This window comes from Somniosus microcephalus, unplaced genomic scaffold (genome assembly GCF_052327205.1).
Source record: "Somniosus microcephalus isolate GS21.2 unplaced genomic scaffold, FLI_Smic_1.0 unresolved_chr1, whole genome shotgun sequence".
Classification (NCBI taxonomy): Eukaryota; Metazoa; Chordata; class Chondrichthyes; order Squaliformes; family Somniosidae; genus Somniosus; species Somniosus microcephalus.
Window position 1 is genome coordinate 10,777,046 of NW_028225179.1, and position 69,842 is coordinate 10,846,887.

A 69,842-nucleotide genomic window follows, 5' to 3' on the forward strand; every position below is an offset into this window, starting at 1 on the left:
GAAACAACCTCTCAGCATCTACCCTGTCAATCCCCTTCAGAATCTTGTATGTTTCAATGAGATCACCTCTCATTCTTCTAAACTCCAGAGAGTATCGGCCCATTCTACACAATCTCTCATCATCGGACAGCCCTCTCATCCCAGGAATCAATCTAGTGAACCTTTGTTGCACCGCCTCCAAGGCAAGTATATCCTTCCTTAGACAAGGAGACCAGAACTGTGCACAGTGCTCCAGGTGTGGTCTCACCAAGGCCCTGTACAATTGGAGCAAGACTTCCTCACTCTTATACTCCAACCCCCTGGCAATAAAGGCCAACATGCCATTTGCCTTCCTTATTGCTTGCTGTACCTGTATGCTAGCTTTCTGTGTTTCTTGCACGAGGACACCCAAATCTCTCTGAAAACCAACATTTGAAAGTTTCTCACCAAAGTGAATAACCTCACATTTCCCTACATTATACTCCATCTGCCACCTTACTGCCCACTCACTCAGTCTATCTATCTCCCTTTACAGACTCTCTGTGTTCTCCTCACAGCTCACTGTCCCACCTAGCTTTGTATCATCAGCAAACTTGGATACATGACACTCGGTCCCTTCATCTGGGTCATTAATATAGATTGTAAATAGCTGAGGCCCCAACACTGATCCTTGCGGCACCCCACTAGTTACAGCCTGCCAACCTGAAAAAGATCCGTTTATCCCTACTCTCTGTTTTCTGCCCATTAACCAATCCTCTATCCATGTTACTATATTACCCCCAACCCCGTGAGCCCTAATCTTGTGTAATAATGTTTTATGTGGCACCTTATCGAATGCCTTTTGGAAATCCAAATATACTACATCCACTGGTTCCCCTTTATCTACCCTGCTAGTTACATCCTCAGATAACTCTAATAAATTTGTCAAACACCATTTCCCTTCCATAAAACCATGGTGACTCAGCCTACCCATGTTATGATTTTCTAAGTGCCCTGATACAACTTCCGTAACAATGGATTCCAGCATTTTCCCAACGACTGATGTCAGGCTAACTGGCCTGTCGTTCCCTGTTTTTTCTCTCCCTCCTTTCTTGAATAGCGGTGTTATATTTGCGACCTTCCAATCCGCTGGGACCGTTCTAGAATCTCGGGAATTTTGGAAGATCAAAACCAATGTATCCACTGTCTCTTCAGCCACCTCTTTTAGAACCCTAGGATGTAGGCCGTCAGGTCCAGGGGATTTGTCGGCTTTTAGTCCCATTAGTTTCTCTAGTACTTTACATTAAGTTCCTCACCCTCATTAAACCCTCGGTTCCCCACCATCTTTGGTATGCTTTTGTGTCTTCTACTGTGAAGACAGATACAAAATATTTGTTTTAACGTTTCTGCCATTTCCTTATTCCCCATAATAATTTCTCCTGTCTCAGCCTCTAAGGGACCAACGTTGTCAGCTGTGGCTCAGTGGGCAGCTCACTCGCCTCTGGGTCAAAGGGTTGTGGGTTCAAGTCCCACTCCAGAGACTCGAGCACATAAAGCTAGGCTGACACTCCAGTGCAGTGCTGAGGGAGTGCTGCACTGTCGGAGGGGCCGTCTTTCTGATGAGACGTTAAACCGAGGCCCCGTCTGCTCTCTCAGGTGGATGTAAAAGATCCCAAGGCACTTTTTCGAAGAAGAGTAGGGGAGTTCTCCCCGGTGTCCTGGCCAATATTTATCCCACAACCAACATAACAAAATCAGATTATCTGGTCATTATCACATTGCTGTTTGTGGCAGCTTGCTGTGCGCTGCCGCATTTCCCACATTACAACAGTGACTCCACTTCAAAAAGTACTTCATTGATTGTAAAGCGCTTTGAGATGTCCGGTGGTCGTGAATGGCGCTATATAAATGCAAGTCTTTCTTTAATTATGCTACTCTCTTCCTTTTTGATGCTTCTGATTTAATTATTAAACATTTAATAAATTATTGCAGTGACAAAGGCTGTCTCTGAAACTGCAGGGAATTTGTCTTTAAATAAGCTTTTTTAAAATTTATTATATATATTTTTTTTTCGTGAAGCTGCTGTCGCTCTGGCCCTTTGCCAGGCCCGCTGCCTGCGGCCCCTCTCCCAGATTCCAGCCCCAGCCCTGTGCTGCCTGCGGCCGCTCTCCCAGATTCCAGCCCCAGCTCTGTGCTGACTGCGGCCCCTCTCCCAGATTCCAGCCCCAGCTCTGTGCTGACTGCGGACCCTCTCCCAGATTCCAGCCCCAGCTCTGTGCTGCCTGCGGCCCCTCTCCCAGATTCCAGCCCCAGCTCTGTGCTGCCTGCGGCCCCTCTCCCAGATTCCAGCCCCAGCTCTGTGCTGACTGCGGCCCCTCTCCCAGATTCCAGCCCCAGCTCTGTGCTGACTGAGCTGCTCTCACCTGGGGGGGGACAGCGCGTCACAATCGCCCCCAGCGCAACTGAGCTGGAGAGGAGGCCCCTCCCCCTTGCCGCGCCGCCATTGGTTGGCTGACACGGCCCGCCCTCGACCTATTGGTCAGAGCTCCCGTCAGTCACAGCCCGGGCCGGCCTCCATCGCTGATTGGCCTCTTCCTGTGATGACGTCACAACCGGGCCCCAGCCTCAGCACCGGAGGAAGGTCCCGCCCCCCTAGCCGCGCCGCCATTGGTTGGAGGACCAGGCCGCCCAGTTCAGTCCTCCCAGCTCAGCCCTCTTCCTATTGGTTAGCGCTCCCGTCAGTCAGAATCACATTGCTCCGGCTCAATCCGCCCCGTTTGGCGTCCGCGGAAGGCCCGCCCGCCCTGACTCTCAGGTTTGGTTTTTCTCGTCTTTTACTTTATAATCTCGCTCTCCGCTCCCCCCTCACCTCGATTTAAATCGATTCCCCAACACTTGACTTTACCCCGGCCGCTGATTCCGCTTCTTCTCCGGGCCCGGCCTTCCGTCAGCTCTCCGGAGGCCCTGCGCAGGCGCACTGGCAACCTCGTTTTGTGGTGCGGCCGAATGAGCATGCGCGGCCCGCGTCTCCACATTTAAAGAGACACCCACCCCCTGCACATTTAAAGGGACACCCACGCCCTCCACATTTAAAGGGACACCCACCGCCTCCACATTTAAAGGGACACACACCGCCTCCACATTTAAAGGGACACCCAGCCCCTCCACATTTAAAGGGACTCCCTCCCCCCCTCTCGTGTCCTCTACTGTGGAGGAGGAATTCCTGGAGTGTTTACGGGATGGTTTCCTGGACCAATATGTAGAGGAACCAACCAGAGATCAGGCCATCTTGGACTGGGTATTATGTAACGAGAAAGGGTTAATTAGCAATCTTGTACGAGGCCCCTTGGGTCGGAGTGATCATAATATGATCGAATTCTTCATTAAGATGGAGAATGAAGCTGTTGACTCAGAGACCACGGTCCTAAATTTAAATAAAGGAAACTACGATGGTCTGAGGAGCGAGTTGGGTAGGATTGATTGGGGAATGTCACTCAAAGGGTTGACGGTGGATAGGCAATGGCAAACATTCAAAGACCGCATAAGAACATAAGAACATAAGAAATAGGAGCAGGAGTAGGCCAATCAGCCCCTCGAGCCTGCTCCGCCATTCAAAAAGATCATGGCTGATCTGATCCTAACCGCCAATCCACTATCACAGAACCATCTCCTGAATCTAACAGAATTAGACACACGAAATAGGAGCAGGATCAGGCTACATGGCTCCTGGGCCCGCTCCACTACCCACAGGGCCATGACCGATCCGAACCTAGACTCATGTCCAAATTCCTGCCCGCTCCCCGTAACCCTTAATTCCCTTCACTTCTAGGAATCTGTCTATTTCTGTTTTAAATTTATGTAATGATGTAGCTTCTACCGCTTTTTGGGGCAGCATATTCCATGGACCTACCACCCTCTGAGTGAAGTAGTTCCTCCTCATTTCAGTTTTGAAAGAGCAGCCCCTTATTCTAAGACTATGCCCCCTAGTTCTAGTTTCACCCATCATCGGGAACATCTTCCCTGCATCCACCCGATCCGACCCCTTCACAATCTTATATGTTTCAATAAGATGGCCTCTCATTCTTCTGAACTCCAATGAGTAGAGTCCCAATCTACTCAACCTCTCCTCATATGTCCATCCCCTCATCCCCGGGATTAACCGAGTGAACCTTCTTTGTACTGACTCGAGAGCAAGTATGTCCTTTCTTAAGTATGGACACTAAAACTGTACGCAGTATTCCAGGTGCGGCCTCACCAATACCTTGTACAACTGAAGCAATACCTCCCTATTTTTATATTCTATCCCCCTAGCAATGAAAGCCAACATTCCATTGGCCTTCTTAATCACTTGCTGCACCTGCATACTAACTTTTTGAGTTTCGTGCACCAGGACCCCCAGATCCCTTTGTACTTCAGTACTTTCCAGTTTCTTGCCATTAAGATAATAACTTGCTCTACGATTTTTCCTGCCAAAGTGCATAACCTCACACTTTCCAGCATTGTATTCCATCTGCCAAATCTCTGCCCACTTACTTAGCCTGTCGATGTCCCCTTGCAGGTTTTTTATGTCCTCCTCACTCACTACTTTCCCTCCCATCTTAGTATCATCTGCAAACTTTGATATGTTACACTCGGTCCCCTCCTCCAAATCGTTAATATAGATTGTAAAGAGTTGGGGACCCAGCACTGACCCCTGCGGAACACCACTAGTTACTGATTGCCAGTCTGAGAATGAACCATTTATCCCAACTCTCTGCCTTCTGTTAGATAGCCAATCCTCTATCCATGCCAGAATATTACCCCCAATCCCGTGATTTTTATCTTAAGCAATAATCTTTTGTGTGGCACCTTGTCAAATGCCTTTTGGAAGTCTAAATACACTACGTCCACTGGTTCCCCTTTATCCACCCTATACGTTACTTCCTCAAAGAACTCCAGCAAATTTGTCAAACGTGACTTCCCCTTCATAAAACCATGCTGACTTTGTCCTATTAAATTATGATTATCCAAATGTCCTGTTACTGTCTCCTTAATAATGGACTCCAAAATTTTACCTACCACAGATGTTAGGCTAACTGGTCTATAGTTTCCAGCCTTCTGTCTACTGCCCTTTTTAAATAAGGGTGTTACATTAGCAGTTTTCCAGTCTGCCGGGACCTTTGCTGAGTCCAGGGAGTTTTGGAAAATTATTACCAATGCATCCACAATCCCTACCGCCACTTCCCTCAAGACCCTAGGATGTAAGTCATCAGGTCCAGGTGATTTATCCGCCTTGAGTCCCATTATTTTACCGAGTACCACTTCCTTAGTGATTTTGATCGTGTTTAGCTCCTCCCCCCCCTTTAGCCCCCTGTTTGTCCAGTGTTGGGATATTCTTAGTGTCTTCTACTGTAAAGACTGATATAAAATATTCATTCAGTGTTTTTGCCATCTCCATATTTCCCACCATTAATTTCCCGGTCTCATCCTCTAAGGGACCAACATTTACTTTAGCCACCCTTTTTCTTTTTATATAACTATAAAAACTCTTACTATCTGTTTTTATATTTTTTGCTAATTTACTTTCATAATCTATCTTCCCTTTCTTAATCAATCTTTTTGTTATTTTTTGCTGTCTTTTAAAGTTTTCCCAATCCTCTATCCTCCCACTAGATTTGGCTACCTTATATGCCCTTGTTTTTAGTCGAATACTATCCTTAATTTCTTTACTTAGCCACGGATGGCTGTCTTTTCTTTTACACCCTTTTCTTCTCTGTGGAATACATGTTTTTTGGAAGTTGTAAAATAACTCCTTGAATGTACACCACTGATCATGTATCGTCTTACCCTTTAATCTATTTTCCCAATCCACTCTACTCAATTCCGCTCTCATACCTCCATAGTCTCCTTTATTCAAGCTTAGCACGCTTGTTTGAGATCCAACCTTCTCACCCTCTAATTGAATATGGAATTCAACCATGTTATGGTCACTCATTCCAAGGGGATCCTTTACTAGGACATTTTTAATTAATCCTGTCTCGTTACACAGGACCAGATCTAAGGTTGCTTGCCCCCTGGTCGGTTCAGTTACATACTGCTCAAGAAACCCATCCCTAATACACTCAATGAACTCATCCTCAAGGCTGCTCTGCCCAATTTGATTTGTCCAATTAATATGATAGTTGAAATCCCCCATAATTATAGATGTTCCCTTATTACAAGCCTCAACTATTTCCTGATTGATACTCCGTCCAACAGAGTTGCCACTGTTCGGAGGCCTATAGACTACGCCCACTAGTGTTTTTTTCCCCTTATTATTCCTTACCTCCACCCAAACTGTTTCATTATCCTGATCTTTTGACCCAATATCATTTCTCTGTATTACAGTGATTCCTTCCTTTATTAACATAGCCACCCCACCTCCCCTTCCTTCCTGCCTGTCCTTCCTGATCGTTAAATAACCTGGTATGTTTAATTCCCAGGCATTGTCACCCTGCAGCCATGTTTCTGTAATGGCCACAAGATCATACCCATATGTAGTTATTTGTGCCATTAACTCATCTATTTTGTTACGAATGCTACATGCATTCAGATAGAGAACTTTCAAAGATGTTTTGTGACACTTCGTTCCTGCTTTTGCCCTTTTTATTACTTTACCTTTTACTCCATACCTTCTGCCCCTTCCTGACACGCTCTGGTTTTTAATTTCCCCACTGCTACCTAAGTCTATTACCTTCTCTGTTGTCATTTTTATTATTTGCTCTCTAGGAACCTCCCCCCAACTAGTTAGTTTAAAGCCCTCTCTACAGCCCTAGCTATATTAACCCGCCAGGACTCTAGTCCCAGCACTGGCCAAGTGAAGCCCGTCCCAACGGAACAGCTCCCTCCTGCCCCAGTACTGGTGCCAGTGTCCCAGGAAGCAAAACCCATTTCTCCCACACCAGTCTTTGAGCCACGCATTTAACTCTCTAATTTTATTTGTCCTAGCCAAATTCGCTCGTGACTCAGGTAATAATCCAGAGATTATTACCCTTGTGGTTCTGCTTTTTAATTTGGCCCCTAGCTGCTCAAACTCCCTCAGCAGAACCTCCTTCCTTGTCCTATCTATGTCGTTGGTACCAACATGGACCATGACAACTGGATCCTCCCCCTCCCACTCCAAGTTTCTCTCCAGTCCAGAGGAGATGTCCTTAACCCTGGCACCGGGCAGGCAACACAGCCTTCGGGACTCTCGCTCTCGGCTGCAAAGAACTCTTATCTATCCCCCTAACGATACTATCCCCTACCACTACAACATTTCTTTTAACTCCCCCCACTTGAATGGCCCCCTGCTCCACAGTGCTGTGGCCAGGTTGCTCATCCTCCCTGCAGTCCCTGCTCCTGTCCCCACAGGGAGTAAGAGCCTCGAACCTGTTGGACAAGTGCAAGGGCTGCGGCTCCTCCAACACTACCTCCTGGATCCCTGTACCTGCCTCACTTCTAGTCACACCATCCTGACCCTGGCCACGGACTACATCTGAATTAATTAATCTAATTGGTGTGACTACCTCCTGATACACAGAGTCCAGGTAACTCTCCCCCTCCCTGATGTGTCTCAGTGTTTGAAGCTCGGTCTCCAGCTCTTCAACACGGAGCCGGAGTTCCTCGAGCAGCCAACACTTACTGCAAATGTGATCACCGTGAGCATCAATGGTGTTCACCAGCTCCCACATATTGCAGCAGCAACACATCGCCTGATCTCCCATTCTATGTAATTAATTAAATTTATTAATATTATTCTTAAATATCCTCTGCCCTGATTCTAGATGGTGTATATCACACCATGGATGAACGACAGAATTTGTTCACCCCAGTTTGGCATAAAAATAAAACAAAAAAGGTGTCTCAACCGTGGCTAACAAGGGAAATTAGGGACAGCATAAGATCCAAGGAGAGGACATTTAAATTGGCCAGAAAAAGCAGTAAACCTGAGGATTGGGAGCAGTTTAGGATTCAACAAAGGAGGACAAAGGATTAATTAAGAAGGGGAAAATAGAATATGAGAGTAAGCTTCCAGAGAACATAAAAACTGACTGTAAAAGCTTTTATAGATATGTGAAGAGAAAAAGAACATAAGAACATAAGAAGTAACAGCAGGAGTAGGCCATACGGCCCCTCGGACCTGCTCCGCCATTCAATAGGATCATGGCTGATCCGAACCTAGACTCACGTCCACTTCCCTGCCCGCTCCCCGTAACCCCTAATTCCCTTATCAGTTAGGAAACTGTCTATCTCCGTTTTTAATTTATTTAATGTTGCAGCTGCCACAGCTATCTGAGGTAGCAAATTCCATAGATTTACCACCCTCTGAGTGAAGAAGTTTCTCCTCATCTCAGTTTTGAAAGGGCAGCCCCTTATTCTAAGATTATGCCCCCTAGTTCTAGTCTCACCCATCAGTGGAAACATTCTCCCTGCATCCACCCAATCAAGCCCCCTGATAATCTTATATGTTTCGATAAGATCGCCTCTCATTCTTCTGAATTCCAATGAGTAGAGGCCCAACCTACTCAACCTTTCCTCATAAGTCAACCCCCTCATCTCCGGAATCAACCGAGTGAACCTTCTCTGAACTGCCTCGAGAGCAAGTATATCTTTTCTTAAATATGGAAACCAAAACTGTACGCAATATTCCAGGTGTGGCCTCACCAGTACCCTGTATAACTGAAGCAAGACTTCCCTGCTTTTATACTCCATCCCCCTTGCAATAAAAGCCAAGATTCCATTGGCCTTCCTGATCACCTGCTGTACCTGCATACTAACCTTCTGTGTTTCATGCACCAGGACCCCCAGATCCCTTTGTACTGTAACACTTTGCAGTTTCTCTCCATTTAGATAATAACTTGCTCTTTGATTTTTTCTGCCAAAGTGCATAACCTCACACTTTCCAACATTATATTCCATCTGCCAAATTTCTGCCCACTCACTTAGCCTGTCTATGTCCTTTTGCAGGTTTTTTATGTCCTCCTCACTCACTGCTTTCCCTCCCATCTTTGTATTGTCGGCAAACTTGGATATGTTGCACTCGGTCCCCTCCTCCAAATCGTTAATATAGATTGTAAATTGTTGGGGTCCCAGCACTGACCCCTGCGGAACACCACTAGTTACTGATTGCCAACCCGAGAATGAACTATTTATCCCAACTCTCTGTTTTCTGTTAGATAGCCAATCTTCCACCCATGCCAGTATATTACCCCCAATCCTGTGATTTTTTATCTTGTGCAGTAATCTTTTGTGTGGCACCTTGTCACATGCCTTTTGGAAGTCCAAATACACCACATCCACTGGTTCCCCTTTATCCACCCTGTTTGTTACATCCTCAAAGAATTCGAGCAAATTTGTCAAACATGACTTCCCCTTAATAAAACCATGCTGACTCTGTCCGATTAAATTATGCTTATCCAAATGTCCTGTTACTGCTTCCTTAATAATGGACTCCAACATTTTACCAACCACAGATGTTAGGCTAACTGGTCAATAGTTTCCAGCCTTTTGTCTACCTCCCTTTTTAAATAAGGGCGTAACATTAGCAGTTTTCCAATCTGCTGGGACCTTGCCTGAATCCAGGGAGTTTTGGAAAATTACCACCAATGCATCCACAATCCCCACCGCTACCTCTCTCAAGACCCTAGGATGTAAGCCATCAGGTCTAGGGGATTTATCCGCCTTAAGTCCCATTATCTTACTGAGTACCATCTCATTAGTGATTTTAATTGTGTTTAGCTCCTCCCCGCTTATAGCCCCGTTTGTCCAGTGTTGGGATATTTTTAGTGTCCTCTACTGTAAAGACTGATACAAAATATTTGTTCAGCGTTTTTGCCATCTCCATGTTCCCCACTACTAATTTCCCGGTCTCGTCCTCTAAGGGACCAACATTCACTTTAGCCACCCTTTTTCTTTTTATATAACTGTAGAAACTCTTGCTATCTGTTTTCATATTTTTTGCTAGTTTACTTTCATAATCTATCTTCCCTTTCTTAATTAATCTTTTAGTTATTCTTTGCTGGCTTTTAAATGCTTCCCAATCTTCTATCCTCCCACTAGATTTGGCTACTTTATATGCCCTTGTTTTCAGTCAGATACTATCCTTTATTACTTTACTTAGCCACGGATGGCTGTCTTTTCTTTTAATCCCCTTTTTCCTCAGTGGAATATATTTTTCTTGAAAGTTGTGAAATATCTCCTTGAATGTACACCACTGCTCATGTACCATCTTACACCTTAATCTATTTTCCCAGTCCACTTTAGTCAACTCTGCTCTCATACCTTCATAGTCTCCTTTATTTAAGCTTAGTACGCTGGTTTGAGATCCAACTCTCTCACCCTCCAACTGAATTTGGAATTCAACCATGTTATGGTCACTCATTCCAAGGGGATCCTTTACTAGGACATTTTTTATTAATCCTGTCTCATTACACAGGACCAGATCTAAGATTGCCTGCCCCCTGGTTGGTTCAGTTACATACTGCTCAAGGAACCCGTCCCTAAGGCATTCTATGAACTCTTCCTCAAGGCTGCCCTGCCCAATTTGATTTGTCCAGTCAATATGAAAGTTAAAATCTCCCATGATTATAGCTGTTCCCTTATTACAAGCCCCAACTATTTCCTGATTTATACTCCGACCAATAGAGTTGCAACTGTTAGGAGGCCGATAGACTACGCCCACTAGTGACTTTTTCCCCTTATTATTCCTTATTTCCACCCAAACCGTTTCACTATCCTGATCCTTTGACCCAATATCATTTCTCACTATTGCAGTGATTCCATCCTTTATTAACACAGCCACCCCACCTCCTTTTCCTTCCTGTCTGCCCTTCCTAATAGTCAAATACCCCTGGATGTTTAGTTCCCAGTCATGGTCACCCTGCAGCCATGTTTCTGTAATGGCCACCAGATCATACCCATGTATAGTTATTTGTACCGTCAACTCGTCTATTTTGTTACGAATGCTGCGTGCATTCAGATAAAGAACTTTTAAATATGTTTTGTGACAATTTATTCCTGCTTTTATCCCCTTTACTACTTTACCTTTACCTTTATATTTTCTGTCCCTTCCTGACAGTCCCCCACTGCTACCTTGCTCTATTGCCTTCTCCGCTGACATTTTTATTTTTCGCTCTCTTGAAACCTCCCCACCACTAATTAGTTTAAAGCCCTCTCTACAGCGCTAGTTATTCAATTCGCCAGGATTCTAGTCCCAGCACAGGCCAAGTGAAGTCCATCCCAAAACTGGTGCCAGTGTCCCAAGAAGCAAAACTCATTTCTCCCACACCAGTCTTTGAGCCACGCATTTAACTCTCTGATTTTATTTACCCTAGCCAAATTTGCTCATGAGGGCAGGCACAGCACGGGTTAGATACAGAGTAAAGCTCCCTCTACACTGTCCCATCAAACACTCCCAGGGCAGGTACAGCACAGGTTAGATACAGAGTAAAGCTCCCTCTACACTGTCCCATCAAACACTCCCAGCGCAGGTACAGCACGGGTTAGATACAGAGTGTCAGCCGTGTCTCAGGTGGCAGCACTCTCTCCTCTGAGTCAGAAGGTTGTGGGTTGAAGTCCCACTCCAGAGACTGGAGTCTAAAACTCTGCGCTGCCCCTCCAGTGCAGTGCTGAGGGAGTAAAGCCCAGTGCAGAGTAAAGTTCCCTCTGCACTGCTCCACTAACAGGCCTGAGCCCCAAACTCAGAAGAGCGCCTTCTGCTGCATTCCACTTGTCTCAGCAGCGGGAGAAGCAGGCGGCGGAAGTCCCGTCCCTCAGACACCCTGATTTGTTGGAGGACCCACCGCCACCTCAGTCCTCCAAGCTCCGCCCGCTCTCTCCCTATTGGTCGGAGCTAACATCAGTCACCGCCGTGGAGTTGATGACGTGCCCCAGTCCGGCTCCCTGCAGAAGACAAGGGGCTGCGGCCGCTCAATCTGCTCCGCTCGGTGCCGGGAGGGCGCTGGGACGGTGCGGTTTGTATTTGCTTTTTATTTATCTCCCCGCCCGCGCTTCTCTCCGCTATATATTAAAAAACCCTGATAAAACTCACTTTCCGCCGGTGATCCGGACTCTCGCGGTTGCCCGGGCCGACCCAGAATGCGAGGCCCTGCGCAGGCGCGCTGGCGGCTCATCCTCGGGAGCGGGGCCCGGCGGCGCATGCGGAGTAGGGGGAGGGGCCTGTTCAGAGCCCACGCTCACCTTGGAGCGGCACATGCGGTGTAGGGGGCGGGGCCTGTTCAGAGTCCGCGCTCACCTTGGTGCGGCGCATGCGGAGTAGGGGGAGGGGGCGGGGCCTGTTCAGAGCCCGTGCTCACCTCGGAGCGGCGCATGCGGAGTAGGGGGAGGGGGCGGGGCCTGTTCAGAGCCCGCGCTCACCTTGGGGCGACGCATGCGGAGTACGGGGAGGGGGCGGGGCCTATTCAGAGCCCACGCTCACCTCGGAGCGGTGCATGCGGAGTAGAGGGAGGTGCGGGGCCTGTTCAGAGCCCGCGCTCACCTTGGAGCGGCGCATGCGTAGCAGGCTCGAGCGGCCGAATGGCCGACTCCTGCTCCTATTTTCTATGAAAGAGAGGTGGAGAGGTTCAGGGAGGGAATTCCAGAAATTGGGGCCGAAGCATCAGAAGACACGGCCACTGATGGTGCAGCGATTATAATCAGGGATGCTCAAGAGGGCAGAATTGGAGGAATGCAGATGTCTCGGGGGGTTGGAGGTTGTTTTCTTTGGAACCGAGGATGCTGAGGGGAGACCTGATTGAGGTGTATAAAATTCTGAGGGGCCTAGATAGGAAGGACCTATTGATTTAAAGAAATTGGTCAGAGGTTTAGAGGGGAGTTGAGGAGAAATGTTTTCACCCAGTGGGTGGTGGGGGTCTGGAACTCACTGCCTGACAGGGTGGTCGAGGCAGAAACTCTCATCACATTTTAAAAAGTACTTGGATATGCACTTGAAGTGCCGTAACCTACAAGGCTACGGACCAAGTGCTGGAAAGTGGGATTAGTGTGGATAGCACTTAATCGGCCGGCACGGACAAGATGGGCCGAATGGCCTCCTTCTGTGCCATAATTTTTCTGTGATTCTATTGCGGGCGGCGGGTGGTTGTGAGGCTGAAGGGAATAACTAAGATAGGGAGGGGCGAGGCCATGGAGGGATTTGAAAACAAGGATGAGAATTTTGAAATCAAAGCATTGCTTAACCAGGAGCCAATGTAGGTCAGCGAGCACAGGGCTGATGGGTGAACGGGACTTGGCATTGAGTTACGACATGGGTAGTTTTGGATCACCTCAAGTTTACATAGGGTAGAATGTGGGCGGCCAGCCAGGAGTGCGTTGGAATAGTCGAGTCTAGAGGTAACAAAGGCCCGGGTGAGGGTTTCAGCAGCGGATGAGCTGAGGCAAGGGCGGAGCCGGGCCATGTTACCCAGGTGGAAGGAGGCACTCTTAGTGATGCTGCGGATATGCGGTCGGAAGCTCATTTCAGGGTCAAATATGACACCAAGGTTGCAAATAGTGTGGTTCAGCCTCAGAGAGATGTTAGGGAGAGGGATGGAGTCAGTGGCTAGGGAACAGAGTTTGTGGCAGGGACCGAAAACAATTACTTTAGTCTTCCCAATATTTAATTGGAGAAAATTTCTGCTCACCCAGAACTGGATTAGAGATCGTGGAGGGGTCGAGAGAAGTGGTGGTGAGGTAGAGCTGGGTGTCGTCAGCGTACATATGGAAACTGACGCTGTGTTTTCAGATGATGTCACCAAGGGGCAGCATTTAGATGAGAAATAGGAGGGGCCCAAGGATAGATCCTTGGGGGACACCAGAGGTAACGATGCGGGAGCGGGAAGAGAAGCCATTGCAGGTGATTCTGTGGCTACGATTAGATAGATAAGAATGGAACCAGGCGAGTGCAGTCCCACCCAGCTGGACGACGGTGGAGAGGCGTTGGGAGAAGGATGAAGTGGTCAACCGTGTCAAAGGTTGCAGACAAGTCAAGAAGGACAAGGACAGATAGCTTACCTTTGTCACAGTCACAAAGGATGTCATTTTTGACTTTGAAACTTGATTTAACTTCAGGGCCAAGTCAGTGAGGTGCATTGGGCTGTTTCTGGCCTGCTAGTTATTGTGGGCACGGCTGGACACCAGAGGGACCGGCTCTACCCTGTTCTTTGAGGTAAAATAAGCCAAAGAAAATCCTGCTTCCCCCCCTTACCCTTTCTAAACTCCTTTTACAGGGTTTTAGAAGTGGAGCATTTACAGACAGGAAGCTCAAACCAAACATCACCTCAAATTCTGACAGAGTTACACGATTCCTCAGGACCTGATTCAGTCACTCCTCCAATCTGCTGGCACACCCGTGAGTTCACACTGATGACAGACCTTTTAAATGTTCTGAAAGAGCTTCAAAATCTACAAGTACCTGAAGCGGCACCAGTGGCCACACACTGGGGGAAACCCGGGCCCCGTGTCTGGGAAGGGATTCACTCAGCCATCCGCTCCGATGATACACCAGCAAGTTCACACTAGGGAGAGACCTTTACCCCACTCCGAGTGTGGGCAGGGATTCATTGCATCCTCCATGCTGCTGAGACACCAGCTTGTCCACTCGATGAGAGACCATTGACCTGCTCCGTGTTTTTGAAGCGATTCTCATTCTGCCACCCTCCTGAGACACCAGCTTGTTCATAGTGATGAGAGACCAATTAAATGTTCTGACTGTGGGAAGAGATTTAAACGGCCCCAGGATCTGAAGAGACACCAGCTGGAGAGAGCAGGAGAGATTCTGTTCACCTGCTCCGTGTGTGGGAAGAGATTCACTCGGTCCTCGAATCTACTGGCACACCAGCGAGTTCACACTGGGGAGAAGCCGGTGAAACATTCCGACTGTGGGAAAAGCTTTCAGATGTCCCAGGAGCTGATGGGATGCCAGCTGAAGAGAGCAGGAAAGAGGCCGTTCACCTGCTCTGTGTGTGGGAAGGTATTCACTCGGCCATCCCACCTGGTGAGACACCAGCGAGTTCACACTGGGGAGAGACCATTCACCTGCTCCGTGTGTGGGATGGGATTCACTCTGTCATCCCACCTGGTGAGACACCAGCGAGTTCACACTGATGAGAGACCATTTAAATGTTCTGACTGTGGGAAGAGCTTTAAAACCTCTGGGGATCTGAAGGTACACCAGCGATATCACACTGATGAGAGACCATTTAAATGTTCTGACTGTGGGAAGAGCTTTAAAACCTCTGGGGATCTGAAGGTACACCAGCGAGTTCACTCCGATCAGAGACCATTTACATGTTCTGTCTGTGGGAAGAGCTTTAAAAGCTCCGGGGAGCTGAAGAGACACCAGCGATTTCACACTGGGGAGAAGCGGTTCACCTGTTCCATGTGTAGGAAGGGATTCACACAGTCCTCGACTCTGCTCGAACACCAGCGAGTTCACACTGATGAGAGACCATTTACATGTTCTGTCTGTGGTAAGAGCTTTAAAAGCTCCGCAAACCTGAAGAGACACCAGCAAATTCACACTGGGGAGAGCCCGTTCACCAGCCCCGTGTGTGGGAAGGGAATCACTCAGCCATCCGCTCTGATGACACACCAGCAAGTTCACACTAGGGAGAGACCTTTAACCCACTCTGTGTGTGGGCAGGGATTAATTGCACCCTCCATGCTGCTGAGACACCAGCTTGTCCACACCGATGAGAGGCCGTTGACCTGCTCCGTGTTTTTGAAGCGATTCTCTCATTCTGCCACCCTCCTGAGACACCAGCTTGTTCATAGTGATGAGAGACCGATTAAATGTTCTGACTGTGGGAAGAGATTTAAAAGGTCCCAGGACCTGAAGAGACACCAGCTGGAGAGAGCAGGAGAGATTCTGTTCACTTGCTCCGTGTGTGGGAAGAGATTCACTCGGTCCTCGAATCTGCTGGCACACCAGCGAGTTCACACTGGGGAGAGGCCGGTGAAACATTCCGACTGTGGGAAAAGCTTTCAGATGTCCCAGGAGCTGATGGGATGCCAGCTGGAGAGAGCAGGAAAGAGGCCGTACACCTGCTCTGTGTGTGGGAAGGGATTCACTCGGCCATCCCACCTGGTGAGACACCAGCGAGTTCACACTGATGAGAGACCATTCACCTGCTCCGTGTGTGGGATGGGATTCACTCTGTCATCCCACCTGGTGAGACACCAGCGAGTTCACACTGATGAGAAACCATTTAAATGTTCTGACTGTGGGAAGAGCTTTAAAACCTCTGGGGATCTGAAGGTACACCAGCGATATCACACTGATGAGAGACCATTTAAATGTTTTGACTGTGGGAAGAGCTTTAAAACCTCTGGGGATCTGAAGGTACACCAACGAGTTCACACTGATGAGAGACCATTTACATGTTCTGTCTGTGGGATGAGCTTTAAAAGCTCCGGGGAGCTGAAGAGACACCAGCGATTTCACACTGGGGAGAAGCGGTTCACCTGTTCCGTGTGTGGGAAGGGATTCACACAGTCCTCGACTCTGCTCGAACACCAGCGAGTTCACACTGATGAGAGACCATTTACATGTTCTGACTGTGGGAAGAGCTTTAAAAGCTCCGCGAACCTGAAGAGACACCAGCAAATTCACACTGGGGAGAGGCCGTTCACCTGCTCCGTGTGTGGGAAGGGATTCACTCTGTGCTCGACTCTGCTCGATCATCAGCGAGTTCACACTGATGAGAGACCTTTTCACTGTTCTGACTGTGGTAAGAGCTTTAAAAGCTCCGGGAACCTGAAGAGACACCAGCGAGCTCACATTGTTCTGTAGAGCAGAGCCCTGCAGACAGCTGGGGCATCATGAACGTGGAATGGATGAATGTTTTGAAATTCTTGTACTGCTGTTTAATCTTTAAGACTGTTGTGCTGATGATTCCCTTCGATTGACTGTTCATGATGTTCCATAGAATGTACAGCACAGAAACAGGCCATTCGGCCCAACTGGTCCATGCCGGTGTTTATGCCCCACACTCACCCTACTTCAATTAACCCGATCAACATCTCCTCCCATTCCTTTCTCCCTTGTGTGGCTTCCCCATAAATCCATCTATGCTGTTCACCTCAACTACTCCTTGTGGTAACGAGTTCCCCATTCTAGCACTCGCTGGGTAAAGAAGTTTCTCCTGAATTCACGGCTGGATTTATTAGTTAATTTTATAATAATGGCCCCATAAATATGATGAGATTCTGTTAATCTGACCAGTATGTTGTTGTACTTTCATAGAAATTTACAGCACAGAAGGAGGCCATTCAGCCCATCTTGTCCGTGCCGGCCGACAAAGAGCTATCCACCCTAATCCCACTTTCCAGCACTTGGTCCGTAGCCTTGTAGGTTACAGCACTTCAAGCGCATATATACCACAAAAAGCAAAGGACCCAGTACTGAGCCCTGTGGAACCCCACTGGAAACAGCCTTCCAGTCACAAACACACCCTTCGACCATTACCCTTTGTTTCCTGCCTCTGAGCCAATTTGGGATCCAACTTGTCACTTTGCCCTGGATCCCATGGGCTTTTACTTTCGTGACCAGTCTGCCATGTGGGACCTTATCAAAAGCCTTGCTAAAATCCATATAGACTACATCAAACACACTACCCTCATCGACCCTCCTTCTTACCTCCTCAAAAAATTCAATCACGTTAGTCAGACATGACCTTCCCTTAACAAATCCACGCTGACTCTCCCTGATTAATCCGTGTCTTTCTAAATGAAGGTTTATCCTGGCCCTCAGAATTTTTCCCAATAGTTTTCCCACCACCGAGGTTAGGCTGACTGGCCTGTAATTACTCAGTCTATCCCTTTCTCCCTTTTTAAACAACGGTACCACGTTAGCAGTCCTCCAGTCCTCCAGCACCACACCTGTAGCCAGAGAGGATTGGAAAATGATGGTCAGAGCCTCTGCTATTTCTTCTCTCACTTCTCTTAACAGTCTGGGATACATTTCATCCGGGCCTGGGGATTTATCCACTTTCAAAGATGCCAAACCCCTTAATACTTCCTCTCTCACTGTTTATTTCATCTAATATTTCACACTCCTCCTCCCTGATTGTGATGTCAGCATCGTCCCTCTCTTTTGTGAAAACAGAGGTAAAGTATTCATTAATATATATATGATGTGAGGTTAGTGTCCACTTACCCGTTTATTATTCAATCAGTGATTGTCCCTTTGCCAGGCCCGCTGCCTACAGCCCCTCTCCCAGATTCCAGCCCCAGCTCTGTGCTGCCTGTGGCCCCTCTCCCAGATTCCAGCCCCAGCTCTGTGCTGCCTACAGCCCCTCTCCCAGATTCCAGCCCCAGCTCTGTGCTGCCTGCGGCCCCTCTCCCAGATTCCAGCCCCAGCTCTGTGCTGCCTACAGCCCCTCTCCCAGATTCCAGCCCCAGCTCTGTGCTGACTGAGCTGCTCTCACCTGGGGACAGCGCGTCACAATCGGCACCAGCGCACCTGAGCTGGAGAGGAGGCCCCGCCCCCTTGCCGTGCCGCCATTGGTTGGAGGAACCGCCGCCAGTCGGCTCCACCCGCGCTCTTCCTATTGGTCAGAGCTCCCATCGGTGACAGGCCCCGCGATCATGTGCTGCGGTTCACTCCGCCCCCTCGCAAAACTCACTTTCCCTCACTGATTGTGGCTCTTCACCAACACCGACTTTACAAAGAAAGCCCCACGTGGCAGCCTGGAGCTCAGGGGCCCAGCGTGCAGGCGTGGGGGAGGATGATTGACAGGGGCCCAGGGGGTGTCAGTATAAAAAGACCAGTGTTAGTGCTAGCAGCAGAGAGTGCCTTTGGAGAGTTTGGTCTCAGGATTAGCAGACATCGCGGAGGCGGAGCAGCAAGGCGAGGCCCAGTCGAGGCAGCCAGGAGCAGCAGCTGGTGCCGAGCCGAGTCGGAGCAGCGAGGCGAGGTGGCCCAAACAGGCTCCACAGGCAACACTCCAAGGGGAGGCCAGAACCCAAAAGTGACATCACAGCCAAGCCGGTAGGCGACTGGCTGGCCGGTGAGCACCCCTCCCTCCCTTCCAAACCTCCACAAGTTGGTAAGTTCAATTAAACAGAGGTGTGACATTCATCATCCAGAATCGGGGCAGAGGGCATTCAAAAACAACAATAATAAATTTAATTAATTACATACAATGGGAGAGCAGGCGATGTGCCACTGCTGCAACATGTGGGAGCCGGTACACCACCGATGCCCACAGTGACCACACCCGCAGCAAGTGTCGGCCGCTCGAGGAACTCCGGCTCCGCGCCGATGAGCCGGAGTCCGAGTATCAAACACTGCGACACATCAGGGAGGGGGCGAGTTACCTGGACTTTGTATTTTTCTGATGAATGAAATATTACTGAGCCCCTGTACCCATGTTATGGGATGAAGTGCCAGACAAGTGAAGGCACAACGTCTGGGTGTGAATCTGATAATAACCTCACGGACCGTACAGGTGTGATAACCAGACGGGCTTGTGGTTATAGTCTGGTCACAGATGGACTAAATTCCCTGAATTAGCAGGAGTTCAGGAGGCGGTCAACAGACGGGTCCAAACAATCCCATTTCCTGAGCAGTAACCAAGCTTGTGTAAAAGAACAGGCCACTTAAGCCATTGTCAGTTGGAACAGACTCGAGAAGGTCACGCGCGAATCCACTGTACTTCTATTCTCCAGATTGAGGGAATTATCACCCGATCTGTGTTATGCGGCGCTCTTAATAAAGTCTGGAGAGACAATTTGTGTTCTTGTGAGCTTGATTATCGGGTATCCGAAACCCTAGGACTCCCGATCATTAGAGTCAACGTCAGTGTGTGGAAAGGGATTCCCTGGTGTATCCCACCCGCTGACACACCAGAGTGTCCACAGTGTGACTGCGGTGGGTCGATTCCACTGTTTCCGATGCCTTTAATCACATCCAGGACTGAACTGTGTTAATTCAGGCAACTGGGGCTTATTAATGTTAAGAGCCCCCAATAACTGGGCTGGATTTAAAGATTATTCCCTGTTCTCTCAGTACTAGTGAGCAGAGAGAAGCTGATGTTATAGAATCATAGAGCACAGTGGGATGCCTTTCGGCCCATCGTGCTGGTGCCAGCTCTCTGAAAGAGCGATGCAATTAGTCCCACTGCCCTGCTCTTTCCCCACAGCCCTGCAAATTTCTGCTTTTAGTATATATCCAATTCCCTTTTGAAAGTTACTATTGAATCTGCTTCCACCTCCCATTCAGGCAGTGCATTCCAGATCATCACAATTCGCTGTGTAAAAAATGTCTCCTCATTTCCTCTCTAGATTCTTTTGCCAATGATCTGAAATCTGTGTCCTCTCGTTACCGACCCTCCTGCCAGTGACAACAGCTTCTCCTTGTTTGCTCGATCAAAACCCCTCCTAATTTTGAGCACCTCAATCACAGCTCCACTTAACTGTCTCTGCTCCAAGTTATATTGCCATTGTTTTGTGAATTGTTGCTGTGATCGAGGTGCTGGATGTCCGTGCCTGGGGAATGGGACATTCTATCCTCGTGAGCACCGAGTGTCAGCATCCAGCAATCTCTGGTCAGGGACTGTCTTTTTAAACTGCCGTACCTGAGCTTTTTGACTCCCTGATTTCACTATTAAACATTTCAGCGTTTTTGCAGAGTGACCAAGGCTGAACAGATAAATGTGAGGCATTACATTTTGGTAGGAAGAATGGGGAGGTCACTTATCACTTGGAGGGTGCGAGTCTAGGTGGGGTAGAGGAACAAAGGGATCTCAGAGTACAAATACACAAATTACTAAAAGTTGCGACACAGGTTAGCAAAGCCATAAAAAAAGCAAACCAAGCACTAGGGTTTATTTCTAGAGGTATAGAATTGAAAAGTAGTGAAGTTATGTTAAACCTGTATCGAACCTTGGTTAGACCACACTTAGAGTACTGCGTACAGTTCTGGTCGCCATATTATAAAAAGGATATAGAGGCACTGGAGAGGGTGCAGAGAAGATTTACAAGGATATACCAGAAATGCGAGGGTATACATATCAGGAAAGGATGAACAGGCTGGGTCTCTTTTCTCTTGAAAAAAGAAGGCTGAGGGGTGACCTAGTAGAGGGCTTTAGAATTATGAAAAATGTTGATAGAGTGGATACAGAGAGAATTCGCTGCTCACGATGTGGTCTCCTCTACATTGGGGAGTCCAAACGCAGATTGGGTGACCGCTTTACGGAACACCTCCGTTCAGTCCGGTCGCCTGTCATTTTAATTCACTGCCCCATTCCCACTCGGACCTCACCGTCCTCGGGCTCTTGCATTGTTCCACGGAAACCCAGCGTAAGCTCGAGGAACAGCACCTCATCTTCCGATCAGGCACTTTACAGCCTTCCGGACTCAACATCGAGTTCAACAATTTCAGATCATAACCTCGGCCCCCATTACATGTTTATATATTTTTTATCCACCCCTTTGTTTTGGCCCTTCCCCCTTTTTCTCTCTCCCACATGGCAGCTGTCTCTCATTCTGCCAGAACATTTCACACTTCACACTGCATCCATTGAATAAACATCTCGAGCCGTCTTTTGTCTCTTTACTGGTCCGATCTTCACTTCTCTTTTGTTCTTTCATCCCCATTTCCCAGCCCCCAAACTGGCCTTTTAATCTGTTTCATTTCCTGTGTTTCCTCTCAGTCCTGACGAAGGGTTTCGACCTGAAACGTTGACTTGATTTCTCTCTCCACAGATGTTGCCTGGCCTGCTGAGTTTTTCCAGCATTTTCTGTTGCTCAGCACACACCCTGGGCCCCTGTCAATCATCCTCCCCTGTGCCTGCGCGCTGGGCCCCTGAGCTCCAGGCTGCTGCGCGGGGCTTTCTTTGTAAAGTCGGTGTTGGTGAAGAGCCGCAATCAGTGAGTTTTCCCCCAGATCCGATTGAGATCAGAGGAAGGGAGAGAATAAAAGGGAATCCAAACCCGAGAGTCCGCGGATCTGGGCCCCGAGCGGAGCTTCTTCAATTTGGCAGAGCGCACCCGTAAGACAAAGGTCCTCCACCAACCTGCCCCTGCCACACAGCCCTGCCCCCCGATTATCAAAATCCACAACAAGGCCTTGGACAACGTGGAACACTTTCCATACCTTGGGAGCCTACTGTCAACAAGGGCAGACATCGATGACAAAGTCCAACACCGCCTTCAGTGTGCCAGTGAAGCCTTCGGTCGCCTGAAGAAGAGAGTGTTTGAAGACCAGGACCTCAAACCCGGCTCTAAGCTCATGGTCTACAGAGCAGCAGTGATACCCACCCTGCTGTATGCCTCAGAGACATGGACCATGTACAGCAGGCACCTCAAAGCACTGGAGAGGTACTACCAACGCTGCCTCCGCAAGGTCCTGCAAATCCATTGGTAGGATAGACGCACCAACGTCCGTGTTCTCGCTCAGGCCAACATCCCCAGCATCGAAGCTGTGACCCCGCTCGATCAGCTCCGATGGACGGGTCACATTGTCCGCAGGCCTGATACGAGACTCCCAAAACAAGTGCTCTACTCGGGGCTCCAGCACGGCAAGAGAGCCCCAGGTGGGCAGAGGAAACGCTTCAAGGACACCCTCTAAGCCTCCTTGAAAAAGTGTAACATCCCCACTGACACCTGGGAATCCGTGGCCCAAGACCGCACAAAGTGGAGGAGAAGCATCCGGGAAGGCGCAGAACATCTCAGTCTCTTCACCGGGAGCAAGCGGAAGCCAAGCGCAGGCAGCACAAGGAGTGCATGTCAACCCAAGCACCCCACCCACCCGCCCCTTCAACCACCGTCTGCCCCACCTGTGACAGAGACTGTAGGTCCCGCATTGGACTCAACAGTCACCTGAGAACTCATTTTTAATGTGGAAGCAAGTCTTCCTCGGTGCCGAGGGACTGCCTAAGAAGAAGACAAAAGCAAAATACTGCGAATGCTGGAAATCTGAAAAGAAACAGAAAATGCTGGAAATACTCAGCAGGCCCGGCAGCATCGGTGGAGAGAGAAACAGAGTTAACGTTTCAGGTCTGTGACCTTTCATCAGAACTGGCTCAGCACAGAATGTCAGTCAACCTTGACCCCAGCCTCCCTCACTCAGAACAACCAAGCTGCATTGACGTCATGACGTCGCCGCCTTTTATGACGTCAAACGTCCCCGTGCGCATCACCCACCCACTGCTCCCTTGATCTCTCTCCCTATTGGTCGGCGGACATGTCAATCCCGCCCACTGCCCGTGGTCACGTGCACCTGAGGCGCTCTCCGGCTCCACCCGAGTGAAGTCGCTCCATTCGGTGCCTGCGGAGCCCTCGGACTCTCAGGTTTGGATTCCCCTTTATTCTCTCCCCTGTGCCATCTTTCCAATGAGACGTTAAACCGAGGCCCTGTCTGCTCTCTCAGGTGGACATAAATGATCCCACGGCACTATTTCGAAGGAAAGCAGGGGCGTTATCCCCAATGTCTTGGCCAATATTTATCCTTCAATCAATGTTGGTACATGGAACTTGGTTAATTCAGCTTCTGAAAGGTGTTTGTGTTTAGTTCATTCGATATAGGGAAAAATGTGGTTAGTATTGGAGAGAGAGGGAGATATACAGATATCACTTAGCAACCAACCATCCTTGGATATTTTCAGAATAGAATCTTTAGATTAGAAATGTTATGTTATGATAAGAATGTCTGAAGACTAGAAGGGTTCTGCTTACCACAGCAAGGCCACGGTACTTTTACGTGCATCTAACGTTGTTGATGTATGTTGAAGAAAATGTCGACTTGTGTCTCTGGATGATGCAGTAACCAGAGACTACCATATTAGGCAATGCCAGTTCCAGTTTGATAAGAAAGCACTGTATAAATATACTCCTGACTTGTAGGTGGCGGAGAGGCTTTTGGGAGTCAGGAGGTGAGCCACTGGCCGCAGAATACCCAGCCTCTGATCTGTCCCCCTTGTCAGGATTGAGCTGAATTCCTTCCCGTTGAAAAATGCTTTGTGTGACATTAGGTGTTAACCCCTTAGTAGCAGTATAAAAAATGTGAAATATTCAACTGTGGCGAAAATAATGAATGGCTGATGGGTCCTTTTTAAATGTGGAGGCTCAGATAATCAAAGTCCCAGTAACTCTTTTCCTAGGGTACAAAGATGGGAGGTCCTGTTTAAATAAAAGAGCCAGCATAGTGGATATGGAAGCTGGTGGGGGCGGGGGCGGGGGGTCAATAGAAATTTTCAAGACTGAGATGGATACATGTTTGTTGTAAGTGTATCGAGGGTCCCCAACTCTTTACAATCTATATTAACGATTTGGAGGAGGGGACTGAGTGTAACATATCAAAGTTTGCAGATGATACTAAGATGGGAGGGAAAGTAGTGAGTGAGGAGGACATAAAAAACCTGCAAGGGGACATAGACAGGCTAAGTAAGTGGGCAGAGATTTGGCAGATGGAATACAATACTGGAAAATGTGAGGTTATGCACTTTGGCAGGAAAAATCGGAGAGCAAGTTATTATCTTAATGGCAAGAAACTGGAAAGTACTGAAGTACAAAGGGATCTGGGGGTCCTGGTGCACGAAACTCAAAAGGTTAGTATGCAGGTGCAGCAAGTGATTAAGAAGGCCAATGGAATGTTGGCTTTCATTGCTAGGGGGATAGAATATAAAAATAGGGAGGTATTGCTTCAGTTGTACAAGGTATTGGTGAGACCGCACCTGGAATACTGCATACAGTTTTGGTGTCCATACTTAAGAAGACATACTTGCTCTCGAGTCAGTACAAAGAAGGTTCACTCGGTTAATCCCGGGCATGAGGGGATGGACATATGAGGAGAGGTTGAGTAGATTGGGACTCTACTCATTGGAGTTCAGAAGAATGAGAGGCGATCTTATTGAAACATATAAGATTGTGAAGGGGTTGGATTGGGTGGATGCGGGGAGGATGTTCCCGATGATGGGTGAAACTAGAACTAGGGGGCATAGTCTTAGAATAAGGGGCTGCTCTTTCAAAACTAAGATGAGGAGGAACTACTTCACTCAGAGGGTGGTAGGTCCATGGAATATGCTGCCCCAAAAAGCTATAGAAGCTACATCATTACATAAATTTAAAACAGAAATAGACAGTTTCCTAGAAGTAAAGGGAATTAAGGGTTACGGGGAGCGGGCAGGAATTTGGACATGAGTCTAGGTTCGGATCGGTCATGGCCCTGTGGGTAGCGGAGCGGGCCCAGGGGCCGTGTAGCCTGATCCTGCTCCTATTTCGTGTGTCTAATTCTGTTAGATTCAGGAGATGGTTCTGTGATAGTAGATTGGCGGTTAGGATCAGATCAGCCATGATCTTATTGAATGGCGGAGCAGGCTCGAGGGGCCGATTGGCCTACTCCTGCTCCTATTTCTTATGTTCTTATGATATGGAGCAAAGGCGGGAAACTGGAGTCGAGGTACGGATCAGCCATGTTCTGATTGAATTGCAGAACAGGCATCAATGGGGCTGAAAAGCCTCCACCAGTATTCTGGGCTGGAGAACCGTAATGATGGTGGGCTAAAAAAAAACCTTTTCAATTTAATTTAAAATAAGACAATACTTTAGAAAATATGATTAAAAATAAAATATTCACAACCTCCGCCTTTTTGCTTCAGATATGCCCCCTCCCCTCGCATTCATCCACCTTGAAGCGCCTGTTATTTGTAATATACAGCGGGGAATCAATATAAACACTTGCAATTTAGACAGGATGCTGCAATGGCCGCCCTTACTGCCCAACGTGCCCCGCGCTGCGGAATACGCCCTATCCCCAGCAGTATGAGCCCGGCCGGCGGTGCCGAGCATGCGCGGTGCCGGGGCGGCCGGTTGAGGCGAAAGGAGCGGGTAGGAAGGCGATGGCGGCCATTAATATCATTGACCCCAGCCCAGCCTGGGAGGAGCGGCGGGCTTTCTCCACACCCAGCGTGGACCCCCCCCAGGCCTCTGATGATGAAATGCGGTAGGCGCCGACACCAGCGGGCGGATTTGCGGCCTGGCTTCAGGCGGTGTTGCGGCCGGACTGGCGGCGGAGCGGCCCCGGGAGAGACGGTGGCGGCCCGGGCGCTTTCTGACGTGCGGGGCAGTGTGGGTAACGCAGCCGCCATTGCTGCGCCATTAGAAGGACAGCACAGAGGGAGGCCATTCCGCCCATCCAGTCTGTGCTGGCCCTTTCCAAGTGTAATCCACTCAGTCCCACTCCCCCGCTCTTTCCCCACATCCCTGCAATTTATTTTCTCCTTCAAATTTTTATTTATTTATCCAATTCCCTTTTGAACACTCCTATTGAATCTGTAACCACCGGGCAGCGCATCCCAAATCCCAACCTCTCGTTGCGTAAAAGTTTTTTCCGCATCTCGGCCCTCTGGTTCTTTTGCCAACCAGCTTAAATCTGTGCCCTCTGGTTCTCGACCCTTCAGCCATTGGAAACAGTTTCTCTTTATTTAGTCTCTCTGAACCCTTAATGAATTTAAACCCCTCTATCAAATCTCCTCTTGGCCTTCTCTGCTCTAAGGAGAACAACCCCAGTTTCTCCAGTCTATCCACGTGACTGTAATCCCTCATCCCTGGAACCATTCCAGTAAATCTCTTCTGTACCCTCTCCAAAGCCTTCACATCCTTCCTAACGTGAGGTGCCCAGTATTGGACACAATAGTCCAGCTGGAGCTGAACAAGTCCTGCACTGTCAGAGATGCCGCCTTTCAGATGAGATGTTAAACTGAGACCCCGCCTGCTCTCAGGTGGACGTAAAAGATCCCATGACACTATTTCGAAGAAGAGCAGGGGAGTTCTCCCCGGTGTCCTGGGGCCAACATTTATCCCTCAATCAACAGAACAAAAACAGATGATCTGGTCATTATCACATTGCTGTTTGTGGGAGCTTGCTGTGCGCAAATAGTCTGCCACGTTTCCTACATTACAACAGTGACTACACTTGAAAAGTACTTCATTGGCTGTAAAGCGCTTTGGGATGTCCTGAGGTGATGAAAGGCGCTGAACAAATGCAAGTTATTTTTCTTTCTTTTATCTGTTTGTAGGCGGATGCCGAACCAGTGATTTATAAGGCGATATTAGGACTGGTGACCAAAAGCTTGGTGAAAGAGGTAGGTTTTACTGAGCGTCTGAAAGGGTGGGCGTGTGTGCTGTGAGGAGGATGCCGAGAAACTCCAGGATGATTTGGACAGGTTGGGTGATTGGGCAGAAGCATGGCAGATGCAATATAACGTGGATAAATGTGAGGTTATCCACCTCGGTGGCAAAAACAGGAAGGCAGATTATTATCTGAATGGCAATAGATTGGGAGAAGGGGAAGTGCAACGATACCTGGGTGTTCTTGTGCACCAGTCGCTGAAGGTAAGCATGCAGGTGTAGCAGGCGGTTAAGGCGGCAAATGGTATGTTGGGCTTCATAGCGCGAGGGTTTGAGGACAGGAACAAGGATGTCTTGCTGCAGTTGTACAGGGCCTTGGTGAGACCACACCTTGAGTATTGTGTGCAGTTTTGGTCGCCTTATCTGAGGAAGGATGTTCTTGTCATGGAGGGAGTGCAGCGAAGATTCACCAGACTGATACCTGGAATGGCAGGAATGACGTATGAGGAGAGATTGGGGCGATTGGGCTTATACTCGCTGGAGTTTAGAAGAATGAGAGGGGATCTCATTGAAACTTATAAAATTCTAACAGGACTAGACAGACTAGATGCAGGAAGGATGTTCCCGATGGCCGGGGAGTCCAGAACCAGGGGTCACAGTCTAAGGATAAGGGGTGAGCCATTTAGGACTGAGATGAGGAGGAATTTCTTCGCCCAGAGAGTGGTGAACCTGTGGAATTCTCTACCACACAGGGCAGTTGAGGCCAATTCATTAAATATATTCAAGAAGGAGTTGGATATATTTCTTGAGGCTAAAGGGATCAAGGGATATGGGGAGAAAGCAGGGACAAGGTACTGAATTTGGATGGGGAATTATGGACCGGTAAGCCTGACATCGGTAGTGGGGAAAATGCTAGAGTCCATTATAAAAGATGTAATAGCAGAGCACTTGGAAAACAGTGACAGGATCGGACAAAGTCAACATAGATTTACAAAAGGTAAATCGTGCTTGACTAATCTACTGGAAATTTTTGAGGCTGTAACTGTAGAATAGATAAGGGAGAACCAGTGGATGTGGTGTATTTGGACTTTCAGAAGGCTTTCGATAAGGTCCTGCATAAGAGATTAGCGTGTAAAGTTAAAGCAGATGGGATTGGGGGCAAGGTACTGACTTGTATAGAGAACTGGTTGGCAGACAGGAAGCAAAGAGTTGGAATAAACGGGTCTTTTTCTGAGTGGCAGGCAGTGACTAGTGGGGTACCGCAGGGATTGGTCCTAGGACCCCAGCTATTCACAATATATATAAATGATCTAGATGAGGGAACTAGATGTAATATCTCCAAGTTTGCAGATGACACAAAGCTGGGTTGGCGTGTGTGCTGTGAGGAGGATGCCGAGAAACTCCAGTATGATTTGGACAGGTTGGGTGATTGGGCAGAAGCATGGCAGATGCAGTATAATGTAGATAAATGCGAGGTTATCCACTTTGGTGGCAAAAACAGGAAGGCAGATTATTATCTGAACAGCAATAGATTGGGAGAAGGGGAAGTGCAACGAGACCTGGGTGTCCTTGTGCACCAGTCGCCGAAGGTAAGCATGCAGATGCAGCAGGCGGTTAAGAAGGCAAATGGTATGTTGGCCTTCGTAGCGAGAGGGTTTGAGTACAGGAACAAGGATGTCTTGCTGCAGTTGTACAGGGCCTTGGTGAGACCACACCTTCAGTATTGTGTGCAGCTTTGGTCGCATTCTCTGAGGAAGGATGTTCTTACCATGGAGGCAGTGCAGCGAAGATTCATCAGACCTGGGATGGCAGGAATGACGTATGAGGAGAGATTGGTTCGATTGAGCTTATAGTCGCTGGAGTTTAGAAGAATGAGAGGGGATCTCATTGAAAGGAAGAATAGACAGAAAGGAAAAGGAGGTGGGGTAGCTCTGTTAATAAAGGATGAGATCAGTACAGTAGTGAGAAATGATCTTGGCTCGGAAGATCAAGATGTAGAATCAGTTTGGGTGGAGATAAGAAATAATAAGGGAAAGAAGTCACTGGTGGGAATGGTCTGTAGGCCCCCTAACAGTAGCTACACTGTGGGACAGAGTATAAATCAATAAATAATAGGGGCTTGTAAGAAAGGTACTGCAATAATCGTGGGCGATTTTAATCTTCATATAGATTGGACAAATCAAATTGGCAAAGGTAGCCTTGAGGACGAGTTCATAGAGTGTATTCAGGACAGATTCTTGGAACAATATGTTGTGGAACCCACCAGGGAACAGGCTATTTTAGATCTGGTAATGGGTAATGAGACAGGAATAATTAATGATCTCATAGTAAAGGATCCTCTAGGGAACCTGCTCATAACATGATAGAATTTCACATTCAGTTTGATTGTGAGAAACCTGGGTCTGAAACTAGTGTCTTAAACTTAAATAAAGGCAATTACAAGGGTATGAAGACAGAGTTGGGTAAAGTGGACTGGGAAAATAGATTAAAAGTTAAGACGGTAGATAAGCAGTGGCAGACTTTTAAGGAGATATTTTGTAACTCTCAGCAAAGATATATTCCAGTGAGAAGGACTGAGAAGGATGAACTGAGGAAGTTAAGGAGGGGATCAAATTGAAAGAAAAGGCATACAATGTTGTGAAGATTAGTGGTAGGCCAGAAGATTGGGAAATTTTTAGAAACTTGCAAAGGATGACTGAAAAAATAATGGAGGGAGAATAATAGAGGGAGAAAATTGATTGAGAGTAAACTAGCAAGAAATATAAAAAGAGACAGTAAGAGCTTCTACAAGTATATAAAAAGGAAGAGAGTAGCTAAAGTAAACGTTGGTCCCTTAGAGGATGAGACTGGGGAATTAATAATGGGAAACAAGGAAATGGCAGAGACATTGAACAAATATTTTGTATCTGCCTTCATGGGAGGAGACACTAAACGCATCCCAATAATAGTGGGAAATCAAGGAGCAAAAGGGAGGGAGGAACTTAAAACAGTCACTCTCACTAGAGAAAAAGTACTAGGAAACTAATGGAACTACAGGCTGACAAGTCCCCTGGACCTGATGGCCTGCATCCTGGGGTCTTAAAAGAAGTGGCTGCAGAGATAGTGGATACATTGGTTGCAATCTACCAAAATGCCCTAGACCCTAGAAAGGTTCCAGCAGATTGGAAAACTGCAAATGTAATGCCCATATTCAAAAAAGGAGGGAGACAGATAGCAGGAAAGTATAGGCCAGTTAGCCTAACTTTTGTCATTGGGAAGATGCTGCAATCCATGATTAAGAAGTAGTAGCAGGACATTTAGAAAATCATGGCTTAGTGGCAGGAGGCAGAGGGTGATGGTCGAAAGTTGCTTTTGTGACTGGAAGCCTGTGTCCAGTGGGTTACCGCAGGAATCGGTGCTGGGTCCCTTGCTGTTTATAGTGTACATTAATGATTTAGATATGAATGTAGGAGGTATGATCAGTAAGTTTGCAGATGACCGAAAATTGGTGGAGTGGTAAATAGCGAGGAAGGAAGCCTCAGGCTACAGGACGATATAGACGGGTTGGTCAGATGGGCAGCACAGTGGCAAATGGAATTTAACCCTGAAAAGTGTGAGGTGATGCATTTTGGGAGGACTAACAAGGCAAGGGAATACACAATGAATGGTTGGACCCTAGGAAGCACAGAGGATTAGAGGGACATTGGTGTGCATGTACATAGATCCCTGAGGGCAGCAGGACAGGTAGATAAGGTGGTTAAAAAGGCAAATGGGATACTTGCCTTCATTAGCCGAGGCATAGAATATAAGAGCAGGGAGGTTATGATGGAGCTGTACAAAATGCTGGTAAGGCCACAGCTGGAATACTGTGTGCAGTTCTGGTCGCCACACTATAGGAAGGATGTGATTGCATTGGAGAGGGTGCAGAGGAGATTCACCAGGATGTTACCTGGGCTGGAGCGCTTCAGCTATGAAGAAAGACTGGACAGGCTGGGGTTGTTTTCCTTGGAGCAGAGAAGGCTGAGCGGGGACCTGATTGAGGTGTACAAAATTATGAGGGGCATAGATAGGGTAGATAGAAAGGAACTTTTCCCCTTAGTAGAGGGGTCAATAACCAGGGGGCTTAGTTTCAAGGTAAGGGGCAGGAGGTTTAGAGGGGATTTGAGGAAAAACTTTTTCACCCAGAGGGTGGTTGGAATCTGGAACTCACTGCCTGAAAGAGTGGTAGAGGCAGGAACTCTCAACATTCAAGAAGCATTTAGATGAGCACTTGAAACGCCATAGCATACAAGGCTACGGACCAAGTGCTGGAAAATGGGATAGATTAGACAGGGCACGATGGGCCGAAGGGCCTCTTTCTGTGCTGTATAACTCTATAATACAATCAAGCAGAGTCAACATGGTTTTATGAAAGGGAAATCACGTTTGACAAATTTATTAGAGTTCTTTGAGGATGTAACGAGCAGGGTGGATAAAGGGGAACCAGTAGATGTAGTGTAGTCCGTTCTATTTCCCTCACTTCTGCTCTCACCTCTTCCCCTCCCTCCCAGAACCTCGACAGGGTTCCCCTTGTGCTCACCTTTCACCCCACCAGCCTCCACGTTCAACGGATCATCCTCTGCCATTTCCGCCACTTCCAGCGTGATCCCACCCCCAAACACATCTTCCCCTCACCTCCCCTTTCAGTATTCCGAAGGGACCGCTCCCTCCGCGACACCCTGGTCCACTCCTCTATCACCCCCAACACCCCTTCCCCTTCGCCAGACACCTTCACGTGCAAGTGCAGGAGATGCAACACCTGCCCTTTTACCTCCTCCCTTCCCACTGTCCAGGGCCCCAAACAGCCCTTCCAGGTGAAACAGCGATTTACTTGTACTTCTTGCAATTTAGTAAACTGTATTCGCTGCTCACGATGCGGTCTCATAGAGTCATAATGGTACAGAAGGAGGCCATTCGGCCCATCGAGTCCATGCCAGCTCTCTGTAGAGCAATCCAGTCAGTCCCATTCCCCCGCTCTATCCCCGTAGCTCTGCAAGTTTATTTCCCTCAGGTGCCTATCCAGTCTCCCCTTGAAAACATTGAGTGTCTCCGCTTCCACCACTTCCGTCAGCAGCGAGTTCCAGGTCCTCACCACTCATTGCGTAAAAAAGTTTTTCCTCCCCCCCCCGCCCCGTATCTCTTGCCCAAAACCTTAAATCTGTGTCCCCTCGTCCTTGTACCATCAACTAGTGGGAACAGCCTTTCCCCGTCTAGCCTATCCAAACCCGTCATAATCTTGTACACCTCTGTCAAATCACCCCTCAACCTCTTTTGCTCTAATGAAAACAAATCCAGCTTCTCCAACCTGTCCTTGTAGCTAAGATCTCACATCCCTGGAACCAGGGTGGATAAAGGGGAACCAGTAGATAGAAACATAGAAACATAGAAGATAGGAGCAGGAGTAGGCCATTCGGCCCCTCGAGCCTGCTCTGCCATTCAATGCGATCATGGCTGATCATCCAAGTTCAGTACCCGGTCCCTGCTTTCTCCCCATATCCCTTGATCCCTTTAGCCTTAAGAAATATATCCAACTCCTTCTTGAATATATTTAATGTATTGGCCTCTACTGCCTTCTGTGGTAGAGAATTCCACAGGTTCACCACTCTGGGCGAAGAAATTCCTCCTAATTTCTGTCCTGAAAGGCTTACCCCTCATCCTTAGACTGTGACCCCTGGTCCTGGACTCCCCGACCATCGGGACCATCCTTCCCGCATCTAGTCTGTCCAGTCCTGTCAGAATTTTATAAGTTTCAATGAGATCCCCTCTCATTCTTCTAAACTCCAGTGAGTACAAGCCCAATCGTCCCAATCTCTCCTCATACGTCACTCCTGCCATCCCAGGTATCAGCCTGGTGAATCTTCGCTGAACTTCCATGGCAAGAACAACCTTCCTCAGATAAGGCGACAAAACTGCACACAATACTCAAGGTGCAGTCTCACCAAGGCCCTGTACAACTGCAGCAAGACATCCTTGTTCCTGTACTCGAACCCTCTCGCTACGAAGGCCAACATACCATTTGCATTCTTAACCGCCTGCTGCACCTGCATGCTTACCTTCAGCGACTGGTGCACAAGGACTCACGGGTCTCATTGCACTTCCCCTTCTCCCAATCTATTGCCATTCAGATAATAATCTGCCTTCCTGTTTTTGCCACCAAAGTGGATAACCTCACATTTATCCACGTTATATTGCATCTGCCATGCTTTTGCCCAATCACCCAACCTGTCCAAATCATCCTGGAGTTTCTCGGCATCCTCCTCACAGCACACACGCCCACCCAGCTTTGTGTCGTCTGCAAATTTGGAGATATTACATCTAGTTCCCTTGTCTAGATCATTAATATGTATTGTGAATAGCTGGGGTCCAAGGACCGATCCCTGCGGTACCCCACTAGTCACTGCCTGCCACTCGGAAAAAGACCCGTTTATTCCAACTCTTTGCTTTCTATCTGCCAACCAGTTCTCTATCCAAGTCAATACCTTACCCCCAATCACATGTGCCTTAACTTTACACGTTAATCTCTTATGCGGGACCTTATCGAAAGCCTTCTGAAAGTCCAAATACACCACATCCACTGGTTCTCCCTTATCTATTTTACTAGTTACATCCTCAAAAAATTCCAGTAGATTAGTCAAGCACGATTTACCTTTTGTAAATCCGTGTTGACTTTGTCCGATTCTGTCACTGTTTTCCAAGTGCTCTGCTATTACAATTTTTACAATGGACTCTAGCATTTTCCTCACTACCGATGTCAGGCTTACTGGTCTGTAATTCCCTGTTTTTTCTCTACCACCTTTTTTGAATAGTGGGGTAACATTAGCTACCCTCCAATCCATGGGTACTGTTCCAGATTCCATCGAATGTGGGAAGATGATCAGTAATGCATCTACTATTTCTAGGGCCACTTCCTTAAGTACCCCAGGATGTAGATTATCAGGCCCTGGGGATTTATCGGCCTTCAATCCCATCAATTTCCCTAACGCCATTTCCCTACAAATCCTGATTTCTTTCAGTTCCTCCCTTTCATCAGACCCTATGTTCCCCGACATCTCTGGGAGGTTATTTGTGTCCTCCTTTGTGAAGACAGAACCAAAATATGTATTTAATTGATCTGCCATTTCTTTGTTCCCCATTATAAATTCCCCTGATTCTGACTGCAAGGGACCTACGCTTGACTTCACCAATCTTTTTCTCTTCACATATCTACAAAAGCTTTTGCAGTCAGTTTTTATGTTCCCTGAAAGCTTACTCTCATATTCTATTTTCCCTTTCTTAATTAATCCCTTTGTCCTCCTTTGTTGAATCCTAAACTGCTCCCAATCTTCTGGTTTACTGTTTTTTGTGGCCAATTTATATGTCCTCTCCTTGGATCTTATGCTATCCCTAATTTCCCTTGTTTGCCACGGTTGAGTCACCTTTTTTGTTTTATTTTTATGCCAAACTGGGATGAACAAATTCTGTAGTTCATCCATGCAGTCTTTGAATGTTTGCCAATGCCTATCCACCGTTAACCCTTTGAATGACATTCCCCAATCAATCTTACTCAACTCATGCCTCAGACCATCGTAGTTTCCTTTATTTAAATTCAGGACCCTAGTCTCTGAGTCAACTGCAATTTATTCTCCATCTTAATGAAGAATTCGATCATATTATGATCGCTCCGACCCAAGGGGCCTCGTACAACAAGATTGCTAATTAATCCTTTCTCGTTACATAATACCCAGTCTAAGGTGGCCTGATCTCTGGTTGGTTCCTCGACATATTGGTCCAGGTAACCATCCCGTAAACACTCCAGGAATTCCTCCTCCACAGTATTGTTACTAATTTGGTTAGCCCAATCTATATGTAGATTAAAGTCACCCATGATGACTGCTGTGCCCTTATTGCACGCTTCTCTAATTTGCCTTTTAATGCCATCCCCAACCTCCGCATTACTGTTTGGAGGTCTATATACCACTCCCACTAACGTTTTCTGCCCCTTGGTATTTCTCAGCTCTACCCATACAGATGTAAAGTAGTCCGTTCTATTTCCCTCACTTCTGCTCTCACCCCTTCTCCTCCCTCCCAGAACCAAAGTAGGGTTCCCCTTGTGCTCACCTTTCACCCCACCAGCTTCCACATTCCGGTACCGGTCCCGGTACCAACGACATAGGTAAAAAGAGGGATGAGGTCCTGCAGCAAGAATTTAGGGAGCTAGGTGAAGGATTAAGGAGCAGGACCTCAAGGGTTGTAATCTCTGGATTACTCCCGGTGCCACGTGCTAGTAAGTATAGGAATAGGAAGATAGAACAGATGAATGCGTGGCTAAAGGGATGGTGCAGGGGGGAGGGCTTTAGTTTCCTGGATCACTGGGTCTGCTTCTGGGAAAGGTGGGACTTGTACAAGTCGGACGGTTTACACCTGAACCAGGGGGGAACCAATATCCTTGCGGGGAGGTTTGCTAGCACTGCTGGGGAGGGTTTAAACTAACTTGGCAGGGGGTTGGGGTACAGAGTGGAGCTATAGTAGGGGGTGATTTACGGCCAAATGCAGAGGGAAAAACAAGTCAGCTGGGAAGGCAGAGCAAATATGTGAAGGCAAAAGAGAATATGGCAGGGCTGGAAGGCATTTATTTTAATGCAAGGAGTCTTGCAAATAAGGTGGATGAACTGAAGGTGTTGTTGAACACATGGGAGTACGATATTGTTGCTATCACGGAGACATGGTTGAGGGAGGGTCAGGACTGGCAGCTCAATATTCCGGGGTATAGAATCTTCAGGCGAGACAGAGGGGGGTGTAAAAGGGGAGGGGGTGTTGCAATATTAATTAAGGAGTCAATTACTGCTGTAAGGAGGGATGATATATTAGCGGGTTCCTCTAATGAGGCCATATGGGTAGAACTTAAAAACAAAAAGGGGGCAAGCACTTTGCTGGGAGTGTACTATAGGCCCCCAAACAGTCAGGGGGAGATAGAGGAACAGATATGTAGGCAAATCTCAGAGAAGTGCGAAAATAATAGGGTAATAATAGTGGGGGATTTCAACTTCCCCAATATAAATTGGGACAGTCAGAGTGTGAAAGGCTTAGAGGGTGCAGAATTCTTAAAGTGCATCCAGGAGAGCTTTTTGAGCCAACATGTAGAAAGTCCTACAAGAGAGGGGGCGGTACTGGACCTAATTCTGGGGAATGTAGCCGGGCAAGTGGTGGAAGTGTCAGTAGGAGAGCATTTTGGCGACAGTGACCATAATTCGGTGAGATTTAAGGTGGTCATGGAAAAAGACAAAGACGGCCCGGAAATAAGGGTTCTAAATTGGGGGAAGGCTGATTTTAATATGATAAGACAGGATCTGGCCAAAGTGGACTGGGAGCAGCTGCTTATAGGAAAATCCACATCAAAACAGTGGGAGACTTTCAGAAGGGAAATAGAGAGAGTACAACGCCAACATGTTCCTGTAAAGGTCAAGGGTGGGACCAACAAGCAAAGGGAACCTTGGATGACAAGGGATATACAAAAATGCATTAGAAATAAAAGGGGGGCTTTTGGCAGTTACAAAAGACTAAAGACAGAAGAAGCCCTAGAGGAGTATAAAAAGTGCAGGGGCATACTTAAAAAAGAAATTAGGAGGGCGAGGAGGGGCCATGAAATAACACTGGCGAGCAAAATAAAGGAAAATCCTAAGATGTTTTATAAGTATATTAAGGGCAAGAGGATAACCAGGGAAAGGGTAGGGCCCATTAGGGACCAAAGTGGCAATCTGTGTGTAGAGCCAGAGGATGTAGGCGGGGTTTTAAATGAATTTTTTGCATCTGTGTTCACTATGGAGAAAGACGATGCAGACATAGAAATCGGGCAAGGGGACGGTGACATACTTGAACATATTAGCATCGAGAGGGAGGAGGTGCTAGCGGTTTTAGCGGGCCAAAAAGTGGATAAATCCCCAGGCCCGGACGAGATGTATCCCAGGCTGCTGTGGGAGGCAAGGGAGGAGATTGCAGGGGCTCTGACACAAATTTTCAGAACCTCTCTGGCCACAGGGGATGTACCAGAGGACTGGAGAACAGCTAACGTAGTACCATTATTCAAGAAGGGTAGCAGGGATAAACCAGGGAATTACAGGCCAGTGAGTCTAACATCTGTGGTGGGGAAATTATTGCAAAAAATTCTGAGGGACAAAATTAATCTCCACTTGGAGAGGCAAGGATTAATCGGGGATAGTCAGCATGGCTTTGTCAAGGGTAAATCATGTCTAACAAATCTGATCGAATTTTTCGAGGGGGTGACTAGTGGGGTGGATGAGGGAAATGCTGTGGATGTGGTTTACATGGACTTCAGTAAAGCTTTTGACAAAGTCCCGCATAGGAGACTGGTCCAGAAGGTAAGAGCCCATGGGATCCAGGGTGCCTTGGCGCGTTGGATCCTAAACTGGCTGAGTGGCAGGAGGCAGAGGGTGATGGTCGAAGGTTGCTTTTGTGACTGGAAGCCTGTGTCCAGTGGGGTACCTCAGGGATCGGTGCTGGGTCCCTTATTGTTTGTGATCTACATAAATGATTTGGATGAAAATGTAAAAGGTATGATCAGTAAGTTCGCAGATGACACGAAAATTGGTGGGGTGGTAAATTGCGAGGAGGAAAGCCTCCGGCTACAGGACGATATAAACGGGTTGGTCAGATGGGCGGAGAAGTGGCAAATGGAATTTAACCCTGTAAAGTGCGAGGTGATGCATTTTGGACGGACAAATAAGGCAAGGGAATACACAATGAATGGTAGGACCCTAGGAAGTACAGAGGGTCAGAGGGACCTTGGTGTACATGTACATAGATCCCTGAAGGCAGCGGAGCAGGTAGATAAGGTGGTTAAAAAGGCATATGGGATACTTGCCTTCATTAGCCGAGGCATAGAATATAAGAGCAGGGAGGTTATGATGGAGCTGTACAAAACGCTGGTGAGGCCACAGCTGGAGTACTGTGTGCAGTTCTGGTCGCCTCACTATAGGAAGGATGTGATTGCTTTGGAGAGGGTGCAGAGAAGATTCACCAGGATGTTACCTGGGATGGAGCGCCTCAGCTATGAAGAGAGGCTGGACAGGCTGGAGTTGTTTTCCTTGGAGCAGAGAAGGCTGAGGGGGGACCTGATTGAGGTGTACAAAATAATGAGGGGCATAGATAGGGTAGATAAAGAGGAACTTTTCCCCTTAGTGGGGGGGTCAATAACAAGGGGGCATAGATTCAGGGTAAGGGGCAGGAGATTTAGAGGGGATTTGAGGAGGAACTTTTTCACCCAGAGGGTGGTTGGAATGTGGAACTCAATGCCTGAAAGGGTGGTGGAGGCAGGAACCCTCACAACATTCAAGAAGCATTTGGATGAGCACTTGAAATGCCATTGCATACAAGGCTATGGACCAAATGCTGGAAAATGGGATTAGACTGGACAGGGATGGATGGGCGGCGCAGACACGATGGGCTGAAGGGCCTCTTTCTGTGCTGTAAAACTCTATGACTCTATGACTCAACGGATCATCCTCCGCCATTTCCACCACCTCCAGCGTGATCCCGCCACCAAACACATCTTCCCCTCCCCTCCCCTTTCAGCATTCCGAAGGGACCGCTTCCTCCACGACACCCTGGTCCACTCCTCTATCACCCCCAACACCCCTTCCCCTTCGCCCGGCACCTTCCCTTGCAAGCGGAGGAGATGCAACACATGCCCTTTCACCTCCTCCCTTCCCACTGACCAGGGCCCCAAACACTCCTTCCAGGTGAAACAGCGATTTACTTGTACTTCTTGCAATTTAGTAAACTGTATTCACTGCTCACGATGCGGTCTCATAGAGTCATAATGGTACAGAAGGAGGCCATTCGGCCCATCGAGTCTGTGCCGGCTCTCTGTAGAGCAATCCAGTCAGTCCCATCCCCCGCTCTATCCCCGTAGCCCTGCAAGTTTATTTCCCTCAAGTGCCTAACCCGTCTCCCCTTGAAAGCATTGAGTGTCTCCGCTTCCACCACTTCCGTCAGCAGCGAGTTCCAGGTCCTCACCACTCACTGCGTAAAAAAGTTTTTCCTCACATCCCCCTCTGTATCTCTTGCTCAAAACCTTAAATATGTGCCCCCTAGTCCTTGAACCATCAACTAGTGGGAACAGCCTTTCCCCGTCCAGCCTATCCAAACCCGTCATAATTTTGTACACCTCTGTCAAATCACCCCGCAACCTCCTTTGCTCTAATGAAAACAAATCCAGCTTCTCCAACCTGTCCTTGTAGCTAAGAACCCCATCCCCAGAACCATTCTGGTAAATCTCCTCTGCACCCTCTCAAGTGCCTTCACGTCCTTCCTAAAGTGTGGTGACCAGAACTGGACGCAATACTCCAGTTGTGGCCTAACCTGCGCTTTATAAAGGTTCAGCATAACTTCTCTACTTTTGTACTCAATACCTCTATTTATGAAGCCCAAGATCCCATATGCTTTGTTAACCACTCTCTCAATATGTCCCACCACCTTCAGGGACCTACGCACATTAACTCCCAGGTCCCTCTGTCCCTGCACACTCTGTAAAACTCTGCCATTAAGTGTAAATTGCCGCTCCCTGTTCCTTCTGCCAAAATACATCACCTCACACTTCTCTGTATTAAATTCCAACTGCCACTTGACTGCCCATTCTGCTAGCCTTTCTATGTCCTGTTGGTCGATTGGTATCATAATCACTGTTTGCCACACCCCCAAGTTTGGCGTCATCGGCAAATTTAGAAATTCTACTCTGTATTCCAATATTCAGGTCATTTATATATATCAAAAAAGCAGTGGCTCCAGCACTGACCCTTGGGGAACACCACTGTCTACAATCCTCCAGTTTGAAAAACAGCCATTTACCACAACTCGCTGTTTTCTGTCCTTAAGCCAATCCCTTATCCAAGCTGCCACTGACCCACCTATTCCATGAGCCTCAATTTTGTTAACCAGCCTTCTATGTGGTACTTTGTCAAACGCCTTCCGAAAATCCATGTAGACAACATCCATTGCATTCCCTTCATCAATCCTCCCTGTTACTTCATCAAAAAATTCAATTAGATTAGTCTGTCACTTTAATTCTCCTCTACATTGGGGAGACCAAACACAGATTGGGCGACCACTTTGCAGATCACCTCCGTTCAGTCCGTAAGGGTGACCCCGAGCTTCCGGTCGCCTGTCACTAATTCTCCGCTCTGCTCCCACTCTGACCGCTCTGTCCTCGGCCTCTTACACTGTTCCAATGAAGCTCAACGTAAGCTCGAGGAGCAGCACCTCATCTTTCGATTAGGCACTTTACAGCTTTCTGGACTCAACATCGAGTTCAACAATTTCAGACTATAATCTCGGCCCCATCTCTTTCTTTCATTTATTTCTCTCTCTCTCTCTCACATGGCAGCTGCCATTTCCATTTACACTTCATCTAGTGTCATCTTTTGTTTCTTAACTTGTCCCATTAAGGAAGTGATAGCAGGGCATTTAGAAAATCATAATATAGTCAAGCAGAGTCAGCATGGTTTTATGAAAGGGAAATCATGTTTGACAAATTTGCTCGAATTCTTTGAGGATGTAATGAGCAGGGTGGATAAAGGGGAACCAGTAGATGTGGTGTATTTGGATTTCCAATAGGCATTCGATAAGGTGTCACATAAAAGGTTACTGCACAAGATAAGAGCTCTCGGGGTTGGGGGTAATATATTAGCTTGGATAGAGGATTGGCTAACGAACAGAAAACAGAGAGTCGGGATAAATGGGTCATTTTCAGGTTGACAAACTGTAACTAGTGGGGTGCCACAGGGATCGGTGCAGGGGCCTCAACTATTTACAATCTATATTAATGACTTGGATGAAGGGACCGAGTGCACTGTAGCCAAATTTGCTGACGATACACAGATAGGTGGGAAAGTAAGTTGTGAGGAGGACACAGAGTCTGCAAAGGGATACAGATCGGTTAAGTGAGTGGGCAAAAATTTGGCAGATGGAGTATAATGTGGGAAAATGTGAGGTTATCCACTTTGGTAGGAAGAATAGAAAAGCAAAATATTATTTAAATAGAGAGACTACAGAACTGGGTGTCCTCGTACATGAAACACAAAAAGTTAGCATGCAGGTACAGCAAGTAATTAGGAAGGTAAATGGAATGTTGGCCTTTATTGCAGGGGATGGAGTATAAAAGTAGGGAAGTCCTGTTACAACTGTACAGGGCGTTGGCGAGACCACACCTGGAGTACTGCGTACAGTTTTGGTCTCCTTATTTAAGGAAGGATATACCTACATTGGAGGCAGTTCAGAGAAGGTTCACGAGGTTGATTCCTGGGATGAAGGGGTTGTCTTATGAGGAAAGGTTGGGCAGGTTGGGCCTATACTCATTGGAGTTTAGAAGAATGAGAGGTGATCTTATTGAAACATATAAGATTCTGACGGGGATTGACAGGGTGGATGAGAGGATGTTTCCTCACGTGGGGGAATCTAGAACTCGGGGGAATAGTCTCAGAATAAGGGGACGCCCATTTAAGACGGAGATGAGGAGGAATTTCTTCTCTTGAGGGTCGTGAATCTGTGGAATTCTCTACCCCGGAGAGCTGTGGAGGCGGAGTCACTGAATATATTCAAGGCGGAGACAGACAGATGTTTGAACTACAGGGGGGTCAAGGGTCATGGGGAACAGGCAGAAAAGTGGAGTTGAGGCCAAGATCAGATCAGCCATGATCTCATTGAATGGCGGAGCAGGCTCGAGGGGCCGAATGGCCGACTCCTGCTCCTATTCCTTATGTTCTTATTCTTATGATTTACAGACGGGAAACTCAAACCAAACTTCATATCAAGATCTGAGAGAGTCACTTGATTCATCAGGACCTGACATTCATCGGCCTTTGAGTGTGGAAGGAGAAATGTTTGTTCTGTCTGTGGGAAAAGATTTCAAACATCAGTGTGACTGGAAAAGCACCGACACACACACACCCGAGTGAGAGTGTTCCAGTGCACTGACTGTGGAAAGAGGTTTAATCAGTTACAAAGCCTGAAAAAACATCGCACCATTCACAGCGGGGAGAAACCGTACACGTGTTCTGTGTGTGGACGAGGCTTCAACTGATCGTCCAACCTGGAGAAACGCAAGGACACCCGCACCACAGAGAAACGGTGGAAATGTGGGGACTGTGGGAAGGGATTCGATTGCCCATCCCAGCTGGAATCTCATCGACGCAGTCACACCGGGGAGAGGCCATTCACCTGCTCCGAGTGTGGGAAGGGATTTACTCTGTTGTCCAGACTCCACTTACACCAGCGAGTTCACACTGGGGAGAAACCTTTTAAATGCTGTGACTGTGGGAACTGCTTTAAAATCTCTGCCGATCTAATTAAACACCAGCTTGTTCACACTGATGAGAGACCGTTCAGTTGCACTCACTGCGAGAAGAGCTTCAGGCAGTCGTCTCACCTCATTCAACACCAGCGAGTTCACACTGGGGAGAGACCGTTCACCTGCTCCGTGTGTGGGAAGGGATTCACTCAGTCTTCCAACCTGCTGAGACACCAGCGAGTTCACACTGGGGAGAGGATATTCACCTGCTCCGTGTGTGGGAAGGGATTCACTCAGTCTTCCAACCTGCTGAGACACCAGCGAGTTCACACTGGGGAGAGACCATTCACCTGCTCCATTTGTGAGAAGGGATTCAGTCGACCATCTCACCTGCTGAGACACCAGCAAGTTCACAAGTGACTGCATGGTTTAGATTCTGACGTTAATCACATCCTTTGTTTGTGCTGATGTTAATAACCCCGATAACTGGGCTGGAGATTAAGTTTCTGGATATCTGTCGAACCAGTTTTGGTGTAAACACACCCTGTGTTGTGTTCTTTATTTCTGTAAGATAGGAGGAGACGAATTGATGTCCTTTCTCATTCCAGATTATTTCAGTTCTTATACCTTCAGTTACTCTCGTGGACAAGTCCCAGCTCCCCATACCTTCCAGAGTGCCTCTCCTAGCCTTGGGATCCAGGGAAGGTGTCTGTTTTGGTGTAAATTTATTTATAAGTACTTCCAGAAGGCATTTGATAAAGTCCCACACAAGAGACTATTATCTAAGGTAGAAGCCCATGGAAATGAGGGCAGATTATTGACCTGGTTAGGAAATTGACTGAGTGGCAGGAGACGGAGAGTAGGGATAATGGGCCGGTACTCCAATTGGCAGGATGTGACGAGTGGTGTCCCGCAGGGATCTGTGTTGGGGCCTCAACTATTCACAGTATTTATTAACGACTTAGATGATGGCACAGAAAGTCATATATCAAAATTTGCCGATGACACAAAGATCGGCGGCATTGTAGGCAGTTTGGATGAAAGCATAAAATTACAAAGGAATATCGACAGATTCAGTGAATGGCAAATGGATTTCAATGTAGGCAAATGTGAGGTCATCCACTCTGAAACTAAAAAGGATCGAACAGGGTCCTTTCTAAATGGTGAAAAGCTAAAAACAGTGGAGGTCCAAAGAGACTTGGGGGCCGAGGTACAGAGATCATTAAAATGTCATGAACAGGTACAGAGAATAATCATAAAGGCTAATGGAATGCTGGCCTTTCTATCTGGAGGATTAGAATGGAAGGGAGGAGAAGTTATGCTGCAGCTACACAGAACCCTGGTGAGACCACACCTGGAGCACTGTGAGCAGTTCTGGGCTCCTCACCTGTCACTTTAATTCTCCGCTCCACTCCCCCTCTGTCCTCGGCCTCTTACACTGTTCCAACGAAGCTCAACGTAAGCTCGAGGAACAGCACCTCCTCTTTCGATCAGGCACTTTACAGCCTTCTGGACTCAACATCGAGTTCAACAATTTCAGACCATAACCTGGGCCCCGATCTTTTCAGACAGCAGCTGTTGATGATTCTGCCGTTCCCATTTGCAGCATGTCACCGCTCCTGCCTCCCACCCTATCACAGACCCTCCCTCCCTTTTTGTTCTTTCCTCCCCTTTCCCTGCCTCTGCACCTGCTTCAAATCTGTTACATCTCCAACTTTTTTCAGTTCTGACCAAGGGTCACAGACCTGAAACGTTAACTCTGTTTCTCTCTCTCCACAGATGCTGCCTGACCTGCTGAGTGTTTCCACCATTTTCTGTTTTTAATTCCTTGTGATTACAGTTTCAACAGCGTCAGATCAATAATGTAAACAAATTAAAATATAAATATTCCCGGTGTAGCCGCTGCTTTTTGGGACAGACCCGGGGAGAAGAGAGTTCTGAATCATATAACTAGGGCTGTAGAGAGGGCTTTAAACTAATTAGTGGGGGGGAGGTTTCTAGAGAGCAAATAACAGAAATGACAACGGAGAAGGTCATAGACTTAGGTAGCAGTGGGGAAATTAAAAAACAGAACGTGTCAGGAAGGGACAGAAGGTATGGAGTAAAAGGTAAAGTAGTAAAAGGGGAAAAAACAGGAACTAAGTGTCACAAAACATATTTGAAAGTTCTTTATCTGAATGCACGTAGCATTCGTAACAAAATGAATGAGTTAACGGCACAAATAACTACATATGGATATGATCTTGTGGCCATTACAAAAACATGGCTGCAGGGTGACCATGACTGGGAATTAAACATACCAGGTTATTTAACAATCAGGAAGGACAGGCAGGAAGGGAGGGGAGGTGGGGTGGCTATGTTAATAAAGGAAGGAATCACTATAATACAGAGAAATGATATTGGGTCAAAGGAGCAGGATAGTGAAACAGTTTGGGTGGAGATAAGGAATAATAAGGGGGAAAAAACACTAGTGGGCGTAGTCTATAGGCCTCCGAACAGTTGCAACTCTGTTGGGCGGAGTATTAATCAGGAAATAGTTGAGGCTTGTAATAAGGGAGCAGCTATAATTATGGGGGATTTTAACTATCATATTAGCTGGACAAATCAAATTGGGCAGAGCAGCCTTGAGGATGAGTTCATTGAGTGTATTAGGGATGGGTTTCTTGAGCAGTATGTAACTGAACCGACCAGGGGGCAAGCAACCTTAGATTTGGTCCTGTGTAATGAGACAGAATTAATTAAAAATGTCCTAGTAAAGGATCCCCTTGGAATGAGTGACCATAACATGGTTGAATTCCATATTCAAGTAGAGGGTGAGAAGGTTGGATCTCAAACAAGCGTGCTGAGCTTGAATAAAGGAGACTATGAAGGTATGAGAGCGGAATTGATTAGAGTGGACTGGGAAAATAGATTAAAGGGTAAGATGGTATATGATCAGTGGTGTACATTTAAGGAGTTATTTTACAACTTCCAAAAAATATATATTCCACTGAGGAAAAAAAGGTGTAAAAGAAAAGATAGCCATCCGTGGCTAAGTAAAGTAATTAAGGATAGTATCCGATTAAAAACAAGGGCATATAAGGTAGCCAAATCTAGTGGGAGGATAGAAGACTGGGAAGTCTTTAAAAGACAGCAAAAAAATAGCTAAAAGATTGATTAAGAAAGGGAAGATAGATTATGAAAGTAAATTAGCAAAAAATATAAAAACAGATAGCAAAAGTTTCTATAGTTATATAAAAAGAAAAAGGGTGGCTAAAGTAAATGTTGGTCCCTTAGAGGATGAGACCGGGAAATTAAAGGTGGGAAACATGGAGATGGCAAAAACGCTGAACAAATATTTTGTATCAGTCTTTACAGTAGAGGACACTAAGAATATCCCAACACTGGACAAACAGGGGGCTCTAGGGGGGGAGGAGCTAAATACGATTAAAATCACTAAGGAAGTGGTACTCGGTAAAATAATGGGACTCAAGGCGGATAAATCACCTGGACCTGATGGCTTGCATCCTAGGGTCTTGAGGGAAGTGGCGGTAGGGATTGTGGATGCATTGGTAATAATTTTCCAAAACTCCCTGGACTCAGCAAAGGTCCCGGCAGATTGGAAAACTGCTAATGTAACACCCTTATTTAAAAAGGGTAGTAGGCAGAAGGCTGGAAACTATAGACCTGTTAGCCTAACATCTGTGGTTGGTAAAATGTTAGAGTCCATTATTAAGGAGACAGTAACGGGACATTTGGATAAACATAATTTAATAGGACAAACTCAGCATGGTTTCATGAAGGGGAAGTCATGTTTGACAAATTTGCTTGAGTTCTTTGAGGAAGTAACATACAGGGTGGATAAAGGAGAACCAGTGGACGTAGTGTATTTAGACTTCCAAAAGGCATTTGACAAGGTGCCACACAAAAGATTATTGCTCAAGATAAAAAATCACGGGATTGGGGGTAATATTCTGGCGTGGGTGGAGGATTGGCTCTCTAACAGAAAGCAGAGAGTTGGGATAAATGGTTCATTCTCAGACTGGCAATCAGTAACTAGTGGTGTTCCGCAGGGGTCAGTACTGGGTCCCCAACTCTTTACAATATATATTAACGATTTGGAGGAGGGGACCAAGTGTAACATATCAAAGTTTGCAGATGATACAAAGATGGGAGGGAAAGTAGCGAGTGAGGAGGACATAAAAAACCTGCAAAGTGACATAGACAGGCTAAGTAAGTGGGCAGAGATTTGGCAGATGGAATACAATACTGGAAAGTGTGAGGTTATGCACTTTGGCAGGAAAAATCATAGAGCAAGTTATTATCTTAATGGCAAGAAACTGGAAAGTACTGTACTACAAAGGGATCTGGGGGTCCTGGTGCACGAAACTCAAAAGGTTAGTATGCAGGTGCAGCAAGTGATCAAGAAGGCCAATGGAATGTTGGCTTTTATTGCTGGGGGGACAGAATATAAAAACAGGGAGGTATTGCTGCAGTTATACAAGGTATTGGTGAGACCGCACCTGGAATACTGCATACAGTTTGGTGTCCATACTTAAGAAAAGACATACTTGCTCTCGAGTCAGTACAAAGAAGGTTCACTCGGTTAATCCTGGGGATGAGGGGGTGGTCATATGAAGAGAGGTTGAGTAGATTGGGACTCTACTCATTGGAGTTCAGAAGAATGAGAGGCCATCTTATTGAAACATATAAGATTGTGAAGGGGCTTGATCGGGTGGATGCGGTGAGGATGTTCCCAATGATGGGTGAAACTAGAACTAGGGGGCATAATCTTAAAATAAGGGGCTGCCCTTTCAAAACTGAGATGAGGAGAAACTTCTTCACTCAGAGGGTGGTAGGCTCGGGGAATTTGCTGCCCCAGAAAGCTGTGGAAGCTACATCATTAAATAAATTTAAAACAGAAATAGACAGTTGCCTAGAAGTAAAGGGAATGAAAGGTTATGGGGAGCGGGCAGGAAATTGGACATGAGTCTAGGTTCGGAATGGTCATGGCCCTGTGGGTAGTGGAGCGGGCCCAGGGGCCGTGTAGCCTGGTTCTGCTCCTACTTCTTGTGTTCGAATTCTGTGTTAGATTTCAGGAGATAGTTTTATTCCTGTTCCTGGCTGGGGTGGAGATCGCCTTTACAGAAGGTAAGTACTGTAGAAAATATAGGGACAGAGTGATCTCCTGGAAGAGTTTCGATCGCCTAGATGGGTCGGAGAGGAATTTCCCAGATTTTTTCTCCCAAATTGGCCATTGGGTTTTTTATCTGGTTTTTCGCCTCTCCCGGGAGATCACATGGGTTCGGGTGGGATGGAGAGTGATAGAAGATTTGAGTTTAGGATCAGATCAGCCATGATCTTATTGAATGGTGGAGCAGGCTCGAGGGGCCGATTGGCCTACTCCTGCTCCTATTTCTTATGTTCTTATGAATCCAATATTATCTGTGATCTCGGGATCAGTAACTATTCTCTGTCTGTATTTTTGCAGTGCTGTTAATAAAGTCAATAAAAGACGATCTGTTGTTGTGAGCCTGATTATCTGGTGTCTGAAACCACAAGATTCAATTTTCAGAGTCAACAAGGTGAACAAGTAAACACATCACGGCCCAATCCTCCAGCTCTTATGTTCACAGGAGAAATTCTCTTACCGAACTCCTCGAGTGGACAAGAAAGACCCCAACTCCAAGAACCCATCGAATCACTTGTGAATACCTTTCAAATCCTCACATCTTCCAACTGTCAGTTTGCTTTCCATTGAAGTCAATGAAAGATGAGATACTTGGTGCAGAGTAGGGGTGAAAGAGGAGTTGGGGTGAGGGGGGTTGGAGAGTAGGGGTGAAAGAGGAGTTGGGGTGAGGGGGGTTGGAGAGTAGGGGTGAAAGAGAAGTTGGGGTGCGGGGGTTGGAGAGTAGGGGTGAAAGAGGAGTTGGGGTGAGGGGGTTGGAGAGTAGGGGTGAAAGAGAAGTTGGGGTGAGGGGGGTTGGAGAGTAGGGGTGAAAGAGGAGTTGGGGTGAGGGGGGTTGGAGAGTAGGGGTGAAAGAGGAGTTGGGGTAAGGGGTTGGAGAGTAGGGGTGAAAGAGGAGTTGGGGTGAGGGGGGTTGGAGAGTAGGGGTGAAAGAGGAGTTGGGGTGAGGGGGGTTGGAGATTAGGGGTGAAAGAGGAGTTGGGGTAAGGGGTTGGAGAGTAGGGGTGAAAGGACTTGGGGTGAGGGGTAGGAGAGTAGGGGTGAAAGGAGTTGGGGTGAGGGTGGTTGGAGAGTATGGGTGAAAGGAGTTGGGGTGAGGAGGGTTGGAGAGTAGGTGTGAAAGAGGAGTTGGGGTGAGGGGGGTTGGAGAGTTGGGGTGAGGGATGTTGGAGAGTAGGGGTGAAAAAGGAGTTGGGGTGAAAGAGGGGTTGGGGTGAGTGGGGTTGGGGAGTAGGGGTGAAAGAGGAGTTGGTGTGAGGGGTGTTGGAGAGTAGGGGTGAAAGAGGAGTTGGGGTGAGGGGGTTGGAGAGTAGGGGTGAAAGAGGAGTTGGGGTGAGGGGGGTTGGAGAGTAGGGGTGAAATAGGAGTTGGGGTGAGGGGGATTGGAGAGTAGGGTTGAAAGAGCAGTTGGGGTGAGGAGGGTTGGAGAGTAGGGGTGAAAGGAGTTGGAGTGAGGGGGGTTGGATAGTAGGGGTGAAAGAGGAGTTGTGAGGGGGGTTGGAGAGTAGGAGTGAAAGAGGAGTTGGGGTGAGGGGGGTTGGATAGTAGGGGTGAAAGAGGTGTTGTGAGGAGGGTTGGAGAGAAGGGGTGAAAGAGGAGTTGGGGTGAGGGGGTTGGTGAGTAGGGGTGAAAGAGGAGTTGGGGTGAGGAGGGTTGGAGAGTAGGTGAAAGAGGAGTTGGGGTGAGGGGCGTTGGAGAGTAGGGGTGAAAGAGGAGTTGGGGTGAGGGTGGTGGAGAGTAGGGTTGAAAGAGGAATTGGGATGTGGGGGGTTGGAGAGTAGGGGTGAAAGATGAGTTGGGGTGAGGGGCGTTGGAGAGTAGGGATGAAAGAGGAGTTGGGGTGAGGGGCGTTGGAGAGTAGGGGTGAAAGAGGAGTTGGGGTGAGGATGGTTGGAGAGTAGGGGTGAAAGAGGAGTTGGGGTGAGGGGGTTGGAGAGTAGGGGTGAAAGAGGAGTTGGGGTGAGGGGGGTTGGAGAGTAGGGGTGAAAGAGGAGTTGGGGTGAGGGGGGTTGGAGAGTAGGGGTGAAAGAGGAGTTGGGGTGAGGGGCGTTGGAGAGTAGGGATGAAAGAGGAGTTGGGGTGAGGGGCGTTGGAGAGTAGGGGTGAAAGAGGAGTTGGGGTGAGGATGGTTGGAGTGTAGGGGTGAAAGAGGAGTTGGGGTGAGGGGGTTGGAGAGTAGGGGTGAAAGAGGAGTTGGGGTGAGGGGGGTTGGAGAGTAGGGGTGAAAGAGGAGTTGGGGTGAGGGGGGTTGGAGAGTAGGGGTGAAAGAGAAGATGGGGTGAGTGGGTTGGAGAGTCGGGGTGAAAGAGGAGTTGGGGTGAGGGGGGTTGGAGAGGAGCGGTGAAAGAGGAGTTGGGGTGAGGGGGGTTGGAGAGCAGCGGTGAAAGAGGAGTTGGGGTGAGGGGGGTTGGATAGTAGGGGTGAAAGAGGAGTTGGGGTGAAAGAGGAGTTAGGGTGAGGGGGGTTGGAGAGTAGGGGGGAAAGAGGAGTTGGGGTGAGGGGTTGGAGAGTAGGGGTGAAAGAGGAGTTGGGGTGAGAGGTGCTGGGGAGTAGGGGTGAAAGAGGAGTTGGGGTGAGGGGGGTTGGAGAGTAGGGGTGAAGGAGGAGTTGGGGAGAGGGGGGTTGGTGAGTAGGGGTGAAAGAGGAGTTGGGGTGAGTGGTTGGAGAGTAGGGGTGAAAGGGGAGTTGGGGTGAGGGGTGTTGGAGAGTAGGGGTGAAGGAGGAGTTGGGGAGAGGGGGGTTGGAGAGTAGGGGTGAAAGAGGAGTTGGGGTGAGTGGTTGGAGAGTAGGGGTGAAAGAGGAGTTGGGGTGAGGGGGGTTGAAGAGTAGGGGTGAATGGGGAGTTGGGGTGAGGGGGTTGGAGAGTAGGGGTGAAAGAGGAGTTGGGGTGAGGGGGTTGGAGAGAAGGGGTGAAAGAGGAGTTGGGGTGAGGGGGTTGGAGAGTAGGGGTGAATGAGGAGTTGGGGTGAGGGGGGTTGGAGAGTAGGGGTGAAAGAGGAGTTGGGGTGAGGGGGTTGGAGAGTAGGGGTGAAAGAGGAGTTGGGGTGAGGGGGTTGGAGAGTAGGGGTGAAAGAGGAGTTGGGGTGAGGGGGTTGGAGAGAAGGGGTGAAAGAGGAGTTGGGGTGAATGAGGAGTTGGGGTGAGGGGGGTTGGAGAGTAGGGGTGAAAGAGGAGTTGGGGTGAGGGGGTTGGAGAGTAGGGGTGAATGAGGAGTTGGGGTGAGGGGGGTTGGAGAGTAGGGGTGAAAGAGGAGTTGGGGTGAGGGGGTTGGAGAGTAGGGGTGAAAGAGGAGTTGGGGTGAGGGGGTTGGAGAGTAGGGGTGAAAGAGGAGTTGGGGTGAGGGGGGTTGGAGAGAAGGGGTGAAAAAGGAGTTGGGGTGAGGGGGTTGGAGAGTAGGGGTGAAAGAGGAGTTGGGGTGTGGGGTTGGAGAGTAGGGGTGAATGGGGAGCTGGGGTGAGGGGGTTGGAGAGTAGGGGTGAAAGAGGAGTTGGGGTGAGGGGGGTTGGAGAGTAGGGGTGAAAGGAGTTGGGGTGAGGGGGTTGGAGAGTAGGGGTGAAAGAGGAGTTGGGGTGAGGGGGTTGGAGAGTAGGGGTGAAAGAGGAGATCGGGTGAGGGGGGTTCAAGAGTAGGGGTGAATGAGGAGTTGGGGTGAGGGGGGTTGGAGAGTAGGGGTGAAAGAGGAGTTGGGGTGAGGGGGTTGGAGAGTAGGGGTGAAAGAGGAGTTGGGGTGAGAGGGGTTGGAGAGTAGGGGTGAAAGAGGAATTGGGGTGTGGGGGGTTGGAGAGTAGGGGTGAAAGAGGAGTTGGGGTGAGGGGTTGGAGAGTAGGGGTGAAAGATGAGTTGGGGTGAGGAGTTGGAGAGTAGGGGTGAAAGAGGAGTTGGGGTGAGGGGGTTGGAGAGTAGGGGTGAAAGAGGAGTTTGGGTGAGGGGGGTTGGAGAGTAGGGGTGAAACAGGAGTTGGGGCGTGAGGGGTTGGAGAGTAGGGGTGAAAGAGGAGATGGGGTGAGGAGGGTTGGAGAGTAGGGGTGAAAGAGGAGTTGGGGTGAGGAGGGTTGGAGGGTAGGGGTGAAAGAGGAGTTGGGGTGAGGGGGATTGGAGAGTAGGGGTGAAAGAGGAGTTGGGGTGAGGGGGATTGGAGAGTAGGTGTGAAAGAGGAGTTGGGGTGAGGGGGGTTGGAGAGTAGGGGTGAAAGAGGAGTTGTGGTGAGGGGTGTTGGAGAGTCGGGGTGAAAGTGGAGTTGGGGTGAGGGGTTTGGAGAGTAGGGGTGAAAGAGGAGTTGGGGTGAGGGGGGTTGGAGAGTAGGGGTGAAAGAGGAGTTGGGGTGAGGGGGGTTGGAGGGTAGGGGTGAAAGAGGAGTTGGGGTGAGGGGTTGGAGAGTAGGGGTGAAAGAGGAGTTGTGGTGAGGGGTGTTGGAGAGTCGGGGTGAAAGTGGAGTTGGGGTGAGGGGTTTGGAGAGCAGGGGTAAAAGAGGAGTTGGGGTGAGGGGTTGGAGAGTAGGGGTGAAAGAGGAGTTGGGGTGAGGGGGGTTGGAGAGTAGGGGTGAAAAAGGAGTTGGGGCGAGGGGGGTTGGAGAGTAGGGGTAAAAGTGGAGTTGGGGTGAGGGGTTGGAGAGTGGGGTGAAAAATGAGTTGGGGTGAGGGGTGTTGGAGAGTAGGGGTGAAAGAGGAGTTGGGGTGAGGGGGGTTGGAGAGTAGGGCTGAAAGAGGAGTTGGGGTGAGGGGGGTTGGAGAGTAGGGGTGAAAGAGGAGTTGGTGTGAGGGGGGTTGGAGAGTAGGGGTGAAAGAGGAGTTGGGGTGAGGGGGGTTGGAGAGTAGGGGTGAAAGAGGAGTTGGGGTGAGGGGGGTTGGAGAGTAGGGGTGAAAGAGGAGTTGGGGTGAGGGGGGTTGGAGAGTAGGGCTGAAAGAGGAGTTGGGGTGAGGGGGTTGGAGAGTAGGGGTGAAAGGGGGGTTGGAGAGTAGGGGTGAAAGAGGAGTTGGGGTGAGGGGGGTTGGAGAGTAGGGCTGAAAGAGGAGTTGGGGTGAGGGGGTTGGAGAGTAGGGGTGAAAGAGGAGTTGGGGTGAGGGGGGTTGGAGAGTAGGGCTGAAAGAGGAGTTGGGGTGAGGGGGGTTGGAGAGTAGGGGTGAAAGAGGAGTTGGGGTGAGAGGTGCTGGGGAGTAGGGGTGAAAGAGGAGTTGGGGTGAGCGGGGGTTGGAGAGTAGGGGTGAAGGAGGAGTTGGGGAGAGGGGGTTGGAGAGTAGGGGTGAAAGAGGAGTTGGGGTGAGGGGGGTTGAGGAGTAGGGGGTGAAAGAGGAGTTGGGGTGAGGGGGGTTGGAGAGTAGGGGTGAAAGAGGAGTTGGGGTGAGGGGGTTGGAGAGTAGGGGTGAAAGAGGAGTTGGGGTGAGGGGGTTGGAGAGTAGGGGTGAAAGAGGAGTTGGGGTGAGGGGGTTGGAGAGTAGGGGTGAAAGAGGAGTTGGGGTGAGGGGGTTGGAGAGTAGGGGTGAAAGAGGAGTTGGGGTGAGGGGGGTTGGAGAGTAGGGGTGAAAGAGGAGTTGGAGTGAGGGGGGTTGGATAGTAAGGGTGAAAGAGGAGTTGGGGTGAGGGGGTTTGGATAGTAGGGGTGAAAGAGGTGTTGTGAGGAGGGTTGGAGAGTCGGGGTGAAAGAGGAATTGGGGTGAGGGGGGTTGGAGAGTAGGGGTGAAAGAGGAGTTGGGGTGAGGGGGTTGGATAGTAGGGGTGAAAGAGGAATTGGGGTGAGGGGGGTTGGAGAGTAGGGTTGAAAGAGGAGTTGGGGTGAGGGGGGTTGGAGAGTAGGGGTGAAAGAGGAGTTGGGGTGAGGGGGTTGGAGAGTAGGCATGAAAGAGGAGTTGGGGTGAGGGTGGTGGAGAGTCGGGTTGAAAGAGGAATTGGGATTTGGGGGGTTGGAGAGTAGGGGTGAAAGAGGAGTTGGGGTGAGGGGCGTTGGAGAGTAGGGATGAAAGACGAGTTGGGGTGAGGAGGGTTGGAGAGTAGGGGTGAAAGAGGAGTTGGGGTGAGGATGGTTGGAGAGTAGGGGTGAAAGAGGAGTTGGGGTGAGGGGGGTTGGAGAGTCGGGGTGAAAGAGGAGTTGGGGTGAGGGGGGTTGGAGAGTAGCGTTGAAAGAAGAGGTGGGGTGAGGGGGGTTGGAGAGTAGGGGTGAAAGAGGAGTTTGGGTGAGGGGGGTTGGAGAGTAGGGGTGAAACAGGAGTTGGGGCGTGAGGGGTTGGAGAGTAGGGGTGAAAGAGGAGTTGGGGTGAGGGGGGTTGGAGAGTAGGGGTGAAAGAGGCGTTGTGGTGAGGGGGTTTGGAGAGTCGGGGTGAAAGAGGAGTTGGGGTGAGGAGGGTTGGAGGGTAGGGGTGAAAGAGGAGTTGTGGTGAGGGGTGTTGGAGAGTCGGGGTGAAAGTGGAGTTGGGGTGAGGGGTTTGGAGAGTCGGGTTGAAAGAGGAGTTGGGGTGAGGGGGTTGGAGAGTAGGGGTGAAAGTGGAGTTGGGGTGAGGGGTGTTGGAGAGTCGGGGTGAAAGAGGAGTTGGGGTGAGGGGGTTGGATAGTAGGGGTGAAAAAGGAGTAGGGGTGAGGGGGTTGGAGAGTAGGGGTAAAAGAGGAGTTGGGGTGAGGGGTTGGAGAGTAGGGGTGAAAAAGGAGTTGGGGTGAGGGGTGTTGGAGAGTAGGGGTGAAAGAGGAGTTGGGGTGAGGGGGGTTGGAGAGTAGGGGTAAAAGAGGAGTTGGGTTGAGGGGTTGGAGAGTAGGGGTGAAAGAGGAGTTGGGGTGAGGGGGGTTGGAGAGTAGGGGTGAAAGAGGAATTGGGGTGAGGAGGGTTGGAGAGTAGGGGTGAAAGAGGAGTTGGGGTGAGGGGGGTTGGAGAGTAGGGGTGAAAAAGGAGTTGGGGTGAGGGGTGTTGGAGAGTCGGGGTGAAAGAGGAGTTGGGGTGAGGGGGTTGGACAGCAGGGGTGAAAGAGGAGTTGGGGTGAGGGGGGTTGGAGAGTAGGGGTGAAAGAGGAGTTGGGGTGAGGGGGTTGGAGAGTAGGGGTGAAAGAGGAGTTGGGGTGAGGGGGGTTGGAGAGTAGGGGTGAAAGAGGAGTTGGGGTGAGGGGGTTTGGAGAGTAGGGGTGAAAGAGGAGTTGGGGTGAGGGGGGTTGGAGAGTAGGGGTGAAAGAGGAGTTGGGGTGAGGGGGTTGAAGAGAAGGGTTGAAAGAGGAGTTGGGGTGAGGGGGGTTGGAGAGTAGGGGTGAAAGAGGAGTTGGGGTGTGGGGGGTTGGAGAGTGGGGGTGAAAGAGGAGTTGGGGTGAGGGGGGTTGGAGAGTTGGGGTGAGAGGGGTTGGAGAGTAGGGGTGAAAGAGGAATTGGGGTGAGGGGGGTTGGAGAGTAGGGGTGAAAGAGGAGTTGGGGTGAGGGGGGTTGGAGAATAGGGGTGAAAGAGGAGTTGGGGTGAGGGGGGTTGGAGAGTAGGGGTGAAAGAGGAGTTGGGGTGAGAGGGGTTGGAGGGTAGGGGTGAAAGAGGAATTGGGGTGTGGGGGGTTGGAGAGTAGGGGTGAAAGAGGAGTTGGGGTGAGAGGGGTTGGAGAGTAGGAGTGAAAGAGGAATTGGGGTGTGGGGGGTTGGAGAGTAGGGGTGAAAGAGGAGTTGGGGTGAGGGGGTTGGAGAGTAGGGGTAAAAGAGGAGTTGGGGTGAGGGGGGTTGGAGAGTAGGGGTGAAAGAGGAATTGGGGTGTGGGGGGTTGGAGAGTAGGGGTGAAAGAGGAGTTGGGGTGAGGGGGGTTGGAGAGTAGGGGTGAAAGAGGAGTTGGGGTGAGGGGGTTGGAGAGTAGGGGTGAAAGAGGAGTTGGAGTGAGGGGTGTTGGAGAGTCGGGGTGAAAGAGGAGTTGGGGTGAGGGGTTTGGAGAGTAGGGGTGAAAGAGGAGTTGGGGTGAGGGGGGTTGGAGAGTAGGGGTGAAAGAGGAGTTGGGGTGAGGGGTTGGAGAGTAGGGGTGAAAAAGGAGTTGGGGTGAGGGGTGTTGGAGAGCAGGGGTGAAAGAGGAGTTGGGGTGAGGGGGGTTGGAGAGTAGGGGTGAAAGAGGAGTTGGGGTGAGGGGTTGGAGAGTAGGGGTGAAAAAGGAGTTGGGGTGAGGGGTGTTGGAGAGTCGGGGTGAAAGAGGAGTTGGGGTGAGGGGGGTTGGAGAGTCGGGGTGAAAGAGGAGTTGGGGTGAGGAGGTTGGAGAGTAGGGGTGAAAGAGGAGTTGGGGTGAGGGGGTTGGAGAGTAGGGGTGAAAGAGGAGTTGGGGTGAGGGGGGTTGGAGAGTAGGGGTGAAAGAGGAGTTGGGGTGAGGGGTGTTGGAGAGTAGGGGTGAAAGAGGAGTTGGGGTGAGGAGGGTTGGAGAGTCGGGGTGAAAGTGGAGTTGGGGTGAGGGGTTTGGAGAGTAGGGGTGAAAGAGGAGTTGGGGTGAGGGGTGTTGGAGAGTCGGGGTGAAAGAGGAGTTGGGGTGAGGGGGGTTGGAGAATCGGGGTGAAAGAGGAGTTGGGGTGAGGAGGTTGGAGAGTAGGCGTGAAAGATGAGTTGGGGTGAGGAGGGTTGGAGAGTAGGGGTGAAAGAGGAGTTGGGGTGAGGGGGGTTGGAGAGTCGGGGTGAAAGAGGAGTTGGGGTGAGGAGGTTGGAGAGTAGGGGTGAAAGAGGAGTTGGGGTGAGGAGGGTTGGAGAGTAGGGGTGAAAGAGGAGTTGGGGTGAGGGGGTTGGAGAGTAGGGGTGAAAGGAGTTGGAGTGAGGGGGGTTGGATAGTAAGGGTGAAAGAGGAGTTGGGGTGAGGGCGGTTGGATAGTAGGGGTGAAAGAGGTGTTGTGAGGAGGGTTGGAGAGTCGGGGTGAAAGTGGAGTTGGGGTGAGGGGTGTTGGAGAGTAGGGGTGAAAGGAGTTGGAGTGAGGGGGGTTGGAGAGTAGGGGTGAAAGAGGAATTGGGGTGAGGGGTGTTGGAGAGTAGGGGTGAAAGAGGAGTTGGGGTGAGGGGGTTGGAGAGTCGGTGTGAAAAAGGAGTTGGGGTGAGGGGGGTTGGAGAGTAGGGGTGAAAAAGGAGTTGGGGTGAGGGGGGTTGGAGAGTAGGGGTGAAAGAGGAGTTGGGGTGAGGGGGTTGGATAGTAGGGGTGAAAGAGGAATTGGGGTGAGGGGGGTTGGAGAGTAGGGTTGCAAGAGGAGTTGGGGTGAGGGGGGTTGGAGAGTAGGGATGAAAGAGGAGTTGGGGTGAGGGGGTTGGAGAGTAGGCGTGAAAGAGGAGTTGGGGTGAGGGGGGTTGGAGAGTCGGGGTGAAACAGGAGTTGGGGCGTGAGGGGTTGGAGAGTAGGGGTGAAAGAGGAGTTGGGGTGAGGGGGGTTGGAGAGTAGGGGTGAAAGAGGAGTTGTGGTGAGGGGGGTTGGAGAGTAGGGGTGAAAGAGGAGTTGGGGTGAGGAGGGTTGGAGGGTAGGGGTGAAAGAGGAGTTGTGGTGAGGGGTGTTGGAGAGTCGGGGTGAAAGTGGAGTTGGGGTGAGGGGTTTGGAGAGTAGGGGTGAAAGAGGAGTTGGGGTGAGGGGGTTGGAGAGTAGGGGTGAAAGAGGAGTTGGGGTGAGGGGGGTTGGAGAGTAGGGGTGAAAGAGGAGTTGGGGTGAGGGGGTTGGAGAGTAGGGGTGAAAGAGGAGTTGGGGTGAGGGGGTTGGAGAGTAGGGGTGAAAGAGGAGTTGGGGTGAGGGGGGTTGGAGAGTAGGGGTGAAAGAGGAGTTGGGGTGAGGGGGGGTTGGAGAGTAGGGGTGAAAGAGGAGTTGGGGTGAGGGGGTTGGAGAGTAGGGGTGAAAGTGGAGTTGGGGTGAGGGGTGTTGGAGAGTCGGGGTGAAAGAGGAGTTGGGGTGAGGGGGTTGGAGAGTAGGGGTGAAAAAGGAGTTGGGGTGAGGGGGTTGGAGAGTAGGGGTAAAAGAGGAGTTGGGGCGAGGGGTTGGAGAGTAGGGGTGAAAAAGGAGTTGGGGTGAGGGGTGTTGGAGAGTAGGGGTGAAAGAGGAGTTGGGGTGAGGGGGGTTGGAGAGTAGGGGTAAAAGAGGAGTTGGGTTGAGGGGTTGGAGAGTAGGGGTGAAAGAGGAGTTGGGGTGAGGGGGGTTGGAGAGTAGGGGTGAAAGAGGAATTGGGGTGAGGAGGGTTGGAGAGTAGGGGTGAAAGCGGAGTTGGGGTGAGGGGGGTTGGAGAGTAGGGGTGAAAAAGGAGTTGGGGTGAGGGGTGTTGGAGAGTCGGGGTGAAAGAGGAGTTGGGGTGAGGGGGTTGGACAGCAGGGGTGAAAGAGGAGTTGGGGTGAGGGGGGTTGGAGAGTAGGGGTGAAAGAGGAGTTGGGGTGAGGGGGTTGGAGAGGAGGGGTGAAAGAGGAGTTGGGGTGAGGGGGGTTGGAGAGTAGGGGTGAAAGAGGAGTTGGGGTGAGGGGGGTTGGAGAGTAGGGGTGAAAGAGGAGTTGGGGTGAGGGGGGTTGGAGAGTAGGGGTGAAAGAGGAGTTGGGGTGAGGGGGTTGAAGAGAAGGGTTGAAAGAGGAGTTGGGGTGAGGGGGGTTGGAGAGTAGGGGTGAAAGAGGAGTTGGGGTGTGGGGGGTTGGAGAGTGGGGGTGAAAGAGGAGTTGGGGTGAGGGGGGTTGGAGAGTAGGGGTGAAAGAGGAGTTGGGGTGAGAGGGGTTGGAGAGTAGGGGTGAAAGAGGAATTGGGGTGTGGGGGGTTGGAGAATAGGGGTGAAAGAGGAGTTGGGGTGAGGGGGGTTGGAGAGTAGGGGTGAAAGAGGAGTTGGGGTGAGAGGGGTTGGAGGGTAGGGGTGAAAGAGGAATTGGGGTGTGGGGGGTTGGAGAGTAGGGGTGAAAGAGGAGTTGGGGTGAGAGGGGTTGGAGAGTAGGAGTGAAAGAGGAATTGGGGTGAGGGGGGTTGGAGAGTAGGGGTGAAAGAGGAGTTGGGGTGAGGGGGTTGGAGAGTAGGGGTAAAAGAGGAGTTGGGGTGAGGGGGGTTGGAGAGTCGGGGTGAAAGAGGAATTGGGGTGTGGGGGGTTGGAGAGTAGGGGTGAAAGAGGAGTTGGGGTGAGGGGGGTTGGAGAGTAGGGGTGAAAGAGGAGTTGGGGTGAGGGGGTTGGAGAGTAGGGGTGAAAGAGGAGTTGGAGTGAGGGGTGTTGCAGAGTCGGGGTGAAAGAGGAGTTGGGGTGAGGGGTTTGGAGAGTAGGGGTGAAAGAGGAGTTGGGGTGAGGGGGGTCGGAGAGTAGGTGTGAAAGAGGAGTTGGGGTGAGGGGTTGGAGAGTAGGGGTGAAAAAGGAGTTGGGGTGAGGGGTGTTGGAGAGTAGGGGTGAAAGAGGAGTTGGGGTGAGGGGGGTTGGAGAGTAGGGGTGAAAGAGGAGTTGGGGTGAGGGGTTGGAGAGTAGGCGTGAAAAAGGAGTTGGGGTGAGGGGTGTTGGAGAGTCGGGGTGAAAGAGGAGTTGGGGTGAGGGGGGTTGGAGAGTCGGGGTGAAAGAGGAGTTGGGGTGAGGAGGTTGGAGAGTAGGGGTGAAAGAGGAGTTGGGGTGAGGGGGTTGGAGAGTAGGGGTGAAAGAGGAGTTGGGGTGAGGGGGTTGGAGAGTAGGGGTGAAAGAGGAGTTGGGGTGAGGGGGTTGGAGTGTAGGGGTGAAAGAGGAGTTGGGGTGAGGGGGGTTGGAGAGAAGGGGTGAAAGAGGAGTTGGGGTGAGGGGTTGGAGAGTAGCGTTGAAAGAGGAGTTGGGGTGAGGGGTGTTGGAGAGTCGGGGTGAAAGAGGAGTTGGGGTGAGGGGGGTTGGAGAATCGGGGTGAAAGAGGAGTTGGGGTGAGGAGGTTGGAGAGTAGGCGTGAAAGATGAGTTGGGGTGAGGAGGGTTGGAGAGTAGGGGTGAAAGAGGAGTTGGGGTGAGGGGGGTTGGAGAGTCGGGGTGAAAGAGGAGTTGGGGTGAGGAGGTTGGAGAGTAGGGGTGAAAGAGGAGTTGGGGTGAGGAGGGTTGGAGAGTAGGGGTGAAAGAGGAGTTGGGGTGAGGGTGGTTGGAGAGTAGGGGTGAAAGAGGAGTTGGGGTGAGGGGGTTGGAGAGTAGGGGTGAAAGGAGTTGGAGTGAGGGGGGTTGGATAGTAAGGGTGAAAGAGGAGTTGGGGTGAGGGCGGTTGGATAGTAGGGGTGAAAGAGGTGTTGTGAGGAGGGTTGGAGAGTCGGGGTGAAAGTGGAGTTGGGGTGAGGGGTGTTGGAGAGTAGGGGTGAAAGGAGTTGGAGTGAGGGGGGTTGGAGAGTAGGGGTGAAAGAGGAATTGGGGTGAGGGGTGTTGGAGAGTAGGGGTGAAAGAGGAGTTGGGGTGAGGGGGTTGGAGAGTCGGTGTGAAAAAGGAGTTGGGGTGAGGGGGGTTGGAGAGTAGGGGTGAAAGAGGAGTTGGGGTGAGGGGGTTGGATAGTAGGGGTGAAAGAGGAATTGGGGTGAGGGGGGTTGGAGAGTAGGGTTGCAAGAGGAGTTGGGGTGAGGGGGGTTGGAGAGTAGGGATGAAAGAGGAGTTGGGGTGAGGGGGTTGGAGAGTAGGCGTGAAAGAGGAGTTGGGGTGAGGGGGGTTGGAGAGTCGGGGTGAAAGAGGAGTTGGGGTGAGGGGGGTTGGAGAGTAGCGTTGAAAGAGGAGGTGGGGTGAGGGGGGTTGGAGAGTAGGGGTGAAAGAGGAGTTTGGGTGAGGGGGGTTGGAGAGTAGGGGTGAAACAGGAGTTGGGGCGTGAGGGGTTGGAGAGTAGGGGTGAAAGAGGAGTTGGGGTGAGGGGGGTTGGAGAGTAGGGGTGAAAGAGGAGTTGTGGTGAGGGGGGTTGGAGAGTAGGGGTGAAAGAGGAGTTGGGGTGAGGAGGGTTGGAGGGTAGGGGTGAAAGAGGAGTTGTGGTGAGGGGTGTTGGAGAGTCGGGGTGAAAGTGGAGTTGGGGTGAGGGGTTTGGAGAGTAGGGGTGAAAGAGGAGTTGGGGTGAGGGGGTTGGAGAGTAGGGGTGAAAGAGGAGTTGGGGTGAGGGGGGTTGGAGAGTAGGGGTGAAAGAGGAGTTGGGGTGAGGGGGTTGGAGAGTAGGGGTGAAAGAGGAGTTGGGGTGAGGGGGTTGGAGAGTAGGGGTGAAAGAGGAGTTGGGGTGAGGGGGGTTGGAGAGTAGGGGTGAAAGAGGAGTTGGGGTGAGGGGGGGTTGGAGAGTAGGGGTGAAAGAGGAGTTGGGGTGAGGGGGTTGGAGAGTAGGGGTGAAAGTGGAGTTGGGGTGAGGGGTGTTGGAGAGTCGGGGTGAAAGAGGAGTTGGGGTGAGGGGGTTGGAGAGTAGGGGTGAAAAAGGAGTTGGGGTGAGGGGGTTGGAGAGTAGGGGTAAAAGAGGAGTTGGGGCGAGGGGTTGGAGAGTAGGGGTGAAAAAGGAGTTGGGGTGAGGGGTGTTGGAGAGTAGGGGTGAAAGAGGAGTTGGGGTGAGGGGGGTTGGAGAGTAGGGGTAAAAGAGGAGTTGGGTTGAGGGGTTGGAGAGTAGGGGTGAAAGAGGAGTTGGGGTGAGGGGGGTTGGAGAGTAGGGGTGAAAGAGGAATTGGGGTGAGGAGGGTTGGAGAGTAGGGGTGAAAGCGGAGTTGGGGTGAGGGGGGTTGGAGAGTAGGGGTGAAAAAGGAGTTGGGGTGAGGGGTGTTGGAGAGTCGGGGTGAAAGAGGAGTTGGGGTGAGGGGGTTGGACAGCAGGGGTGAAAGAGGAGTTGGGGTGAGGGGGGTTGGAGAGTAGGGGTGAAAGAGGAGTTGGGGTGAGGGGGTTGGAGAGGAGGGGTGAAAGAGGAGTTGGGGTGAGGGGGGTTGGAGAGTAGGGGTGAAAGAGGAGTTGGGGTGAGGGGGGTTGGAGAGTAGGGGTGAAAGAGGAGTTGGGGTGAGGGGGGTTGGAGAGTAGGGGTGAAAGAGGAGTTGGGGTGAGGGGGTTGAAGAGAAGGGTTGAAAGAGGAGTTGGGGTGAGGGGGGTTGGAGAGTAGGGGTGAAAGAGGAGTTGGGGTGTGGGGGGTTGGAGAGTGGGGGTGAAAGAGGAGTTGGGGTGAGGGGGGTTGGAGAGTAGGGGTGAAAGAGGAGTTGGGGTGAGAGGGGTTGGAGAGTAGGGGTGAAAGAGGAATTGGGGTGTGGGGGGTTGGAGAATAGGGGTGAAAGAGGAGTTGGGGTGAGGGGGGTTGGAGAGTAGGGGTGAAAGAGGAGTTGGGGTGAGAGGGGTTGGAGGGTAGGGGTGAAAGAGGAATTGGGGTGTGGGGGGTTGGAGAGTAGGGGTGAAAGAGGAGTTGGGGTGAGAGGGGTTGGAGAGTAGGAGTGAAAGAGGAATTGGGGTGTGGGGGGTTGGAGAGTAGGGGTGAAAGAGGAGTTGGGGTGAGGGGGTTGGAGAGTAGGGGTAAAAGAGGAGTTGGGGTGATGGGGGTTGGAGAGTCGGGGTGAAAGAGGAATTGGGGTGTGGGGGGTTGGAGAGTAGGGGTGAAAGAGGAGTTGGGGTGAGGAGGGTTGGAGAGTCGGGGTGAAAGTGGAGTTGGGGTGAGGGGTGTCGGAGAGTCGGGGTGAAAGAGGAGTTGGGGTGAGGGGGGTTGGAGAGTCGGGGTGAAAGAGGAGTTGGGGTGAGGAGGTTGGAGAGTAGGGGTGAAAGAGGAGTTGGGGTGAGGGGGTTGGAGAGTAGGGGTGAAAGAGGAGTTGGGGTGAGGGGGGTTGGAGAGTAGGGGTGAAAGAGGAGTTGGGGTGAGGGGTGTTGGAGAGTAGGGGTGAAAGAGGAGTTGGGGTGAGGAGGGTTGGAGAGTCGGGGTGAAAGTGGAGTTGGGGTGAGGGGTTTGGAGAGTAGGGGTGAAAGAGGAGTTGGGGTGAGGGGTGTTGGAGAGTCAGGGTGAAAGAGGAGTTGGGGTGAGGGGGGTTGGAGAGTCGGGGTGAAAGAGGAGTTGGGGTGAGGAGGTTGGAGAGTAGGCGTGAAAGATGAGTTGGGGTGAGGAGGGTTGGAGAGTAGGGGTGAAAGAGGAGTTGGGGTGAGGGGGGTTGGAGAGTCGGGGTGAAAGAGGAGTTGGGGTGAGGAGGTTGGAGAGTAGGGGTGAAAGAGGAGTTGGGGTGAGGAGGGTTGGAGAGTAGGGGTGAAAGAGGAGTTGGGGTGAGGGGGGTTGGAGAGTAGGGGTGAAAGAGGAGTTGGGGTGGGGGATGTTGGAGAGTAGGGGTGAAAGAGGAGTTGGGGTGAGGGGGTTGGAGAGTAGGGGTGAAAGAGGAGTTGGGGTGAGGGGGTTGGAGTGTAGGGGTGAAAGAGGAGTTGGGGTGAGGGGGGTTGGAGAGAAGGGGTGAAAGAGGTGTTGGGGTGAGGGGTTGGAGAGTAGCGATGAAAGAGGAGTTGGGGTGAGGGGGTTGGAGAGTAGGGGTGAAAGAGGAGTTGGGGTGAGGGGGGTTGGAGAGTAGGGTTGAAAGAGGAGTTGGGGTGAGGGGGGTTGGAGAGTAGGGGTGAAAGAGGAGTTGGGGTGAGGAGGGTTGGAGAGTAGGGGTGAAAGAGGAGTTGGGGTGAGGGGGCTTGGAGAGTAGGGGTGAAAGAGGAGTTGGGGTGATGGGGGTTGGACAGTAGGGGTGAAAGAGGAGTTGGGGTGAGGGGGTTGGAGAGTAGAGGTGAAAGAGGAGTTGGGGTGAGGGGGGTTGTAGAGTAGGGGTGAAAGAGGAGTTGGGGTGAGCGGGTTGGAGAGTAGAGGTGAAAGAGGAGTTGGGGTGAGGGGGGTTGTAGAGTTGGGGTGAAAGAGGAGTTGGGGTGAGGGGGGTTGGAGAGTAGGGGTGAAAGAGGAGTTGGGGTGAGGGGGTTGGCGAGTAGGGGTGAAAGAGGAGTTGGGGTGAGGGGGTTGGAGAGTAGGGGTGAAAGAGGAGTTGGGGTGAGGGGGTTGGAGAGTAGGGGTGAAAAAGGAGTTGGGGTGAGGGGGTTGGAGAGTAGGGGTAAAAGAGGAGTTGGGGTGAGGGGTTGGAGAGTAGGGGTGAAAAAGGAGTTGGGGTGAGGGGTGTTGGAGAGTAGGGGTGAAAGAGGAGTTGGGGTGAGGGGGGTTGGAGAGTAGGGGTAAAAGAGGAGTTGGGTTGAGGGGTTGGAGAGTAGGGGTGAAAGAGGAGTTGGGGTGAGGGGGGTTGGAGAGTAGGGGTGAAAGAGGAATTGGGGTGAGGAGGGTTGGAGAGTAGGGGTGAAAGAGGAGTTGGGGTGAGGGGGGTTGGAGAGTAGGGGTGAAAAAGGAGTTGGGGTGAGGGGTGTTGGAGAGTCGGGGTGAAAGAGGAGTTGGGGTGAGGGGGTTGGACAGCAGGGGTGAAAGAGGAGTTGGGGTGAGGGGGGGTTGGAGAGTAGGGGTGAAAGAGGAGTTGGGGTGAGGGGGTTGGAGAGTAGGGGTGAAAGAGGAGTTGGGGTGAGGGGGGTTGGAGAGTAGGGGTGAAAGAGGAGTTGGGGTGAGGGGGGTTGGAGAGTAGGGGTGAAAGAGGAGTTGGGGTGAGGGGGGTTGGAGAGTAGGGGTGAAAGAGGAGTTGGGGTGAGGGGGTTGAAGAGAAGGGTTGAAAGAGGAGTTGGGGTGAGGGGGGTTGGAGAGTAGGGGTGAAAGAGGAGTTGGGGTGTGGGGGGTTGGAGAGTGGGGGTGAAAGATGAGTTGGGGTGAGGGGGGATGGAGAGTAGGGGTGAAAGAGGAGTTGGGGTGAGAGGGGTTGGAGAGTAGGGGTGAAAGAGGAATTGGGGTGTGGGGGGTTGGAGAATAGGGGTGAAAGAGGAGTTGGGGTGAGGGGGGTTGGAGAGTAGGGGTGAAAGAGGAGTTGGGGTGAGAGGGGTTGGAGGGTAGGGGTGAAAGAGGAATTGGGGTGTGGGGGGTTGGAGAGTAGGGGTGAAAGAGGAGTTGGGGTGAGAGGGGTTGGAGAGTAGGAGTGAAAGAGGAATTGGGGTGTGGGGGGTTGGAGAGTAGGGGTGAAAGAGGAGTTGGGGTGAGGGGGTTGGAGAGTAGGGGTAAAGAGGAGTTGGGGTGAGGGGGGTTGGAGAGTAGGGGTGAAAGAGGAATTGGGGTGTGGGGGGTTGGAGAGTAGGGGTGAAAGAGGAGTTGGGGTGAGGGGGGTTGGAGAGTAGGGGTGAAAGAGGAGTTGGGGTGAGGGGGTTGGAGAGTAGGGGTGAAAGAGGAGTTGGAGTGAGGGGTGTTGGAGAGTCGGGGTGAAAGAGGAGTTGGGGTGAGGGGTTGGAGAGTAGGGGTGAAAGAGGAGTTGGGGTGAGGGGGGTTGGAGAGTAGGGGTGAAAGAGGAGTTGGGGTGAGGGGTTGGAGAGTAGGGGTGAAAAGGAGTTGGGGTGAGGAGGTTGGAGAGTAGGGGTGAAAGAGCAGTTGGGGTGAGGGGGTTGGAGAGTAGGGGTGAAAGAGGAGTTGGGGTGAGGGGGGTTGGAGAGTAGGGGTGAAAGAGGAGTTGGGGTGAGGGGTGTTGGAGAGTAGGGGTGAAAGAGGAGTTGGGGTGAGGAGGGTTGGAGAGTCGGGGTGAAAGTGGAGTTGGGGTGAGGGGTTTGGAGAGTAGGGGTGAAAGAGGAGTTGGGGGGAGGGGTGTTGGAGAGTCGGGGTGAAAGAGGAGTTGGGGTGAGGGGGGTTGGAGAGTCGGGGTGAAAGAGGAGTTGGGGGTGAGGAGGTTGGAGAGTAGGAGTGAAAGATGAGTTGGGGTGAGGAGGGTTGGAGAGTAGGGGTGAAAGAGGAGTTGGGGTGAGGGGGGTTGAGGAGTTGGGGTGAGGGGGGTTGGAGAGTCGGGGTGAAAGAGGAGTTGCCGTGAGGGGGGTTGGAGAGTAGGGGTGAAAGAGGAGTTGGGGTGAGGGGGGTTGGAGAGTAGGGGTGAAAGAGGAGTTGGGGTGAGGGGGTTGGAGAGTAGTGGTGAAAGAGGAGTTGGGGTGAGGGGGTTGGAGAGTGGGGGTGAAAGAGGAGTTGGGGTGAGGAGGGTTGGAGAGTAGGGGTGAAAGAGGAGTTGGGGTGAGGGGGGTTGGAGAGTAGGGGTGAAAAGGGTGTTGGGGTGAGGGGGGTTGGAGAGTAGGGGTGAAAGAGGAGTTGGGGTGAGGGGTTTGGAGAGTAGGGGTGAAAGAGGAGTTTGGGTGAGGGGGGTTGGAGAGTAGGGGTGAAAGAGGAGTTTGGGTGAGGGGGGTTGGAGAGTAGGGGTGAAAGAGGAGTTGGGGTGAGGGGGGTTGGAGAGTAGGGGTGAAAGAGGAGTTGGGGTGAGGGGGGTTGGAGAGTAGGGGTGAAAGATGAGTTGGGGTGAGGGGGGTTGGAGAGTAGGGGTGAAAGAAGAGTTGGGGTGAGCGGGAGTTGGAGAGTAGGGTTGAAAGAGGAGTTGGGTAGAGGGGGTTGGAGAGCGGGGTGAAAGAGGAGTTGGGGTGAGGGGGGTTGGAGAGTAGGGTTGAAAGAGGAGTTTGGGTGAGGGCGGTTGGAGAGTAGGGGTGAAAGAGGAGTTGGGGTGAGGGGGGTTGGAGAGTAGGGGTGAAAGAGGAGTTGGGGTGAGGGGGGTTGGAGAGTAGGGGTGAAAGATGAGTTGGGGTGAGGGGGGTTGGAGAGTAGGGGTGAAAGAAGAGTTGGGGTGAGCGGGAGTTGGAGAGTAGGGTTGAAAGAGGAGTTGGGGTGAGGGGGGTTGGAGAGCGGGGTGAAAGAGGAGTTGGGGTGAGGGGGGTTGGAGAGCAGGGGTGAAAGAGGAGTTGGGGTGAGGGGGGTTGGAGAGCAGGGGTGAAAGAGGAGTTGGGGTGAGGGGGGTTGGAGAGCAGGGGTGAAAGAGGAGTTGGGGTGAGGGGGTTGGAGAGCGGGGTGAAAGAGGAGTTGGGGTGAGGGGGGTTTGAGAGTAGGGGTGAAAGAGGAGTTGGGGTGAGGGGTGTTGGAAAGTAGGGGTGAAAGAGGAGTTGGGGTGAGGGGGGTTGGAGAGTAGGGGTGAAAGATGAGTTGCCGTGAGGGGGTTGGGGAGTAGGGGTGAAAAAGGAGTTGGGGTGAGGGGGTTGGAGAGTAGGGGTGAAAGAGGAGTTGGGGTGAGGGGGTTGGAGAGTAGGGGTGAAAGCGGAGTTGGGGTGAGGGGGGTTGGAGAGTAGGGGTGAAAGAGGAGTTGGGGTGAGGGGGTTGGAGAGTAGGGGTGAAAGAGGAGTTGGGGTGAGGGGGGTTGGAGAGTGGTGGTGAAAGAGGGGTTGGGGTTAGGGGGTTGGAGAGTAGGGGTGAAAGAGTTGGGGTGAGCGGGTTAGGAGAGTAGGGTTGAAAGAGGAGTTGGGGTGAGGGGGGTTTGGAGAGTAGGGGTGAAAGAGGAGTTGGGGTGAGGGTGGTTGGAGAGTAGGGGTGAAAGAGGAGTTGGGTTGAGGGGGTTTGGAGAGTAGGGGTGAAAGAGGGGTTGGGGTGAGGAGGGTTGGAGAGTAGGGGTGAAAGAGGAGTTGGGGTGAGGGTGTTGGAGAGTAGGTGTGGAAGAGGAGTTGCGGTGAGGGGAGTTGCAGAGTAGGGGTGAAAGAGGTGTTGGGGTGAGGGGGTTGGAGAGTAGGGGTGAAAGAGGAGTTGGGGTGAGGGGGGTTGGAGAGTAGGGGTGAAAGAGGAGTTGGGGTGAGGGGGTTTGGAGAGTAGGGGTGAAAGAGGAGTTGGGGTGAGGGGGGTTGGAGAGTCGGGGTGAAAGAGGAGTTGGGGTGAGGAGGTTGGAGAGTAGGGGTGAAAGAGGAGTTGGGGTGAGGAGGGTTGGAGAGTAGGGGTGAAAGAGGAGTTGGGGTGAGGGGGTTGGAGAGTAGGGGTGAAAGAGGAGTTGGGGTGAGGGGGATTGGAGAGTAGGGGTGAAAAAGGAGTTGGGGTGAGGGGTGTTGGGAGAGTAGGGGTGAAAGAGGAGTTGGGGTGAGGAGGGTTGGAGAGTAGGGTGAAAGAGGAGTTGGGGTGAGGGGGGTTGGAGAGTAGGGGTGAAAGAGGAGTTGGGGTGAGAGGGGGATGGAGAGTAGGGGTGAAAGAGGAGTTGGGGTGAGGAGGGTTGGAGAGTAGGGGTGAAAGAGGAGTTGGGGTGAGGGGGCTTGGAGAGTAGGGGTGAAAGAGGAGTTGGGGTGATGGGGTGGGGTTGGGACAGTAGGGGTGAAAGAGGAGTTGGGGTGAGGGGGTTGGAGAGTAGAGGTGAAAGAGGAGTTGGGTTGAGGGGGGGTTGGAGAGTAGGGGTGAAAGAGGAGTTGGGGTGAGCGGGTTGGAGAGTAGAGGTGAAAGGAGTTGGGGTCGAGGGGGGTTGGAGAGTAGGGGTGGTGAAAGAGGAGTTGGGGTGAGGGGGTTGTGGAGTAGGGGTGAAAGATGAGTTGGGGGTGAGGGGGGTTGGAGAGTAGGGGTGAAAGAGGAGTTGGGGTGAGGGGGTTGGAGAGTAGGGGTGAAAGAGGAGTTGGGGTGAGGGGGGTTGTAGAGTAGGGGTGAAAGATGAGTTGGGGTGAGGGGGGTTGGAGAGTAGGGGTGAAAGAGGAGTTGGGGTGAGGGGGTTGGAGAGTAGGGGTGAAAGAGGAGTTGGGGTGAGGGGGGGTTGGCGAGTAATGGTGAAAGAGGAGTTGGGGTGAGGGGGTTGGAGAGTAGGGGTGAAAGAGGAGTTGGGGGTGAGGGGGGGTTGGAGAGTAGGGTGTGAAAGAGGAGTTGGGGTGAGGGGGGTTGGAGAGTAGGGGTGAAAGAGGAGTTGGGGTGAGGGGTGTTGGAGAGTAGGGGTGAAAGAGGAGTTGGGGTGAGGAGGGATGGAGAGTAGGGGTGAAAGAGGAGTTGGGGGTGAGGGGGGTTGGAGAGTAGGTGTGAAAGAGGAGTTGCCGTGAGGGGGGTTGGAGAGTAGGGGTGTGAAAGAGGAGTTGGGGTGAGGGGGGTTGGAGAGCAGGGGTGAAAGAGGAGTTGGGGTGAGGGGGTTGGAGAGTAGTGGTGAAAGAGGAGTTGGGGTGAGGGGGTTGGAGAGTAGGGGTGAAAGAGGAGTTGGGGTGAGGTGGTTGGAGAGTGGGGGTGAAAAGAGGAGTTGGGGTGAGGAGGGTTGGAGAGTAGGGGTGAAAGAGGAGTTGGGGTGAGGGGGGGTTGGCGAGTAGGGGTGAAAAGGGTGTTGGGGTGAGGGGGGTTGGAGAGTAGGGGTGAAAGAGGAGTTGGGGTGAGGGGTTTGGAGAGTAGGGGTGAAAGAGGAGTTGGGGGGTGAGGGGTGTTGGAGAGTAGGGGTGAAAGAGGAGTTGGGGTGAGGGGGGATGGAGAGTAGGGGGGGAAGAGGAGTTGGGGTGAGGTGGGTTGGAGGAGTAGGGGTGAAAGAGGAGTTGGGGTGAGGGGGGGTTGGAGAGTAGGGGTGAAAAAGGAGTTGGGGTGAGGGGTGTTGGAGAGTCGGGGTGAAAGAGGAGTTGGGGTGAGGGGGGTTGGACAGCAGGGGTGAAAGAGGAGTTGGGGTGAGGGGGGTTGGAGAGTAGGGGTGAAAGAGGAGTTGGGGGTGAGGGGGGTTGGAGAGTAGGGGTGAAAGAGGAGTTGGGGTGAGGGGGGTTGGAGAGTAGGGGTGAAAGAGGAGTTGGGGTGAGGGGGGGTTGGAGAGTAGGGGTGAAAGAGGAGTTGGGGTGAGGGGGTTGAAGAGAAGGGTTGAAAGAGGAGTTGGGGTGAGGGGGGTTGGAGAGTAGGGGTGAAAGAGGAGTTGGGGTGTGGGGAGTTGGAGAGTGGGGGTGAAAGAGGAGTTGGGGGTGAGGGGGGTTGGAGAGTAGGGGTGAAAGAGGAGTTGGGGGTGAGAGGGGTTGGAGAGTAGGGGTGAAAGAGGAATTGGGGTGTGGGGGGTTGGAGAATAGGGGTGAAAGAGGAGTTGGGGTGAGGGGGGTTGGAGAGTAGGGGTGAAAGAGGAGTTGGGGTGAGAGGGGTTGGAGGGTAGGGGGTGAAAGAGGAATTGGGGTGTGGGGGGTTGGAGAGTAGGGGTGAAAGAGGAGTTGGGGTGAGAGGGGTTGGAGAGTAGGAGTGAAAGAGGAATTGGGGGTGTGGGGGGTTGGAGAGTAGGGGTGAAAGAGGAGTTGGGGTGAGGGGGTAGGAGAGTAGGGGTAAAAGAGGAGTTGGGGTGAGGGGGGTTGGAGAGTAGGGGTGAAAGAGGAATTGGGGTGTGGGGGGTTGGAGAGTAGGGGTGAAAGAGGAGTTGGGGTGAGTTTTGGTGGAGAGTAGGGGTGAAAGAGGAGTTGGGGTGAGGGGGGTTGGAGAGTAGGGGTGCAAAGAGGAGTTGGGGGTGAGGGGGGTTGGAGAGTAGGGGTTGAAAGAGGAGTTGGAGTGAGGGGTGTTGGAGAGTCGGGGTGAAAGAGGAGTTGGGGTGAGGGGTTTGGAGAGTAGGGGTGAAAGAGGAGTTGGGGTGAGGGGGGTTGGAGAGTAGGGGTGAAAGAGGAGTTGGGGTGAGGGGTTGGAGAGTAGGGGTGAAAAAGGAGTGGGTGAGGGGGTGTTGGAGAGTAGGGGGTGAAAGAGGAGGTTGGGGTGAGGGGGGTTGGAGAGT

The 69,842-nt window shown here is 50.7% G+C and overlaps 1 pseudogene; it reads left to right on the forward strand.

The window, feature by feature from the left end:
- Positions 1 to 25,887: 25,887 nt before the first annotated feature.
- On the forward strand, positions 25,888 to 46,748 carry LOC147093424 (uncharacterized; annotated as a pseudogene).
- The last annotated feature ends 23,094 nt before the right edge of the window (positions 46,749 to 69,842 follow it).